Here is a 72,089-nt window from a genome sequence, read left to right on the forward strand (position 1 = left end):
TTAAAAACCATATAACATATTTCGACAACTATTACACGTCACTGCCACTTCTGGTTTATCTAAAATCACGCGGAATACATTCGCTGGGAACTATTCGTTCAAATCGAATTCCGAATTGCAAACTTCCGACAGATCTTGATCTCAGGAAACAACCCAGTGGATATTCAACTGAATTTTGTGGATGTGCTTTAGGAGTTGACATTTCTTTATCAGTTTAGAAGGGCAATAAAATAGTGTGACTCGCATCGAGTTACGCAGGCGAAAACCCTTCCAGAATAAAACAAATGTTATAAATAAGGTGTCGCGGTTCGTCCGCTCAGAAAAAAAATTTGTTGATGTCGATTGCCCCAATGTAGTTCGTGAATATAATAGTCATATATGGGGGGCGTTGACCTCATGAATGGACTAATTGGGCGATATAAGATTCCGGTAAAAAGCAATAAGTACACAAACCGACTTTTTAATCACCTGCTTGATATGGCCATGATAAACGCTTATGTTTTGTTCAGAAAAATTAACAAGATTGACACGCATGCTAGGCAGTACCAACTGCCGAACTTCCGGGCAGAGATCGCATACGCACTATGCAAACAACAATATTCTTCAATACCAAGAGCTCCAGGTCGTCCATGACAAACTCCTCAAGTAAAATTTACTGGAAGAAAAGCTTACTTACCTCCTGACGACGTTCGCTACGACGGAGTTGGAAATTTTGCAATGTTTTTATCACGCACCGGTAAAAAAAGGTGCGAATATCCTGGCTGCACTTCCGAAACTCAAATCGTGTGCCGAAAATGGAATCTGAATCTTTGTTTTTCCCAGCAAAAGGACTGCTTTCATAATTTTCACCATAAATAATTTGCACCAACTGCCTATTTATGCCCAAAAGCATGCCTTTCTTTTGTTGACATTTTTCTAAAACTATTTGAAAAAGACTGACTGTTTGTTTTGTATTGATTTCTGTTAAAAACTTTCTGTTTTGTTCAATAAAAGTACGTAATACACTGAATTTGCAAGTTTTTCATTTAGATTTTTTTTGGCGTTCTTTCCCAAAACCGCCTGCAGGCGGGTAAGGTTTTATCCCTATATAATCGGATCAAGGAACAAAATTTCACTTTCTTGATAAAGAACCTATAATTTTACCATAATCCCCACCCAAAGCAATTTTTTTCATTCAAAAATAAAATTTGGGCACTAGAGGGTTAAGCAGCAGTAATAATATTAAAGGGAGTTAGTGCTTCTAGACGTAGGATTCATAAGGTATGCATACTATAAAGTGGCGCAAAATTAATCACTCTATCAGAAGATTTACAATTTTTTCAAATGCCGTCGTATGTCAACCATATTTGACACTTGTGAATTATGCAGCTGCAGTATACAAATAGATGAGTAATGAAGTCCCTAAAGGTCAATATTAAGATTTCTATGACGCAAAATTATTTTTTTTTTGTTCAGCGAACGTTACTAATCGCAGATTTCTCTTTTAAGGGCAATCTCGCTATTCTTTCGGATAGCCAAGCTGCAATCCAGGCGCTGACGCGACTATAACAACCTCTAAAGTGGTGGAGCAAAGTAGGAATAGTCTCACCAACTTGAGTGAAAACCATAGAGTAACCTTAATTTGGGTCCCGGGACACCGGAACATAGAAGTTAACGAAAAAGCTGATGAACTGGCAAGAGGGGGATCTGCCATGAATAGCGCTCTTGCAGTACCAGTATTCACTCCACTAGGTGCGGTCAAGAATGCAATTTCCCTAAAATACCTTCGAATTGCAGATTGTAGATGGAGAGACCAGACGAAATGCAAAATCAGCAGAACGTTATGGCCCACCTACAACCTCAAGCAAACGTCGACATTAATAACCATGAAACGACGGGACACCTGTAGACTTACGGCAGTCATAACTGACTTTTGGTTTATCGGAGAACAAGCCGCCAAAATGGGCATCCCTCACAACACATACTGTCATAGTTGTAAACAACCGGAGAAAAAAGAATCAATCTATGGAATATTCATCTGTGAATGCCCTGCCCTATGGAAGGACAGAATGTTCACCTTGGGCAAACCGATGTTCGAGAGTCTCGAGCAACTGTCTGGCTTAGACGTCATCAACCTAATAAGGTTCCTAAACCGCACAGACTGGATATAGTCCTGCTGCAAATAACTGTTAAACAATTTGGTAACGAGGATGTGTCAACAAAATGGTGCGGAAGCGCTAGTTGGATTCTGAATGAATCACCAAGCTTTGCTGGAAGAGGCATATGACGCAACCTTGTCCAAAGCAACGAAAGCTGTCATGATCTTCAAACGTTTAGCAGGAAAAACCTGTGGATGTAGCCCAAGAATCATAAGATGGATGTACAACATGATAATAATACCAATGGTGACATATGGAGCGGTCGCTTGGGCATCTAGATCCAGTCTCTCGATAGTAACTAACTAAGCTTCAGCGCTTAGCATGCCTGTGCATCACGGGGGCGATGCGGACCTACCCTACAGCTGCGATAGAGATGATGCTTGAGCTGACACCGCTTCACAGAGTTATTCAGCAATTAGTCAAGCGTGCCCTGTTGAATATTACCAGGGAAGGCTTTGGGAGTTGAAAAGTGATATCATCTAAAAACATGGAATTGCTGAGACTCCCACTTACCAAGCTACCCAGAGATGATATCATCTAAAAACATAGAATTGCTGAGGCTCCCACTTACTACCCAGCTACCCAGAAATGATATTACTAAAGTCACCAAATTCGAAAAGAAGCTCAGAATTGAACTGAAGGATAAGTTAAGCTGGAGTAGAACTGCATTTGATAGGAAACTCCAGTAGTGTACCCTACATTGGTACACAGATAACTCGAAGACACCAGAAGGCATAGGCGCCGGAATATATGGCCCCAGAACCAAGCGTTTTGTGCCGATAGGTAGTTTTCCAAGCGGAGACGTATGACATCTGTGGGTGTGCAGAGATAAACTTTGACTACAATTTGCGGAATGAGCGAATTGCCCTTCTGAACGGCAGTCAGGCGGCTCTTTCACCCTATGAGATTAAGTCCTCACTGACCTCCGAGTGTATTGAGAAACTGAATCTATCTGAGTTGGCAAAATCGATTGTAAATACTGTCTTTGACTATTTAGAGACAAACAAGAATGATAAAGAAACAGATTGCGCCTTTCGAATTCGCCGTGTCTGAGCTGACGTCAGACTTGTCAAAATCGCGAAAAATAAAGTAATTGTTTTTAATGGTGCTACCCTAGATACTCAAATCGCCCTGAAGAGACAAGGCTATAGTGATTTGTTTTTTCTTGTGATTTGGTTTTTTGAATGTCAAATATAGATTCATCTTGAACGCAATCAACAGGCGTTGCTACCATTAGAGTTATAGCATGAAACTCGACTTTTATGGAGTGTCTTTAAATGCCAATTGTAAAACATTTCATAAGCGCAAATTTTGGTATATTCATCACTTCTCAGCACTACCGATTTTCAAAATGATTTGTCATTGACAAAATCGTAGTACGCATGCTCTATTTTTCGGCTCAAGCGCCCCCTAACGGCAACTTCGACGAATGTAAGGATAACTGAAATGCAAATAAAAGAGAGTATAAGGACTTTTATACCGGGCAACAGTTTCCTGCTTATGCCAGTGGCCGACCCCTTCGCCGTGTTTTTTCGACGCCCCCTTCACAACAAAACAGAAAGAGAGATGACTAATGAGTGAGCGAAGTTTGAGCTCTTTAAGCCAAACTGTGTATGTGAATGCGAGCCGTTTTATCGATTTATAAACAGTTAAAATTCCTTACACCGCAGTAGCAAGAGTAGAAGTGGCAGCAGCGAAATCGACGTTAATGTTTTCAACCGCCAATTTCATTTGTGATAAATAACAATTAAATTGGAATGAAATAAGTGCGAAATTAAGCTAAAACGGAATAAAATTGTCTTCGATTTAAAATTTTTTAAGAAAATTAGGGAATTTAGTTAGCAGGAACACACAAAAAAAAAAACTGAAATAGATACAATAAAACGCAACGTGTAGTCATAAAAACCGCGCCAAGAAGCTTCAGAAATTCCTTTACTCCAATAGCGGAAGCAAGGTAAGTGGGTGACGATTTTAACGAATAGAAAATACAGATGTGAACTCTAATACACTCGTACATATTTTAATCAATCTTTGATTTCCATATACGCATTTTAGTTCACTAATATAAGTAAGAATTTTTAATTGCACATACATTTACACATATGCGTTTATAAAGACGAATGCATGTTTATATGTATGAAGTACACAAATTACCGTAAAACTATATACCTAAAGGATATAAGCACATGCGTACATACATACCTCCATATATAGCCTGCAGAGAGCTGCCACATAGCACCACTATGCTCTACACACTCAAATTGTGTAATTAGAAAATTGTAAATTTCCTACTGTGAACGACCGAAAAATGCGCTGCGGGTGATATTCCGCATGCTAAAACATAGCAAACATGCAGAAACTGCACGTAAAAACCACGTATTCAAATATAATTAAAAATCAATTTTATATTTCAAATGAAAGTTGATTTTTAAACTGTGCTATTTCTAAAAAAATAAAGAAATATAACCTATAGTTATGTGACCAAAAGTATTGGGGGGTACTTGAACATAAGCGCACAGAAACTCCTCTAAAATAATGCACTGGTTTTATTCGAAATTGGTTAGGTTCCTTCTAACGGTGAATATTGGAACGGCCTCATTCTTTGAAGTAAAGAATGGCAGAAGAAATTGGCGGTACTTGCGCTCAACCTTCCACTATTTGCACAATTATACATACTCGTTTACCTGGAGCTAACATTTAAGGACTAAAATCTAAATATTTTCAGGTTTAAATCTGAATTTTACACGTCTTTACGGTTTAGAAAATAAAAGTTTTATAAAAATAGTTTTGGTTTCTAATTTATTTGAATGATAATAGGAAAGCAGAGTATGGAAATATGGAAATAAAACTGTGAGACTAAATCGCAAAGCGAATCTATTAAAGGTGGTGTTGGTAAATCAGCTGAGTTTTTTTTCTTTCGCCGTGTCGATGTGGTTGTCAGCTCAGAATGAAACAAAGCGAATTCATTATTTGTTTTCTAGTTTCCCAATACTTTGCTTTGACAATCAAATGTACAGAACATTGTTGTTCGTCTAGTGCCACCATCTTTAATGAATACGCCTTCCTAAAACGTCACAAATGCGAAAAGTGCTTTTCAACTCTTCTTTCTTGCTATATTTTTGACGTGATACCGTCTTGTAATTCAATTTAGCCGGCTGCACGCACGGAAAAATGTGTCGTTACCTTGCTTATTTGTCGTTACCTTGCTCATTAGTGTTACCTTGCTCATTAGTGTTACCTTGCTCATTAGTGTTACCTTGCTCATTAGTGTTACCTTGCTCATTTGTCGTTGCCTTGCTCATTGCCGTTACCTTGAATGAACTGCAAGCGAAAGCGCGGAACGAAGAAAGCAAACGAACGGCAACGTTCGCCATCTTGCTCTCTCCTACTTAAGTGAGCGTATATATGTATGTATATGCGCATATGTACATATATAAATTCACGTATTTGTATTTGCATATGCCTTCTTCCTGTGTGCATGGTAATGAACCATTTCTCTGTTGAGAATAGGACGATGATAGAAAAAGTAGGAAATGAAAGGGAGTGTTTCGAGTGTAAAGTGTCTTGAAAAAGGCAAATCGATGATGGTGCCTCTTAGTGTTGTTGACTTATTAACGTCTGATGCACAATCGAAATTGAAGATATCTTTCATGAATTTGATAAATGTTTCGTCATTTTTCACGTTTGTGTAAATGTAACTTGACCTATTCCATTGCAATTCCATTTACCTCCTCCTCTATATCCATACAAAATATCTATCAAACAAATAAAATTAAAATTTTGTTTTGAAAATTGCAACCATTCCATCAATATTTTCTTATGACGTTGTCACGTTAAACTATCGTCAGTAAACCGACTTTACAGACAACCTCTTTTATTATTACATTCCTTGTGCCTTTTTAAATGGTGTAAATTGAAATAAGAACAGAACTGCTAGAAAGGAAGATTTTTTTCCTCGGTATTTCTTTTCGTCACATAAGTGATGGAAATTTATTTCATGCATATGACGAAAGACGGGAGTCAAAACTGGTTCGGTCGATCTTGGCTTCCAAACTGCAATAGCTGTGGGCTTGTACGCGTACGTAGACTTCAAACAGTCCCTTAAAAATTATGTAAAGATTAATTTAAACTGATAGTTTCATGGAGAGTAGGACATCTGGCGCCGTCTTGCTGAAACCAAAAAGAAAGAGAGCGCTTCGAGACCATGGGAATAGACGTTCCCACGACAGTCAGTTTTATCGGATTTATCATTCCCATGGCAACCGGAATGACTCGGATTTTCCCCGACCAAAGGCTGCCGCCCCAGTAAACTAGCCCTGTCTAGTGTACCGTATCTCGCTCTCACCGGGCTTATAATCGACCAAGGACTGTCACTTCAACAGTATTGCCTTTATGTATATGGGAAATGTTTATGCTACTACAACAACAACAACAACCTTAGGAACAGTATTTACTGAGTACTGATTATGGAAATAAACTTTTCAGAATTCATGAAAACTACTCGGGAGATAGTCTGTATTATAAAATGACAATAATAAACAAAAAGGTGGCATGACTTGAATTACAGTAATGACATTTGACTATTAAAAAAAAAGTATTGAAAAACCTTGTAGTTATTTCAAATTCTTAGCATTTTAAATGAACGTTCTTGTAGAAATTGTTTCAAAAAAGATATATTTATTTATTTTAACTTGATTGCAATGTCATACAAATATTTTTTTTTTGGATTAGCATTAACTTGTGCACTTTCTGCTTTTTTTCAAAAAATAAAAAATAGGATAATAAAAATAGTAAATAAATATCTGTAATATTAGAAATATAAATAATAAAAATAGTAAATAAATATCTGTAATATTAGAAATATTTACATAAAAATTACTTCCCCATATTTGTACTCGATTATTGGAGAACATTTTCAACAAACTGCAATCATTTAATGTTTGTCACCGGCATTTGTGAACGCGCCAGCTTCTGTAAATTTTTACCGTTCGTTCACAGTAACATAACACGTTTCGTTATTGTGATTGGTATTTAGCAAATATCCCCGCACATCGTACAATGAAAATTCCCAATGCCCGAAGGTGATAGAAGCCGCCTGACAGAAGCTGCCTCAGCAGTTTTCCTCCCACTCTTGCGCACTCTTTCTAAGCCAACAACAACACCGCACTTACTCTCTTTGCTGCTGCAATTTACCATTCGCCGTGTAGCGAAATAGCAGAGTACCGCGAAAAGCCGTGCAAACAACACGTTATACATGAGAGGAAAATATTTCGTGAAAATTACATAGCCAAATATATTTTGAAAAAATACCTATCAAAGGAATTTTCATTTCGTCTATGTTTTACACACATATTCGTTTACCTGAAATATTGAAGCTTTTTGAAATAAATTCGGTAAACGTTTGAAGAAAATATAGTTTTCATTGAGAAATTAATCGAGTGCGTGAAAGAAAATAGTTAAAATTTTCGGGGAAAAATCCAAACTAGGAGAAATAAGTGCAGAAAAACTAAATAAAATAGCAAAAAAATAGTCTCTGGCAGCAGAAAGCAGCTAGCACAAGTAGCATAAATTGTACAGGTAAGTAAAATTTAGCTGAGCAAATTGAAGGGAAAAGCTGTGAAAATTTGAAAAAAGATAAAATAAAATTCAAAAAAAAAAGTTCAAATATTGTGAATATATTCGCTTATGCGGGAGACGTTGGGTGCAGCAATGCGACTCATTGAAGGTGTCGAAGTATTTGTTGTTGGTGTTGCTACATCTTTGCGCAGGACGAGACGAGACGGTGGTGCTGGTTGACCAACAGGCTTTGTTACGAATGTGGCCTGTTGTTTGGGCTGGGGGAGGAGAGGCATACACGGTCAGGCACCTAACCAGCAAGTGGTGGTGCTCTATAGATTTTTGCAAAATATTTGACCAGCAATAATACCTGTGATTTCATAATTAGCAGCAAAATGGAACTGAAACTTCGAGGATCTTAATGGCGCTAGAAAAAATTTGTATGTGACTGCATTACAAGATAATTATGATCAATGAACGTGATCGATAAATAATTTGCGGAATACGATGCATGTGTAATCACGTTTTGTAATTATTGCCTAATACTTTTTTTTTAACTGTCGAATAACTCATTCAAGTCATGGAGCAATGTGAGAAACACATGGAAGTTAAAATGTAGGCAGAATCCAGTTTTGTTTCGTCTAAACTCGCCTAGCGGAAGCAAAGTGGCAAATTAAAAAAAAAAAAAAAAATAGCAAAAAATGCTAATTCAAGTATTTTTTTGGCTGTTCAAAAACTTTAGCTTTAAATGGACTGCGGCAATATGCTTTGGAAATTGTTGATGTGCGTTTGTGTGGTACTAGTTGTTTTGTTTAAGCATTGACTATAGATTCTCGAATTGCCGACATTTTTTTATACTGACGTAATATTTAGTTTAAATAAAGGCTAGAATTTAGTATAGTGCCGATCGCTTTGGAAAAAACGGTAAAAAGGGGGTGATAGAGGGGTGTATCCTCATCTTAAAACTGAAAACAGAACCTGCCGGAGGCTTATAGTTTTTAAGTAATTTAATGTTAAAGTTCTATAATTTAGCGAAAAGTTGGTGTTGCCATACACCTGAAATGAAAGCGAAGTTCGCACGCAGGGATGTTCAGTGGAAGGTTCATTGTAAAACTGCAGTATTTTTTGCTGTAATTTAAAGTTGAGAAATGAATTTGAAAATAAAAACATACAACTCATTTAAACTTAAAAACAATGATATTAAGCGTATCACAAAAAATAATAAAGTAATTAAAATTAAATTAAATTAATTAACACAGTATTTTTGCGTGGAACTCTTTATCGCGTATACATACGCAGGTTCCTTTGAATTTTACAGGAGCGTCGACTAGGAGGGTTTTTGTAAATTTGTTACCCTCATCAGTCCAACTCCGGCTACGCAATCCACAGTATTTTTGCGTAGAACTCCTTTTCGCGTGGGCGGCCTTCGGCCGCGCTTCAAAAAAATAACCCTCATCAGTCCAACTCCGGCTACGCAATCCACAGTATTTTTGCGTAGAACTCCTTTTCGCGTGGGCGGCCTTCGGCCGCGCTTCAAAAAAATAACCCTCATCAGTCCAACTCCGGCTACGCAATCCACAGTATTTTTGCGTAGAACTCCTTTTCGCGTGGGCGGCCTTCGGCCGCGCTTCAAAAAAATAACCCTCATCAGTCCAACTCCGGCTACGCAATCCACAGTATTTTTGCGTAAAACTCCTTTCCGTGTTAAAACCATTGAACCCAAAATTAAAACGTCATATGCGTGTATGTAGTAAGCAGGCACAATAACCCCCATTCCCATCATTAACACTAAACTCAAGTACTTAATTTTTGTTTTCATTTGCAGGCATCCGGCAACACCATACTGTTGTAATTCCAATCTTCTTCTTGTTCGCGCTTAAAATTGGAATGTGATTGCATAGGCAAATGAATTTGCATTTAATTTTAATAGATATAATTAGAATATTAGCATAAAAATCGGTACAAACACGCGTGTGAGTGTATATTTGGTGATTTATAGTGAAATGTTAAAAAATATAGAGCGTAATGTGGCAAATTATACTGATGTTCCCAAGGGCATTTTGAATGTAAATAATTAAAAAATTATTATTTCCCGATTAATTTAAAGTTATAAAGAGTGTTCCTTAACACCTCACTAACATCTCCACCAAGTTTCATTAAAAAAAACATTATAGTTTGCCAGAAATTCCAAGATCGGCACTGTTCTAAACTCCAGCCTAAATAAATGCTTATTAACCAAATTGGTAATATTTGGATATAGGCAAAAATTTGTTAACCAAATTTATGGTTTCGCTTGCTTTACTTGTCGTTTCACCAATTCGTATATTTGTCTGTTAATTTTTTGTTTTTGCGGCTGGAACGTTTGCGTATTGCTTCAGCGGCATTTTTTTTTTTTTTACTTTGCTTTCGGAGGCTGCATTGATCGTGAAGCGGCGCACTTACATTGCTACCACAAACTGGTGCTAGTATTCCTTTATGCGGCTACAATTATGCACTATATTACCACTCATACACATACATATGCACGTATCTAGCTTAAAAATATTCTTTTTCATTATTTCATGTTCAAAAATAGTAACTAATATATATGCATTGATGCTAATGGGCTAACATTATTTTGGAACCTTTTTAGCAGCCATGTGGGTGGTTATGTTACGAAGCTACATTTTCCCATAGTCGGATACTCCCACGAACAAGCGCACTGCTGCTATTTATGGTAACGTTGGTCCATGCAAATTTTTGTTAATGAAATCAAGGTCAGTGCGGAGATTTTGCAGGAATATTTGACTAGCTTAACTTTACCCAAGTTTTAGGCAGAAATTAGACTAGTGAAGTAAACACAGATAAATTTGAATTCTATAGCAAACATCTTTACATTTAGGCAACGGCGGCGCCTACAAATATGTTAAACCTATGAATTTTTAAGGCATACCAAATAACTTCAAACATAATTCATGATGTCCACGACGGCAGTAAAATCCATAGTAGCCTGCACCGTTTGAACACTACATTGCATCATGCAATCTTGTGTACATACATACACAGATCCTCAAGTAGACACATGCATAGCGCAAAAAGGAAATTGCTATAAAAAAATTGTAGAAAAACAATTTTGAGAAATTTCGCACTATAATTAACTGACATTTCATAGTTGAGTGCAGGCGAATGCAACAAGGCAACAGCGGTATGCAAGAAAAAAGTTAAGCAAAAACAATAAAAAGCTGTCAGAAAATGAGGGCGCTAAAAACTGTCTGCTACGGCGCGCTTTTGTTTTGATTTTTCTTTTTTTTTTTTTAAGTCTCATATTTTCTGTTTTTTTATTACGTTATTTATGAATTCATATATACTTACATATATACTTTTGTTCGAATACTGGTTATTATCTGACTGGATGCTATGGGAAAATGTTTTATTGTTTTTGTAAGCGCACCTTTTGCCTATTGGCATTTTCATAGCGCGAAAAAGGTTAGCCCTCACAATCAGTGAAAAAAGTATTTCGGAGAAAAACTCACTTGTTTTTATATACACACATATTTGCAATTGCATTACTGTTACTTTTACCGTCTCTGTTACCATTTAAACTTCATAATACTCAGTACAATTAGCATAAAATCGATTCTATCAGCTTTACCTATTCATTAAAAGGTTGTGTCTCCCCAGACGTGTATGATTATAAATCGAAATAAAGAAATCAAGCTTTGGGAAATGACGATGAAAAACTATTTTGATCAGTGTATAGTTTTTTGAGCAATTAACTGTGAATTTTAGGAATACATTTTCACTCAGGTCGAAAACTTTGCATTAAAAATGTTTTGTTTAACAATATTTAAAAAAAAAAACAGTCGGAAGTGTTCTGTAATTCAGTTCTGAGTGAACTTTCATGTAATTGCCAGACAATTTCAATAAAATTCTGCCCGAAGGGGATTGCAGAATCTGCTCAAATATTGTGAGATATATTTACTTTCAGAGTTTCTCTTAAAAAGGCATGTTTGTCACTTTTGTGTTGCCAATGCCAGCAGGTAATATCAGCCCCATGCCCTAAAATACAATTTTCTAGTTAACAAAAATGGCGAAGTGCTCTCGCACTCGGACTTCAGTTACTGTATTCACTAACAGCATATAGAAATGTGGCGTGCTGCTAGGGTGACAACCTTTTGGCTGCACGGTGTACATAATACATATACATAAAAGTACACATAGTTCGGAAGGCGCAATCTTGTCTTCTATCATTCTCGCTTTGACTGGATATATGCAAATATTTACATACAGGTCGTTCCTGCGAAAACTGCTGCTAAATGCAAGATTTCAGTTACTGTATTCACTAACAGCATATAGAAATGTGGCGTGCTGCTAGGGTGACAACCTTTGGCTGCACGGTGTACATAATACATATACATAAAAGTACACATAGTTCGGAAGGCGCAATCTTGTCTTCTATCATTCTCGCTTTGACTGGATATATGCAAATATTTACATACAGGTCGTTCCTGCGAAAACTGCTGCTAAATGCAAGATCAGCTAGCTCTCGTTTTATTCACATTCACACATACTTTCACGTTTTTTAGTATCTACAATCAATTTGCGATTGTTTAAAAATAATTGTTGTCATTGTTGCGGGATTTTCACATTTTCAGACTAGACGATCTTCATAAATTGACTTGTACATACATATTTTATTTTCATGTGCTCATAAAAATTAAAAAGCGCATGCAAACAAAATGAAGTGCAATTTTGATGTCTGTAAATAGTGCAGTTTGAGTTGCCAACTGTCTTTATTTAAGCAAATATCATTTCGCCTCTCGCCAAGTGCTCAGTAACATGTTGCAAAACATTGCAACAAAATACCATCTAAAGGCTAGTACTAATTTCACAACAAGAGAATTTCGCCAGCAACATGCATTTTGGCATGCTATGAAATATTGCTAGCCACATTGCTTGTCTAATGAGAAGAAACGTCAAACTTATGAGCATCGCCCCAAAAGCAATTGACTCATTTTGGTAAGAAATGTGTTTTTAAACAAATTAATGACACAAAAAAAAACATAGAAAAGATTTACTAAAAATATTTATTTAAAAATGCCATTCTTCGGAGTATTCACATTCAGACACTTCACTCGCAAATGAACGGTCAGTTTTCGCTCAATTTTAAATAAAATGTTGCTAGCATCATGTTGCGCGGTGATTTCTCGGCGTAAATTGAATCCCACTTTGCCGTGAGATACGTACGAAATTTCACGCATATTTCACGGCTATGCAATTTGTATGGACTTTGACAGCCATTTCACGTGAATATCCATGGAAAAAATAAAAAACATAACATTGTGCATGAATATTTTTATGTCACTGCAATTTTTCCGCTTAACACTGTAATTGTAATGAAAGTTTTTTAAAACGTATGTCTGAGAAAAAATGTTGTACATAATCACAGACATACTGAAATATGTAGGGCGATTTAGTACGCTTTTTGTTTCAAATTATATTTCTTTTATAAATTTTGCCCATCGCTTCAATTATCTTCACGTACGATTTCACTTTCATTTATTCATTCATTCATTCATAAACAAAATGTAGATATACACATGCATATGTATGTATGTGTATGCATACATAAATACCCGTGTGTGTACATTTATTTTATTTCTCAATTGCATAATAATTGCATTTTAGAAAAGCCCATTTTGTATTTTTTTTTTTAATGTAATCGCATCACTTTTACTTTTCTTATTTGTTTACATTATTTACATATTTTCTATATTTCATTTTTTACCTACTTAACCTGCCCCAACGTCGCCTATCTAGCGAGTTTCATGTGTCATCTGTTTATAAAGAGCAATTTAAAATTTTAACAACAAATTCCCAAACGTGCAAGGAAACGACGCCAGGCGGCCACTGTACATATATCTGTGGGCGGGTATGTGAAGGTTTAGCGATTCATAACTGTCACTGTGTTGTTTGTTGTAATTTTGGTTGATCATCTAGTTGATTGTATGTGTGCTTGTTTGCGTTGTGCTTTTGACATTTTAGCTTGATCTTTGCGGCTAAATTGATTCGCTTTTATTGTTGTTGGAGTGTTGTGAATAATCATTGTTGTTGCTCTTTTATTCGATAATTCAATTGCGGGCATTTATTCTTCAAGTATTCTTCAAGTTTTTTTTGTATTGTCAACATCAAAGTTTTCTAAATGGTTACTTTGCAAAGCTTTTGTGTGGCGTACTATGGCGTAAACATTGTGGTATGGGCTATCAAAAAATTGGAGAATCTTAAAGAAGTCCGCTATAGAGCAGTGACCAGAGCGTTTAAGCAAAGTGCTATATATTTGAAATTTTTTTTAAGTTCATAGAAACCTTATTAATTAATAAAAACATTTTAAATTACAATGAAATCTAAGAACCCGCTCTTTAAAATTCTAGCACTAATTTGAAGTTGTAACGCAACTTATGTCTCAACCAAATACAAAAGTTCATACTCCACGTTACGAGTGTACATTGGATTATTCAGGGGAAAACATCGTAAGGGGCGTTTGAAATTTTTGCAGGGGGTAAATTTATGTGTCTGTTAACAGTGAGTCGCTTATTTTTAATAGAGAATGTAACAGTAACAGTAATTTCTCTGTTTGGCAACAACGAATAGAACGAACAGGACCGAAAAGTATAGAATATCGAGAGAATATAAGAACTGTATTTGAGTAAAGGTTGTTTTTGTAGGTAGATCAGTATGGAAGATGATTGGGAATTAGTTTTTTGTGTAAGGTGGTTGCTACGAATACTGTAACTCATTTTTGACGTGATAACGTCTTATAATTCGATTTAGCCGGCTGCACGCACGAAAAAATGTGTCGTTACCTTGCTCATTGCCGTTACCTTGAATGAACTGCAAGCGAAAGCGCGGAACGAACGACAAAGCAAACAAAGCAAACGAACGGCAACGTTCGACATCTTGCTCTCTCCTACTTAAGTGAGCGTATATATGTATGTATATGCGCATATGTACATATATAAATTCACGTATTTGTATTTGCATATGCCTTCTTATTGATTATTATTAATTTGATTTACTTGAAGAATTTAAAATAAAACCAAGTTTGTTAATAATACCTGTTGTTTTAATGTTATTATTATTAATTTTTTTATTATATATGAAGGAAAAAATGTATGGTAATATTTACCACATACCTTATAAGATATGTTGTATACTAATATACATATGTATATAAACATGCATATACATATACAATTTCGCGCAATTTTCAAAAAGAACAAATCTATATGCAAAGATGCATACAAATCAAGGCGAATTTATTACAGGTGACAGCAAACACATATAAGTAAAACCCTACATGTATTTGTTGTTGCGTTTGGTGCAAGCATCATGCCAAAATCAGCAAGTAAATGTAAGCATACGAATGTAAACATACCAATACATACAAACAAAGCATATCATTTTGACGTAAGCCATACCTACGGCGAAAAATTCAGCTGGGTGAATGCTGTCACCTTATTAAATCCACCTTGATTCAAATCATATGAACATATCAAATATACGAATCTATTCCGTACGCAAGCAAATGTAAGCTAATGTGCTTGAACTGCAAGCGAGAGCGCGGAACGAACGACAAAGAGCACAATCGGCCCCCGCGTTCGGCAACGTTCGACATCTGGCTCTGTCCTATATTACTTGAGTGAGCATATATATGTATGTATATGCGCATATGTAGGTATATAAATTCACATACTTGTATTTGCATATGCCTTCTCCCTGTGTGCATGGTAATGAACCATTTCTCTGTTGAGAATAGGACGATGATAGAAAAAGTAGGAAATGAAAGGGAGTGTTTCGAGTGTAAAGTGTCTTGAAAAAGGCAAATCGATGATGGTGCCTCTTAGTGTTGTTGACTTATTAACGTCTGATGCACAATCGAAATTGAAGATATCTTTCATGAATTTGATAAATGCTTCGTCATTTTTCACGTTTGTGTAAATGTAACTTGACCTATTCCATTGCAATTCCATTTACCTCCTCTATATCCATACAAAATATCTATCAAACAAATAAAATTAATATTTTGTTTTAAAAATTGCAACCATTCCATCAATATTTTCTTATGACGTTGTCACGTTAAACTATCGTCAGTAAACCGACTTTACAGACAACCTCTTTTTTAAATTTAATTTTAAAATTTTTTTTATAAAAATACAGTTAAAGTATACCGCTACAACAACAACAACATAAAAAGCAGCGTCAAACTTTGATCAAAATTAAAAACAAAGCACCGAATTCCCATAAAATTTAAAAACTTTTTATTTTGAAAAAAATTGGGTATGCAGTTTTATAGCCTAATAAATTCTAGTATAATAAAGTAAAGTTTGAAGTGACTAAAAATTTTCTTTGATTTTTTATTTTTTTTTGCTTTTACAAACATAGTGGGTATTTTATTCAGTATAACGAATGCGTAAAGTAATTTTCTTTGACTGCGTCATACAACCAACTAACCATGGAGTTGTTGAAGGAGATTTAAAAAAGGAAAATAAGAGGAAAATATTTTCAAGAAATTTAGTATTAAAAATAAAAATAATTTTGAACCCAACTGTACCTGCGGCAGTCGGATCAAAAACCCCGGAGTTAACAATATTTACATCTGGTACACTACAGCCGCATTAGATGATTGTTTTGGAGGTTTTACAAGTGTTTACTAAAACTATTTCGTTGTTGTTGTAACAGCATAAATATTCTTCACATTTGCTGGGAAAATACTGCTAAAGTAACAGTTAATGATCGTATTAAACGTAGATCCGACTGTTAAGGACGACGACAATATTAAACTCAATAAAAAATCATAAGATATGCGTAGTCCCGTGTCATATACAATCAACATTTTTCATCAAATGATATGCTCATCGCCATTGCATATATTTAGGCGCGTGCTATACATGGATTTGTTCAAGGAGTAGCAACAAACTGAATGCATATTCGTTTTTCTCTTTCAATTAGTTGGCACCCTTGCAATCCTGCTATTACCTCACCTTATTTTGTACATCACGTTTTCTCGCTTTTATTTCTGCACTCAGCTTAGCCGTCAGCTTCCGTCGCTTTGTCTGTTGAATGGTGATTTGTCGTGCTTTTGCTGCTTGGCTGCACCTACTAATACAATTAACCTGCCATTCAATTGCAATGACAACAACACAAGATCATTGCATTTACTGTTGTAGCTTCACTGGTGGACTTTGCCTTGCGACATTTCGTTGCGGGGTTTCCGTTACGGCACGTCACCACTTTCATTATCAATTGTGCTGCTCGCTAATTGCCTTCATCTAATCGAATTGCTGAAAATGACTGCATTGGTGCTCATTAGTCATTTACTTGTATTTTTTTTTTTTTTTTTCATTTATTGCTTTTTCTTGCTTGCGCTGTTTTGTGTGGATGGGGTCGTTGTAGCCATATGCGCTCGATTGCTGACACGCGCATTTATGGTTAATTCATTATCATTTTGGCGGCATTTCATGGCTAACATTTGGCTTTTGTTCTTTACGTCTCCTACATTTTTAACTACCGGTAGTAAGCAGGTGTGGTGTGTACTTAGGCGCAAGCGAATTGGTGTCCCTTTCACGGAATTTTTATTTCATATTAATTGTCATCGGTTTTTTATGCGGGTGTAATGATGTGGTAAGGTTTTATTCGTCCATGGAATGTGAAATTGTACAATGAAAAAATGTAAGAAATATGTGAAACGATTGTCCATTTGTAAAATGCTTTTTCTGACCCATTTAAAGTGTTGTCTAAACACCCAAGTATAGCTATTTGTTTTGAGTTTCGTGGAATCTACTCGCATATGTATGTATGCAGTCGTGTCATTTCGCAGAAATATTGACTACCAAAATATTTAATTCATAAAGGCATATTCATAACGCCTTGAAGTATGCAACGATTTTAAATGAATGTTAACAATTTTAGATTTATTTTTTTAAATTTATCTCTTATATTTTTATATTTATTTTTTTTATTTTTTTTTTTTTTGTTTTAATATTTTTTAAAATTTTATTTTATTAATTTTTTTTTTTTTTTTTTAATTTTATTTTATTTATTTTTATTTTTTTTTATATTTTTTTTAATTTTATTATTATTTTTTGTTTTTTTATATTTTTTTATATTTTGTTTTTTTTTTTTTTGGTTTTTTTATATATTTATTTTTTATTTATTTATGTTTTATATACATATATATAATATATATATTTTTATTTTTTTTATTTATTTTTATTTTTTTTATATTTTTTTATATTTTTTTTTTATTTTTTGTTTATTTCTTTAGTTTTTTAATGACTTAAATTTATTTATAAAAGTTTTGGCATATTTAAGTATTTATTGAATGAAAGATGGGAGGAATGATGCTGTTCTGGTGAGCTCCTCCGAGGAGTCGTGAACGTTTGAGTTCGGGTGGTTCGCGCATTGAACAGGGTAGAGGTGGCAGAAGTTGATGTTACCTGATGCCGAGAGAAGCACGTGACCACTAACCGTGTGGTCCTCTCCCTATGAGTCTTAAGGCCTGTTCAGAAACAGGTGGTGGCGTTTAATCAAAACTCAGGCGGAGGATTTTTCGGCAGAAATACACAGCAGAAATAGACTTGAGGTCGATGCCAGTTCTGAGAAGCTTTTGGAGCAAATTTGCTGCATAGAGCTGCTCCAGTGCTGATAATCGAGGGCTGCAGTTCAGCGCACTAAGCAGGGTTAGTTTACTGGGGCGGCAGCCCTTGGTCGGGAAAAACGCGAGACATTCCATACTTTCAACTGGCTACCATGTGAATGATTTAATACTTCAGTTGTTATTGTTGTTGTAGCAGTAGAAACATTCCCCATACATGCACGTGGAATGCTGCTGGTGTGACAGTTTTTATCCGGAAATAAATCCGGGTCGTTCCGGTAACGTAGAGCATAACAGACTGTTTTGGGAACGCTTAAAAGCTCTCGTCGGAGTTCTTTTTTTTAGGGATAAGATTTGGAACACCAATTCTAATATATTTTAATACTTTGCCCAAAAGTAGTACTGATTTCTTTTTCAAATAGTACTCATCTTGAAAATCCTGGCGGCACGTGGCTCACAACTAATTTGATTCCGTTCTAGTAGAGCTGAATTACTTTGTGATACTCCTGAAAAGTAGAACTTCCACAATTATTGAAGCTCGCATACACCCAAGAGGTTTTGGAAACCCTTTTTTTATATTTAGCTTTACTTACACCGAACGATTTCAAAATTGCGCCGAAAATTATGCAACATATTTGTTAACCAAAACTTCAATCATAAAATATTTCTCCTCCCCTATCTACATGCTCCATACGTATTGAATAGGAATTTGTGCCGGGAGCTTGCGCCTTGAAGTATGCAACGTTTCTATGCTTTTTTTTAACCTTTCTCAATTTCACCAGCCAATCAATGAACAAATCTTTGAAAACTTATTTAATATTTTAAAACGCCTTCGGACATATTATATTTCCCAAGGGCATTCTTTCGCAAGTCAGTTGAAATAAGCAAATTGTGAAAGAATATTAAAAATAAAAGCATGCAATCAGCGAACTAACTGCTCTTTCAACGTACTTGTGCAGTTACTTAGCAGTCAATAATAACAAATGGTAGAAAAATGTAATTCCACCGCATGGTGCGCCTCAAAGTATGTTTCTGCGGAAGCGGGAACACCACGTACACAAATTCGCGTGTTCAAATGTCATTTTCCCTTGTTTAATTTTCTTTTCATTGCTTGAAAGTATACGAGAAATCGTGAAATTTGCTGAAAATAAACCGTAAACGATACCGGGAAATGCGAAGTATGCCGACTATTTAAAAGAGTTTTGCAGGGAGAACTTGAACGATGGCAAAATTGGTCTATAACAGTCATTGTGTGTCATTTGCTGCACAGCTGTTGTTGGAAGGGTTGGTTGTGTTTGTTTTACATACATGTACATACATACACAAGCGATTTTAGCTGAGTTCAACAAAGAGCGTCATGTACGATTGCGGTGAGCAAATCGAAAGGATTTGAAAGATTTTCTACATTTGCATTATTGTGTGATCTGATAAAAAAATGATGAAAGATATGTACTTTTATATTACATTAATATTTTTGTAAAATTTATTATTTTTTTATAAATAAAATTTATTAAATTTTTTATAAATAAAATTTATAATAATTTTTAAATAAAATTTATTATAAAGGGTGGTTAAATTTCAAGGGCGATGTTAAATGTGAACCACACCTAAACGTCAACGACACCGTTGGACTTCTTTCTTTGGGGTTATTTGAAAGAAAAGGTATGCGTCCATAAGCCAGCAACAATTCAAGAGCTAAAGGATGAGATAAATCGGCACATTAACGGTATAGAACCTAAATTAAGCCTCAGTATCATCGAAAATTTGGACCATCGGATGCCGCTGAGGTCGCGGGGGCCATTTGACCGATATTTTGTCCCACACGTAATTGAGCCATACCAATATTATCATAATAAAGAGAAATGACAATAATGTTTTTAAAAAATTGTATTTTATTCAAAATCAACACCGGCCCTTGAAACTTAACCACCCTTTATATTTTAAAATAATACACACAGAAATTTTACTGCGGAACTCTTCGATTGTCGTTTTTTTTTAATCTCCCATTTTTTCTTCAGTACATTTGCAGATTTATTGCTAATTTTTATTAAAGAACTTAAAAACCACAAACAAAATGTCAGACCGCAAAGCAGTGATTAAGAACGCCGATATGAGCGAAGAAATGCAGCAGGATGCAGTTGATTGTGCGACACAGGCATTGGAAAAGTACAACATTGAAAAGGTGAGTTCGGATTTTTTGATAAAATATTGTTGTATATTAAACACTCGAAAGACTGGAGTCAAATGACCGCAAAGGCGAGAAAAACGAATTGCGAAATTTTTTTTTTAATTTACAATTTATTTAGTGTTTAAAATTGCTTTGAAAAAATTCAGATTCAAAAAATGGCATCTAAATGGTTAGTATAGTGCGAAAAATACACATAACTGGAACGACTTTGGCGAAGTTTCCTATTTCGTTCTTTTAATGCAATTCCTCCGCAGGGAGAATTTTACAATTGCCGAATTGTAGCGTTTCTAGTGAATTAAGCGCCATGACAAGTTCGCGGTTTTTCCTTTTTTTATATTATATAAACAATTGGAACCTATTAAACATAAACGATGAACAACTTTTGGCGATGTTGTCAGTTTTCTTTAGAATCTTGGAATTAGAATCTTGAATTTTTTATAAAGAACTAGTGATTTTAACATTAATCTTTCATAGAAGCTCATTCTGCTGTTACAATAATCGAGTCGATGGAGGAGGATAAATTAGATTATTGGGATGGATGTTAAAGATAATTATTCACTTCTCCTTAAGGGCCTATTCTGTTATGCCCTTAAAATATATTATCAGTTTTTATTTTGTTTAGGGTTATCCGTTGGACACCTTTTTAAAAACCTTCGGTGGGACACCCGGATCAGGCCTTTTTTCATCCTGTTCGAGGATCATTTTTAAAAGGATACATGGGTATTTCCAAACTGGCGTGACGTGACATTTGTATGACTAAATGTCAAAAAAAAAATAATATATTAATTGTAATAAAGGGGACTTTATTTTAGTAAACAAGTTACCGAAATTTATTAACAACACTAAATAATATAAGCTAATATATAGGCTGGCGTGACGTTACAAAACACGGAAGTCCTCCTTATCTTGAATTTTGAAAAAGCGTAATTCTTCGAATTTTGTAGAACTATTCGAGTGAAACTTTTTGTCAGGAAATTTAAATATTTAAGGTTCACATTCCAATTTCCTATGTTAAAAAAATGGTTTCGGTTTTTTTTTACCACACAAAGTCTCTGGCGTGACGTTACCTGACGTTATGTTACTGAAATTTATATAATTTTTTTTTTTTGGTTGATATACCAATTTTTACGTTTTTTGTAGAAATTTCAAATAGAAGGGGTGTATGTAGATATTCAATTCGGGTTAGCGCTGTGATTTTGATGTTTTGAGAAAAAAAAAAAACCAAATAAATAGCACATAACTTTTGACGTTTAAAAATAAAACATGAATTTTATTTCAAAAATACGATTTTGTTTATTTAAATATTCCAAGTTAATTTTATTATTATACAACACTTTTATGTGAAAACGCAGTCTCGGCTGCTTTTATTTGCCTGTCTTCGCTGCTTGATAAATGATGAATTTTATGTATTCCAGAAATTTTCGGCAACTCATTCCACTTTTCTATTAGCTTTTATTAACTCCAAATATATGATTTCGAGCACATTGGTAAAAAGAAACTGCAGTATCCAAAATTATGTTTTTCGTTTCTGTTACCTGCCGAACTTTTCGTTTTATCGTTGCTCCTACCCCATTGACCGCACCTTTACCATGAGAAGTTGCAAAATAATTCCACTCTAAAACTTTGCAACCAATTTCAAAAACAAAATCTGGCAGGCTTCGCGCAATATACTTATTTTTAAACTGAGAGCTACTTCCATCCGAAAAAATATAAATATTTTGAAATTGCCCATGTTCTTTTTTGATTATGTCTACAAGTTTGGTTAAAAAACAGCACACATCGAATTTATTGTGAATGAGTTTGTCACTGATTATAGAGTACGATTTTACTTCGCCAACGAGCCAAGCAAAGCAAGTGAAAATGGTAACTTGACGGTAGCTAAAATGTGCGCTTTGCACCTCATTTTGACAAGTTAACCTATAATTCTCTGCGAAGTCAATTTGAAGAATTAGATCGTCGGAGCTAATGTTATTTTTTTTGCTTTCGAAATAGTTTTGTTGGGAACGTTTAATAAAAAAGTCGCGTTTAAACAAAGGTAACTGGGCATCTAGTTCGTACAAAAGATCAGACAAAGATCCTTCGGTGTATGTCAAAGCAATGCGGTCTTCAACTTTGCGCCAATGTTTCCATTTAACAGATTCATCCATTAATGGCCAATATTTTAAGGGCACTAATTCATTTCTTACATCCTGAACACAATGTTTGCACTTGTTCATCATACATTTTTCGTTTTTAATGTTGCAACAAGCAGATTCGAGATATTTTTCAAGGTTGGATGAAAAAGATTTTATAAAATCCTCACTGCTTTCCAAAACAAATGCAAAATTGGCGTGATGCTTACAAACACACATTATGTGGTATCTTGCATGATAGTTGCACATGTTTTGGTCGCAATTCGTAAAATGCAGACTTGCTAACGAAGTTAGTAGTTTTCTCCAATTTGTAGAGTTCGTACGATTCAGCAACAGATAGCACCATAAAACGCTTGGCCACTACTTCCCCATCGACAATCAATGTGTCCTTTCTACCTGCGGCTTAGACACTAATATCATCTCTTGAGTAAAAGTCTACGACAAACTGTTTTTTTCTTGTATTGCCGATTTAGATTCGTTCTTCAATGATAATGAACCATATTTTTTGTATAACAAATCAACAATATATCTTCTTTTCTGTGGGTCGGCCGGCAAAGCAGTTTGGTTTTTTTTAATGCCTTTCCTATTGTTTGCCTGCATTTATAGGGCTGATTGGCTTCTGGGCTATATTCTTTGGCACATTCATTTTTCTTTCTCAGGCGAAATGCTTGTTGTCTTTTACAATTTTGTTTTCTTATTGCATCACTTTTATGCTTGCTGGATTCTAACCTTTTTCTGTACTTTGATGCCCTCTCTTTTGCTTTTAAACGGCTTCTCTCCCGCCTCAGTGGGTCAGTTTTTAGTTTTTCCCTATAGCACTTTGAGTATTTTTTAAAGTTACTCGAAGAATCCATCTACATAAGATATGATTGAATTATAATTCAGAAAAATCCATAACCTATCGAGAAAATTACTTACAATGTGGCGTGACGTTACGAAACTTTGAAGCTCATTACGACAGAAATTCCTTGTTTAAATGGCGTAATTTTTAAATTAATTTGTAAACTTTATCAACTTTTATTAAAATACCAAATTATTTGCATCTACAATCGCCAGCGCAGTTATAATAAGACTAAATAGCATTTGTATGGCGTGACGTTATTGATGAATATCTTTTAAAAGTAAATGCAAAATTTACCGTTAATTGAAACGTCACTGCTCTTTTACATTGGTTTTACGCCTAGTTGTTGTTATTGCCAAATTGTAATATAGCTATTAGAGTTGAATTGCAGAGTTACTCTTAGAAATTTAAACAGCAAAAAGAAAACGCTCTTGTAAATAAAAAAACTGATCACCAAGTGAACATGAAATTTGTGTTCCGATAACTCAAGAACGCAATTAAGGAAAATTTTGAAAATATTACTTTTATGATATTTAAATAGTTTTCTTTAATAAATCAAGCAATTTTTTTTTGTTTAATCATAGTCTAGGTTTTCGGTTAAGGTAGACTTTTCTGTGGAAGTTCCCATATCCATAAATCGATAGAAAATTAAATTTTAAGAAGCTATCTGGAAGCTCAAGCCGTAAGCTATAATAGAAATATTATATATTAAATTCAAGTATAATGTCGAAAAAACAGTCTGGCCAGACCCGGGTGCCCAACGGAGAATTAATATTTTTACTTAAACTTTTTAATTAAAAAAAATTGACATATTATGAAAATTTAAACTTCGATTTTGAATTAAAAAAACAACATCATCAAGATAGACTCCGAACTAGAAATCAACCTCCGCCTAAAATGTAACCATCACACGGCGGCTTTGGCATTGTTACACTCGCTCGTCATATGGAATGCTGCTTAAGCTTACTTATTTTACGTGATCATCCTTTAGTTGCAAGTGACTGCCTCCTTCCCAGTTTGCAGCGTTGCTAAATTTCGGCTATGAGTTCTTAAATTTCCTTTGTACTTTTTACTTGATTTGTATTACTTTTTAGCATCTTATCTTTATAATAGTACATAAGTAAATATTTAATCCTAGAAATTTTAGTATATTTTTATTTATTTATTAATTCAATTGGCCCTCTGCCTATATATACAGATGGTTCAAAACAAGACGGCAAAGTGGGATTTGGAATCTTTTCCAATTCCCCTCACATCAATCTATCATTTAGATTACCCGACTACTGTAGCGTATTCCAAGCGGAAGTATGCGCTATCTGGTATGCTGCGAAAACTCTCTTAGAAAATAGAATATCACTAGAGGATATCCGCTTTTTCACCGACAGTCAAGCGGCCGTTCGAGCACTCAGCTCTTCTTATACCCACTCAGATGTGGTTCGATCCTGTCTCTTATCTCTTAACGAGATAAGTGTTCAGAATTCTGTCCAAGTTATGTGGATACCGGGTCACAGTGGACTCGAAGGTAACTGCAAAGCTGATGAGCTCGCAAGAGCTGGAGCTGCGCAATCAAATGTTAGTAACTTACCCGCAATCCACATTCCGCTCTCAACATGTGAATTGCTCATTGATCGAGAATTTCACAGCATTGCTGATCGGAGGTGGCGAGTGGAAACTACTTGCGTTACGACCAGACAAATCTGGCCATCCTACAATCTGAAACAGACAAAAACCCTTATAAGTCTTTCGAAACACGAACTAAGGCATATAATATCTCTTATCACCGGCCACTGCCTTTTGGGCACTCACGCACGTCGGCTCGGGGTTCCTCAAAACGATCTGTGCAGATACTGTCGAGCAGACATTTGCTGTGCAGTTGTCCCGGTCTAGCCAGAAGTCGACTCGCTCTTCTTGGCTCTCCAACAATTGACAATCTTTCAGTACTCTCGAACCTGAAAATCGAATCTCTCATCAAATTCTCGAAACGAATTAATATCTTTGACCAAAATCTACAATAAAAATCTCGGTTAGGTGGGGAAATCATATAACATAATGAGCTCCAGGGCAACACAACGGACCCAACTTCCGGTCTATGTGGCACTCCGATGCGGGGTCACCCTTAAACCAACCAACCAATTCAATTTAAATTCAAGCATTTCATTGGCGATGCTTTCTGCCCATACCTTAAGCTTTTATTTATAGCACAGCGAAAAGGCACGCTATGCAGAAAAGTTATACAAGTAACTTTTTGTTGATGTCTGATTTTTTCCATCGCTTATCTATAAAGTAGATAAAAAGTTAGCTCTCCGTTCTGCGCTTTTACTTGCGTCTTATCTTATTGCTTACGAAGTAGATAAGTGAAAGAAACCATGAAATGTTGTTGTTAAACGTGGCTCAGCTTATCGCAAAAACTGGTGAGGAAAGTTTATTTAGCAAAGTGGGGGAATTGAAGCACGAGTGCGTGTAAAATAATAAAAATATTAAAAGAAGTCAAAAAGTGCACGTGAAGGACACTTAAGGGGTTAGTCTACTTTGTCACTTTAAAATTTTTCATTTTTTTTTTTTTGCATAATTTGAAAGTATATATATCCAGAAATATTGTGTAAAAATTTTAAGAAAATCCGAGCACTCTAACTATTTTTTTTTTACCTGAACATCAGTACCTTATTTCGTCTACCTGCGCGTATAGCGTGCATCGATGAACTTTAAACGCGTTTTTCTGAAAACAACGTTTTCAAAATCTAGCTCCACTGTATCTCAAAAACTAATCAACCGATTTTCATAAAATTTGGATCACCTATTCTAGACATAATTTGCACCAAATTGACGCTCGGGGGTTTTGAAATTTTAAATTTTTACTATATATTTTTTTTAAATATGCGAAAAAAAAACCGTTCTATCAAAAATTTTCCATTTTTATCAGCCATTTTTTTTGTCTTCATTAAAACCTAATATCCGAGGGTCATTTTGTAGCCAGTATCTTACTGAATCTGAAACATTTTGATTTTTTTGTTTCAGACAAGCCGTTCTTGAGTTCTGATGGAGCTGCCTCACCAACCCATGTTTGAGACGTTACGCTTCACTGCTATTTTTTTACTAAAAATACTATAAAATTGAATAAAAAAAAATTTATTTCTGAATTTTAAGACTTTATTTAATAAATCAAACAAATTTTATATTACTATCATTTATATATTAGTTTTTTAAAAAAAAAAATCACGAATATAGCCTTTTTTTCGAGTCTCCAAAGTAGACTGACCCCTTAAATCGGATAAATGTAACAAAAAATAATGAAATCAGGAAAAAGAAATGAAAAAAAAATGCACAGCAAACTTTTAAGTTGTTGATCCCTTTGCGCTTCATAGTGAATTTTTTGTATATAAAATTTATTTTTAGAATTTTCATGCTGCATTTGATATGAGTGTGAAATTTACCATAGCCAACAATTTTCTTGTACTTTTCCGATTTTTCTGCTTTTTTTTGTTTCCTGACTTTTGCTGTTCTTTTTCTGATTTTTCTTTGCGCCTGACGACTGCACAAACAAGGAAGGGGGTGCACAAGTTTCAGTAGTTTTTGAAAGGGGTGATGTGAATACACACAAGAGTTGTATTATTCTGATTTTAAGACGGGCTTCGTCTGTTTTTCTTTTCTTTGCTTGACTTTTTAGTGTTGCATTCAACTTTACCCTATATTGGATGCACTTTTAACATTGCAAGTGTCCTTTTGGGGGAGATGTTGTTGTACAGATGTATGTACATACACACGCGTTCGTAAGAAAATACATGTATATAAGCAAATCCTGTTTAGGGATGTGTGAGAACATCAAGACAGTTAAATATTAGCAGCATTTATAATTAATATATATATATTTTTTTAAGACAGTAAATATTTTTTAAGACAGTAAATATTTTTTTAATTATTTATTTTGTTTTTGTTTTAATTCAACTTTTTTATTTTGTTTGCACTTAGGTTATTTTTGTTTAATTTTTTTTTTGTTTTAAATTTTTTTTATTTTAATTTTATATTATTAAAAAAATTGTTTATCCAAGCGTTTGTTTGTAATGATTTTTTTGATTTACGTCTTTCATGTTGTATCTTTAGTTTTGTTATCTTATTTTGCAGCGCTCATTTCTTGTTTACTTTGTCAACTCAAAATTTATTGCAATGTCTACAAAATGTTAAACTGTTGTCTGGATCTGCTCTAAGCAAAGATAAATGTGCCTGTTGCGTTAATAAAATGTATAATTAATTTATTTACTTTTCTTCAAAAGGCCATTATAAAATAAAAAAGTGCACTTGTGAATTAAAGCAAGAACTAATAAATTTGATATGAAAATATGTTGTATAAAACAAACAAAAAAGTTCTAAAGCATTAAAAAGATTTAAATATTAAATTCACATTATTCAATTTGTATTTAGCTTTTCAAAATACTTAAAATTCATACTATGAACAAATAATACAAAAATAATACTACAAATAAATAAAAATAATAAAATAATACAAATAAAAGAAAAATAATAATTCAAATAAATATAAAAATAAATAAGAGGAAATAAAAAGAAATAAAAGTAATAAAAATAAGAGGAAATAAAAAAATTTACAAAAATTAAAGAAAAAATAAACAAACAACTAAAAATTAATAATTAAATAAAAGCATAAAAGTTAAAAGAAAAAAATGACATAAAAGTTAAAATAAAAAAATGGCATAAAAGTTAAAATAAGAAAAATTATGTAAAAGTTAAAATAAAAAAAAATAATATTAAAGTTAACAGAACAAAATTGAAAACTGAAAAAAATTTAAAACAGAAAGAAACTAAAGAAAAAAATATTAAAAAAAAAAAAATAATAATAAAAAAATGAAAAAAATAAAAATAAAAAAATGAAAAAAATAAAAATAAAAAAAAAGTAAAAATAAAAAAAAATAAAATGAAAAAAATAAAAAAATATTAAAATTAAAAAAAAAATGAAGTGACAATTAAAAAAAAAAAGATTCTTCTTCTTCTTAATTGGCGCGATAACCGCTTACGCGATTTTGGCCGAGTTTAACAAAGCGCGCCAGTCGTTTCTTTCTCGTGCTAACCTGCGCCAGTTGGACACACCAAGTGAAGCCAAGTCTTTCTCCACCTGATCTTTCCAACGCAGAGGAGGCCTTCCTCTTCCTCTGCTACCACCAGCTGGTACCGCATCGAATACTTTCAAAGCCGGAGCGTTTGTATCCATTCGGACGACATGACCCAGCCAACGAAGCCGCTGGATCTTTATTCGCTGCGCTATGTCTATGTCTCCGTAAAGCTCATACAGCTCATCGTTCCATCGTCTGCGATATTCGCCGTTGCCAACGTGCAAAGGTCCAAAAATCTTACGCAGAATCTTTCTCTCGAACACTCCAAGCGTCGCTTCATCGGATGTTGTCATCGTCCACGCTTCTGCGCCATACGTTAGGACGGGCATGATGAGAGTCTTGTAGAGTGTTAGTTTTGTTCGTCGAGAGAGGACTTTACTGCTCAGTTGCCTACTTAGTCCAAAGTAGCACTTGTTGGCAAGAGAGATTCTACGTTGGATTTCAAGGCTGACATTGTTATCGGTGTTAATGCTGGTTCCTAAATAAACGAAGTCTTTTACAACCTCGAAATTATAACTGTCTACAGTGACGTGAGTGCCGATACGCGAGTGCGCCGACTGTTTGTTTGAAGACAGGAGGTACTTCGTTTTGTCCTCGTTCACCACCAAACCCATTCGCTTTGCCTCTTTATCCAGTTTGGAGAAGGCAGAACTAACAGCGCGGTTGTTAAGGCCGATGATATCAATATCATCGGCATACGCCAACAATTGTACGCTCTTATAAATATATCTGGAAATTATATATAAAATAAAAGATTACATATATATAAAAAGTATAAAAAATAAAAAATATATAAAAAAGAAAAATTAAAAAAATATAAAAAATTATAAAAAAAAGTATATAAATAAAGTAATTAAATAAAACATATAAAAAATTAAATTAAATATAAAAAAATATAAAAAAAAATAAATTAAATATAAAAAATATAAAAAAATTAATTTAAATTATAAAAATTATGTCAAAGCGCAGCACGACAATCTTGTCCCCTGACAAAAACAGGAGGTAAGCATAAACCTTTTTGGTGGACTCCAGAAATCTCAGAACTTCGCAATCGAACTCGGAAACTCTTTAACCAATCTAAAATAACAAACGAATGGGAAGAATATCGACAATGTCTCAAAGACTTTAAGAAAGCTGTCAGAAGTGCAAAACGCACATCCTGGCGATCATACACTCAAGAATTAGAGAACACTTCAGAAGTAAGCAGACTACGCAAGATTCTTGCATCAAACCCAGTCTCTCCCAGTTTTATCATGACTCAAGATGGAACTTGGACTACTTCAACTGACCACACTCTTAGAATACTTCTAGAATCTCACTTTCCAGGCTGTGTTGCCAACTTACCTGCACTTCCCAGCACTCTTCAGAGCAATTATGGGAATAGATCAGATCTAATCAGCTCTAATAGCATCTCTACAGCAATACTAAGCTTTAAAAAATTTAAATCACCAGGTCCTGACAACATCATTCCAGCAGAACTTCAAGAAGGACTGGAAATTCTACTGCCTTGGTTAACAAGGATCTTTAACAAGTGTTTAAATCTCTCTTACCTTCCGACAATTTGGAGGAAATCGAAGGTAGTATTCATTCCGAAAACGGGAAAGCCTTCACACTGCAAACCAAACGACTTCAGGCCCATTAGCCTAACCTCTTTTTGTTTAAAGGCTTTTGAAAAAGTCTTAGATGAGCAAATCAAAACCCAACTTGACACTAAGTTGATCTCTGAGGCACAACATGCCTACACTAAAGGGAAATCGACTGAAACGGCACTTCATTCACTGGTGCAAACAGTGGAAACTTCCCTTCACAATAAAGAGTACTCTCTTGTCGCATTTATGGACATAGAAGGTGCTTTTAATAATATTGAACCCAACGCTATTTTGTCTGAAATTGCCAAATTGGGTATCAATTACTCCATCCGAAAGATGATCGAACAAATGCTCCAAAATAGAATAATCACTTCAGAGCTTGGGGTAAGCCGCATGAGAATGTACGCCGTCAAAGGCACTCCTCAAGGCGGAGTACTTTCACCCCTTCTCTGGAATCTCGCTGTAAACAGTTTGCTTCGAAATCTCGAAAAAGCAGGCTGCAAGGTTGTAGCCTATGCAGATGACATTGCTCTCTGCGTGTCAGGCAAACACCTGAATACCCTCACTGAGCTCATGCAACGCTCAATCAATATTCTGTCAAAATGGTGCACCGAATGCGGACTAAATGCGAATCCAGCAAAGACAGATCTTGTTCTCTTCAATAGGAAACAACAATCTCCTCCACTGCAAACAATAACTTTAAAAGGGGAATCATTACTTCTATCCGATTCAGCTAAATATCTAGGAGTTATTCTAGATAGGAAGTTGAGTTGGAAATTGAACATCGAAAACAGATGTAAAAAAGCTTTCATAGCTCTCTATACTTGTAAGAAAGCTATAGGCAAAACCTGGGGGTTTTCACCTCGGATCATTTATTGGATATATACCTCGATCATCAAACCGATACTCTTCTACGGTGTGGTTGTATGGTGGACAGCACTCGAAAAACGGTGTAGAGTAGCCACAATTGATCGAGTTCAAAGAACAGCCTGCCTCCTGATAACAGGATGCTTAAGTACAACACCTACTAAGGCTCTAAACACGTTGCTTCACTTGTTCCCTATCGATCTGGCTGGCAAAGCGATTGCAGCAAAAGCAGCGACACGCATGAATGCTATATCGAAATGGAATAAGTATCTCGGCCATTCGGCCATACTGAACAGGAACACTGTTATCTCTTCCGACATAGACTATCATGTAAGTCTTCCATCACCACCCTTGCTATTCTCCTGTTCACTCCCAACTAGGGAAGAATGGAAGACAAATCTTACCGAAATCGATGGCCCTCTGACTATATATACAGATGGTTCAAAACAAGACGGCAAAGTGGGATTTGGAATCTTTTCCAATTCCCCTCACATCAATCTATCATTTAGATTACCCGACTACTGTAGCGTATTCCAAGCGGAAGTATGCGCTATCTGGTATGCTGCGAAAACTCTCTTAGAAAATAGAATATCACTAGAGGATATCCGCTTTTTCACCGACAGTCAAGCGGCCGTGCGAGCACTCAGCTCCTCTTATACCCACTCAGATGTGGTTCGATCCTGTCTCTTATCTCTTAACGAGATAAGTGTTCCGAATTCTGTCCAAGTTATCTGGATACCGGGTCACAGTGGATTCGAAGGTAACTGCAAAGCTGATGAGCTCGCAAGAGCTGGAGCTGCGCAATCATATGTTAGTAACTTACCCACAATCCACATTCCGCTCTCAACATGTAAAATGCTCATCGATCGAGAATTTCACGGCATTGCTGATCGGAGGTGGCGAGTGGAAACTACTTGCGTTACGACCAGACAAATCTGGCCATCCTACAATCTGAAACAGACAAAAACCCTTATAAGTCTTTCGAAACACGAACTAAGGCATATAACATCTCTTATCACCGGCCACTGCCTTTTGGGCACTCACGCACGTCGGCTCGGGGTTCCTCAAAACGACCTGTGCAGATACTGCGAGGACGAAGATGAGGAAGTATCGAGCAGACATTTGCTGTGCAGTTGTCCGGGTCTAGCCAGAAGTCGACTCGCTCTTCTAGGCTCTCCAACAATTGACAATCTTTCAGTACTCTCGAACCTGAAAATCGAATCTCTCATCAAATTTTCGAAACGAATTAATATCTTTGACCAAAATCTACAATAAAAATCTCGGTTAGGTGGGGAAATCATTTAAAATAATGAGCTCTAGGGCAACACAACGGACCCAACTTCCGGTCTATGTGGCACTCCGATGCGGGGTCACCCTTAAACCAACCAACCAACCAAATTATAAAAAATATAAAAAAAATTAAATTAAATTATAAAAAAAAAATTATATAAATAAAATAATTATATAAATTAAATAAAACATATAAAAAATTAAATATAAAAAAATATAAAAAAAAATAAATTAAATATAAAAAATATAAAAAAAAATTAAATTAAATATAAAAAAACATAAAAAAAATTAAAATAAATATAAAAATATATAAAAAAAATTAAAATAAATATAAAAAAATATGAAAAGTAAAAAAAAAGACATATAAGGAATAAAAAAGTAAAAAAAAATTAAATAATGAAAAATATATATATAAAAAGTTAAAGAAGTAAAAAAATATATAAAAAAAGTAAAATAAAAATTAAAATAGTAAAAAAAAAATGTAAAAAGTTAATTAAAATAGTAAAAAGATTAAAAAAAGTAAAATAAAAAGAAAAATAGTAAAATAAAAAAAAAAATTAAAAACAATAAAAAATTAAAAAAAGTAAAAAAAAAAATTTAAATAGAAAAGAAAATAACATAAATAAAACTAAGCCTTGCCATAAATTTAATGAAAAACAGACTTAGATTAACGATAAAAAATTTATAAAAAGATTAACTAAAAAATAATTAAATTAAAACCAAAGAACAAAAAATATGTGAAATACCTGACAAATTATATTAAATAACAGCGATTAAAGCAATTTGACTCAAAAATATTAATTTTAATTAAAAACAACAAGTGACTTCCTTATTCCTTTCTTAATCAGAAAAATGTGCCTGCTTGCTGGCTTGTTCTTCGCATTACTGACTGATATGTGCCATAAACGCACTCACACAACTACGGCATTCGCCATACTGTACCGCCTTTGTAATGTCTTAATTTTCTCCTCATCAAAATATCATTTTGTATCTATCCCATCATATTTCGATTACCAATTTCTAATCAAAAGCAAATTTTCTCTGCTCTTGATTAAATGCAATCAGTTTTCGAGTCTCCTGCCTCTTCGCCGCTGCTCACACCTATTCTCAGACGTTCACTGTTCCTAGAACAGAGCGGCAGTATTTAAAGGGGCATCCGCTTCTGCTCTAGTAACGCTACAAGGCCAATTGTGATTACACGTTTACCCCATCAGACCGAAAGTAATTTGCCTGCCCATAAAATCGCTTCCACATGTTTCTGCTTGGTTGTAGCTGGGCGTTATTGTTTTTTTTTTTTTCGCTTCCTATAGTACATGCATCATATTTATCATTATCTACTTAACGTTTAACTCCCTAAAAGCACACCATGTAAATTGTATACGCATACAGCCACATATACAAAATATAGGTAAAAGCCACAACAACAAAGCATCAAGCAATTGTATAAATATTGACAAATGCAACAACATAACGCCAGGCACACTGTCGGCGTCCTTCAACTGTAGTAAATAAATTTCTCTTTTGCACTCGCTCTCTTTATTTTGTGGTAAGCTAACATGTTTTTAAATTTACATTTTTAACAAGGGCTCGGTTACAACAGCAGCAAAAGTGTCAATGTTGTAATGTCAACAATTGTGGCTAAATACAGTCTAAAATGTGCGCACGTACATCCATACGCATGACGGGTGTATATGTGCATGTCGTAAGTTGCCCACTGGGAATCCTGCCACCATTTAAATCGGGCAACGCATTGGCGGCAGCTGCCTTCACATCAGCTCACCAGCGGCGAGCCTCGCAGAGCTCCACTGCTATGTGTTTGTGACATTAGCATCACGGCACGCGGGCCTGAATTGCTTCTGCATGTAGTAGAGTCGACATTAATTTGCCACCAGCTGTGCTGTGTGATGGCGCGGGTGTGGTGAGAAAACGTCACTTACATAGAATTTAGGCTGCTTTCGCGTTTGTGTGCATTACATTTCTGTCATTGGTATTTTTGGGGTAAGAGCAGCCTGCTTACTGCTGTTATTGTTACATTATCTGTAGCACTGTTATTATTATTGCTTTTGACACTGTAGGTGTTGGTGTTGACATTTTGTATCATTTCGGAAACTTACTCGCTGTCAGCGCATGCAGCGCTCTTGCCTTGTGTGTGTGCATCAGAGACCTGCATGGCTCACTGTTTTCTTGAGTTGTTCATACGCTAAATTTCTTGCTCACATTCAGTCAATTGAACCAAAATATTTGGTCAAGTGCAATCAGCTCATGCAGGCGAACGCGTAGTTCAGCTCAGTCAACACGTATGATCTAATGTCTTCGGCTCAAATCTAGTCATTGAACAAAAAGCAGCATTGAATGAAATTAGCATCGGCCTTTGCGTTCAAACGATCAAACTTCTTCAAAGAAGTAATTGTCATTATTGTAAAAAGCACATGTTCGAGCAAACGAGCGTTGGCGTACAATGTATGCTGTAAATTGCGTTTCGTATTTGAAAGGATTAGTTGGTTTCAGCAATGTTTCCTTATTTACATTATTTTCTTTCGTGTTTTATTATAAGTTTTAAGAAAAAAAACAAATATGAAAATATAGTGTTTTTGCTTTAAAATTTTGCTTTTACTTTGCTATCGTTAGTTACAAGCAAAAACTCAAGCGGGATCATACGTGTTCAAACCGGCTCATTTGGCTCTATAGCCCTTTTATTCTTGCTCAAAAAAATGAATGTATAGCCGAACGAGACGATTGGTGATAACATCGGAGAGCTAAAACGCAGCACATGATTTGATTGAGCTGAAATAAACAATGACAATAACTTATTTGAACAAGTTCGATCGTTTGAGGGCAAAGGCCTGTTTTTTTGTTCAAGCGAAGCGTATGAATGTTTTACACTGAGCCGGTGCAGTTCTCTGGTGTGCATATATTTTTAAACGCAATTTAGAAAAGTGGCAGGTTTTCTTCTATCCTGTAGCAGTTTTCCGACTTTAGGAGGCAGTTGCAAAAATGTAAATCATTTATAATAAAAATATATACAGTGTACGACAAAACTAAAGCACGAAACTTCCCATACCACCACAATCAGAAAATAAACTTTCCAACAAATAGTAATGGCAAATCTTTTTATTGTATTTAGAAGAGGACACATTGGTTATTGTGTAAAAAAAAAATTATGCAATAAACTTCATTCTAAACTTAAATATTAATTCAAACATAAAAGTAGTATTAAATATGCCGCGACAAAACTAAAGCACATTAGTATATACTTATAAAGAAAAGTTGGTTCTTCTAATATTTCGTAGCGAAGCCCTTGTTTTTCAATACCGCTGCACATCTTCGTGGCATAGACTCAATCAAATTATTTAAAATATCTATGGAAATGCTTTCCCAAGCTCGTTCTACCTGAGCAAACAGGGAGTCCTTGTTTTTGCAGTTTTCGCGTTCTATTTTCCGATCTACAATCTCCCATAGATTCTCTATGGGGTTGAGATCGGGTGATTGTGCAGGCCACTGCAATACCTTAATTTTATTGGCAACAAACCATTCTTTCACACATTTAGCGGCATGCTTAGGATCATTGTCCTGCTGGTATATCCAACTCAGTGGCATTTCCTCCTCAGCGTGGGGCAGCATAATGGTCTGGAGAATGTCTTTGTACACAAATCTGTCCATTATGCCATTAATTCTATGAATTGGACCCACTCCATTGCCGGAAAAACAGCCCCACACCATTACGCTGCCTCCACCATGCTTTACAGTACCTTTACAGTAACATGGGTTTAAACGTTGCCCTTTAGGTCTGCGTACAAGCTTCAGTCCATCAGAATTTTGGATGTTGAACTTGGATTCATCAGAGAAAAGGACGGTTCGCCACTTGCTGATGGTCCAGTTCATATGCGCCTTCGCGAATTCGAGTCGTGCTCTCCGATTCTTTAATGAAATGAAAGGTTTTTTAGCACTTCTATACGTTTTGAAGCCGCCTTCGACAGTTCTTCGCTGAATGGTTCTAAGGCTAACGGGCAATGATAATTCACTTCTCAGGGATCTCGCCGATATAAAGGGGTCTTTCTGGACCTTTCGGATAATTAATTTATCCTCACGAGTAGTTGTTTTTCGGGGCCTACCACCTGAATGTTTGGTTTCAAAGGAGCCGGATGACCGAAAACGACTTATTGTGCGGGAAACTACGCTGTGATGAATCTTGAATTTTCGAGAAATATTGATAACTGATTCACCGCCATTAAATTCATCTATAATTTTTTCACGTAATACCGAGTTATACTTGTTTCGGGCCATTTTTAACGTTTTTTTTATTTCTTTAGCTCGAAAATGTAGTAAATGCCGCTAAAACCACGCAATAACACTGATAATGCTTTGCTTATGCTTGACGTATAATATTTTAAATCCTAACGGTTCTCATTAATAACTAACTGCCAGCTATGGATAGAAAGAGGGAGTTGTGCTTTAGTTTTGTCGCAGCAAGTTTTTGCACTTGCTTTGTTTTTGCACATAACAGTACTATTTTTCCGTTAAGAAACTGGAATATTGTATGTTTGTATCATATATATTTGTTATTATCAGATTAAGAAAAAACAATTGAAGGATATAAACATTTGTTGTCTTTTTTTAACTTAAAGAGTTCAAGAGGGACTTCGTGCTTTAGTTTTGTCGTACACTGTATATAAATATAAAATTTAAGAGCAAATTAAAATATTCGTAAAGTTTAACCAAAGAACTTACATGCACTTAATATTACAAAACTTTTAAACTAAAAAATATAACAAATTTAATTAAAATTTTTAAATAAAGATGCAAATTTTAAAATTACAATTATAAAAACAAAATTCGGGAACACCTAAATTAACTTTTTATTTATTATTTAGAAAATTAAGAATATAAAAATTTAAATTAAAAAAAAAAAAAAATAAATTGGATAGAAAATTAAAAAAATAAAAGAATAAGAAAAAAAATAGGATAGAAAAAATAAAAGAAAAAAAAGTAATAATAAAAATAAAAATAAAAAAATAAGAAAATAAAAAAATTAAAAATAATTTAAAAGTAACAAAAAAGTTTAAAAAACAAGAAAACATAAATAAAAGATTAAAAAACAATAATAAAAAAATTTTAAATTGAGAAAAAAAATTGGAAATTAAAAAAAAAATTATACAATATAATAATTACAAAATTCATAATAATTCAAAAAAGTAAATAATAATTACAAAATTAATAATAATTACAAAAATTAAATAAGTGTGTATTTTTGAAGGTTAGCTTTTAATTCTAAACTACTGGTCGACAAATATTCCAATTTTAAAAGTTTATAAAATAATTTTAAATAAATGGACATCACTACCGCCATTTGTATTTTTTTATTTTCGTCTTGGTTTTTTTATATTTTTTTTTGTTCTTATATTTTTTGTTTTGTTTTTTATATTTTTTAATATTTTTGTTTTGTTTTTTATATATTTTTGTTTTGTTTTTTATATATTTTTGTTTTGTTTTTTACATATTTTTATATATTTTTGTTCTTTTTTTATATTTTTTGCTTTTTTATATTTTGTATGTTTTTATATTTTTTGTTTTTATTTTTATATATTTTTTTATATTTTTATATATATTTTTATTTGTTTGCTGTTTTTTTGTTTCACTTTTTGTGTTTTTTTTTTTTTGTTTGAGGATTTACAAATTCGGAAATTTCGTCACATAAATCAAGCTCAATACAATATTTGGAGAAATGTGAAACATTTTGCATGCCGATTTAACTTTTTATTATTGATATTTAATTACAAAAACTTGTTAATTTAGGAATTTGAAAATCATATAGCTTTTTTCCTTATTTGATTTAATTATTTTACGTTATTAATTTTTTTCTCCATTATTTAGATTTTATTTAGAAGATAGTAATTTTACCTTAATTTGTTTTATTTAAATTTTACTGCATTTTATTCTATTTTATTTTAATACAACTTTTTATTTGTATTTCATTTCGATTTTTTTAAACTGCATTTTATCTTTTTTTTATTTTGACTTTTTTATTCTATCTAAGTTATTTTTGAATTTAGAACTTTTTTTTAATTCTCTTATTTTTTATTTTAAATTCCATTTTATTGCGTTTTGTGTTACTTATTTTTGTTTTCTAAACTTTTTATTTTATTTTTGTTATATTTAATTTTTCTTAATCTTTTATTTTTTTTATTGTTTTTTTTTAATTTTTTTATTATATTTTTTATTGTTCTTTTTTATTTTTTATTGTTAATTTATTTTAATTAATTTTTTTTTACTTTTTATTTTATATCTTTTAATTTCTATTTTATTGTATCTTGTGTGATATTATTTTTTTTTGCTTTTAATATGGTGCGATGTGCTTTTCTTTTCATCCTTACATTTGCGCTTAATCCTTGATACTGCCCCTAGCCACATTATTCATTGTATCCTGGCTATTCTACTGTCCCTACATCACAACACAACGAAATGTACTGCCCACTTGCCGGCCGGTAACTTTCAGTTTGTTCAACATTAATTGCCATCATTGTTTTTCCAGTTTTTGTTCTGCGTAGTGTGTCCCTGGCGATTTAATGTGGCTTAAAATTTATTTATTTTTCTGAGCGCATATTCTTGCATACGTATATATGTATGTACAAAAACTTTTTTCTTGTATACTCGTCCCTTTTATTGCTCGAAACTACTATTTTTACATTGGCCACTGGTTAAATACTTTTGCTGCCAATAGTTAATTTTTTAGTTGTTGTTGCTGTAGCTTTGATTAAGCCATGCCAACAGCTCGTACATTGTTTTTGCGCCCGGAGCCACCCATATTTGGCCTCAAGCTGTTCTTGCCGTTAGTCATTTTGCTTCAATGTTAGGAGATTGCGGCGCAGACCGAAAGACAGAATGAGACATAAATACAAAAAATGTATACAGTTTTAGCGAAGGCTATGACTATGACTTTGGTTTTGAATTTGGCTTTAGTATTTCGCTTGGGCTGCCTTTTTTAGTTTGGCCTTAGTCAAGGCTCATTTGGCCAACCAGTTGGTGTGTGTGGATGTACTATGTCTGTAAGCTTCGAAGTGTGTCGAATATTTGTTGTTTTTGCCTTCCTCATATTATTTGTTGCTCTTTTCTGCCTTATTCGATTGTGTATTATTCATTGATATGTGGTTTGGTTGCTTGTCTTTTGTTTTATTTCAGTAGCGCAAATTTTCTTTTCTCTTTGCCGCACTTAACTTATTTGCCAAGATCAAGATCCACACCGAAACTTTTGAAAAATCTAAATCCGCGTGCAAATTTCGCTCACTGATAATTTGTTGCACTTCTGACTTATTTACTTTTTCCCCTCTATCTCCTTCTGAAATTCACCCTTTGCGCAAGCCTTCCACTGTTGTTGCTTGTCTTTATATCCCCGCTATTGCCAACTTTGTGTGCTGATGCACTGCCTCGACCCTAACTCGGAATTTCTTTTCTTTGCGTTTGCCACTTCAGAACGCTCCATATAGGAGTCCTATTTACTGCAATCAAATATTAGCTTTTTCGGTCCAGCTTTGTGTAAATAAATGTGAAAAACGCCTGCAGCATGGCAAAAAAAAGGCAAACGTTACACACGATACAACAAGTTGAGCAAATATTCCTCAACATCGCGTTTGCTGCTGCCATGCATATGCACATACAAAAAAGAACGTTTGATTTTTTGGTCAGTTCGTTTTTTTTTTGCCACTTTTTTTATTTTTGGTCAACATTTTTTTTTTCACAACGAAAATGTCTGCCTTTTTGTGATCATCTTTGCTGGCCTTTCTCTACCAACACTGCCTACTACTTCACATTCTTGTTGAATAGTTTTGATTTGGGGAATTGTTGCACTCGAAATTTTGCGCTCAATAAAATCCAAATGGTAGCAACACAAAAGCAAATTGAATATACACAAAATATGTATTGAATTGTTTAGCAAATAGTTGCCCAGTGTTCAATTTTTATTATTATTTACTTTGGTTTACTAATGAGGTGAAAACGAAAAAAGGGGAGCATTTGTTGAGCCGTAGAGACGGGGTGGGAATTTGTTTGATTTTGCTGAGCCGAACATTGGGGTTTGCCTACCACAACTCATGGTTAGTACTGAGTTATACGAAATAGTGTGCTTTTAGGCGCGCCATGTCAGGGTAATTTTTTCTTCGCGTATAGATTTATCTTATTTTGTAGGTTTCATTTCGTAGAAAATGGGCGTGGTCTAGAAAATAAACGGAACAACATTAAAAAACAATAAAAATTAAAAACAAAATTAAATAAATTAAATATTATAAAAAATTAAATATTAAAAAAAATTAAATATTAAAAAAAATTAAATATTAACAAAAAATTAAATATTAAAAAAGAAAAATACTAAAAAACAATAAAAATTAAAAAAAATTAAAAATTAAAAAAAAAAATTAAAGAAAAAAAAAAATTAAAAAGTAAAATGGAAAAAATTAAAAAAAAAAGTTTAAATTGAAAAAAGAAAAAGATTAAAAAAAAAAACTAAAAAGAAAAATCCTTGTTAATATTTGTAGACTTTTCTTGTTTTCGCCGGTTGGGTGAATGGTATGAAGCCCCGGTCTTATATATTAGCGGTCGCCTTTTTGTAGGCAATGGTGAGCCTATGATTGTATTTCTGCCATGAAAAAGCGTCTCATACCTATTTATAACCTAAATTTTATTCTTTTAATGTTAAATTTCTTTTCTTGCTAGAGTTCCTTAATTTTCCTTAAAAAAAAAATTAAATTAATTTTCGTCAGCAGCTTAGTAGTGGTTTAGTAATGTTTATATATTTTATTTACACAATTTTATGTACACCGGCTCGATAAATAGGTTCAGTACGGTAACTAGATTTTTCATAATTTTTTTTCAATAGATTGGGCTTTTTGCAGGTTATACTGTAGTTTGTCTGTGCGATGAATATAGTTTCCGGCAAAGTAACTAAATGAATATAGTTTCCTATTAAGGTGACTAGCTTTTTAATTAAAATTTTTTTAATAGGGTAAGTATTTTGGTTTTTTCTATCACATACTGTAGTTCGCCTATACGATGAACATAGTTTCCTGTAAAGTAACAAGATTTTTCATTTAAATTTTTTTAATAGATGGAGTATTATGGGGTTTTCGCTACATTAATTTATTTTGTCTATTCGATGAATATAGTTTCCTGTAAAGTGATAAGTTTTTCATCTACATTTTTCTTTTTTTAATTTTTGCAGGTTAGACTGTAATTCATCCATACGATGAATATAGATCCTGTATAGTAACAAGATTTTTCATTTAAATGTTTTTATTAGATGAAGTATTTTGGTTTTTTCGGTCATATATTGTAGTTTGTCTATTGAATATCAATTATCAAATTTTTTTAATTTTCTTTAAGTTAGCAGTTTCAGCTCGTAGTATATGTTTACACATGTTTTGGATCGCAGGAATTTTGGGTTCATCGATTCGATGAACAGTGTCTGGTCAAGGTGACGAGCCTTTTCTTATTTTATTTTATTTTTATTTTTATTAAATGCACTTAAACGTGTTATCAAAAAAACTCTAAGAACTGTATACAAAACAGAACGTCGTTTAGCTGAAAAATTTTAAATATAATTTTTTACTTTTTTCTCTTTACGTTTATGTGAAATTTCAAATTATTCACGACTTGTAATTTTGTCATTTTAATAATTATGCAATTTCTGAAGTAACTTAATTCATACCTTACTAGTGATTGCGCCTTAAATTGTGCTACATTTTCAGCCGCTAACCATTATTCACCCTCCACCGGAAAGCAAGCAAACTAGTTTATAATAATAAATTCGCTTAGACTGCCTTTCACTTGTAACACACTGCGCTAATTATCTCCAACCTCACGCCTACGCTTACCTCCCCTTTACTTGTGCTTTCCAGCTAATACTCTGGTCGTACTTCACCTTCAATTTAATTATTTTACACTTTCCGCTTTTGCGTTGCTCGTCAAAACGCCAACACAGGATGCAACAGTCAAACAAATTTATTCGTTCCGCTTTATACTCGGGAGTTGTTGCTATTGTGTTTATGCTCGCTCTTAACGATGTTGATAGGTTGCCGGTTGTTGTGGTGGGAGTGTAGGTAAAAATTAGATTTCCACTGACGTTTTTATTTTAGAAGAATGCATGGAGGATATACCAATTTTGTGTGCCCTGCGTTGCTGCTGCTGCTGCTGCTGTCAGAGAGAATGACGGCGGCGGCTTTAGTTAGGTTAACTTGTTTTTGGGTTCATGGAATTTAACGTCTCTTACATGGTATGCATGCCACTTTGTTGTTGGTTTTGTATTTGTTTTGTGATGCATTTATGGCGGCCTAGCGTACAAATTTAGCGCATGTCCTTATACTTGAAAATATGCGCAATTTTCTCCTCTTCGCTTCCTCATATCTGTCAGCGCCACCTGTTCATATACCTGTCATGTTTGTATCTACAAGTTTTGCAAGCATTAAGCTGTGCGCTATATTTAGGCTGTCAGCTGTGGTTGGATGTGTGCGGTGGAACCACTATGATCTTGCATGCTTCTAAAGGCTCGTGTGCATAGGTGGTAGGTGTGTGTGCGTGTGCGAACTTGTAAGTATTGGTAAGTAGCGCTGCACGCGCATGGTTTTGCATACATTTGCATCATTAACGGACATGAAAGCCTTCCTTGGAGGTTAATACGCATTTGTGTGGCAATGGCGATGTGTGTTTAGCATTAAGCTTATACAAGGTGGCGCAAAATTAATAATAAAATTTTATTTTTTTTTATAACTTTTACTAAATAAAAACCATTATTTTGCGTGATGGAAATATTACCGACAATACTATTTACATTGTATGCTACAACGCCAACAATCGTGAGATCTATTGTGCCCGCTACTCTTCACAATAGCCCAGTTTTTTCAATCTTCTTTCAAAGATAGTATTAGGCTGAGCTGAGTGCTGGGCGTGCATGTGCCTCTCTTATCCGCTCGCAGCAGGCCGATATGCTCATTTTGGCAACTGATCGCAGAATCGACTGGAGCCGTTTGTTTTGACGTGATAACGTCTTATAATTCGATTTAGCCGGCTGCACGCACGAAAAAATGTGTCGTTACCTTGCTCATTTGTCGTTACCTTGCTCATTGCCGTCACCTTGAATGAACTGCAAGCGAAAGCGCGGAACGAACGACAAAGCAAACAAAGCAAACGAACGGCAACGTTCGACATCTTGCTCTCTCCTACTTAAGTGAGCGTATATATGTATGTATATGCGCATATGTACATATATAAATTCACGTATTTGTATTTGCATATGCCTTCTTATTGATTATTATTAATTTGATTTACTTGAAGAATTTAAAATAAAACCAAGTTTGTTAATAATATCTGTTGTTTTAATGTTATTATTATTAATTTTTTTATTATATATGAAGGAAAAAATGTATGGTAATATTTACCATATAAACATGCATATACATATACAATTTCGCGCAATTTTCAAAAAGAACAAATCTATATGCAAAGATGCATACAAATCATATGAACATATCAAATATACGAATCTATTCCGTACGCAAGCAAATGTAAGCTAATGTGCTTCAACTGCAAGCGAGAGCGCGGAACGAACGACAAAGAGCACAATCGGCCCCCGCGTTCGGCAACGTTCGACATCTGGCTCTGTCCTACTTGAGTGAGCATATATATGTATGTATATGTATGAATATGCGCATATGTAGGTATATAAATTCACATACTTGTATTTGCATATGCCTTCTCCCTGTGTGCATGGTAATGAACCATTTCTCTGTTGAGAATAGGACGATGATAGAAAAAGTAGGAAATGAAAGGGAGTGTTTCGAGTGTAAAGTGTCTTGAAAAAGGCAAATCGATGATGGTGCCTCTTAGTGTTGTTGACTTATTAACGTCTGATGCACAATCGAAATTGAAGATATCTTTCATGAATTTGATAAATGATTCGTCATTTTTCACGTTTTTGTAAATGTAACTTGACCTATTCCATTGCAATTCCATTTACCTCCTCCTTTATATCCATACAAAATATCTATCAAACAAATAAAATTAAAATTTTGTTTTAAAAATTGCAACCATTCCATCAATATTTTCTTATGACGTTGTCACGTTAAACTATCGTCAGTAAACCGACTTTACAGACAACCTCTTTTTTTGTTTTTTTGTTTTGTTAATATCCCAAGCCCGTGCAGATGAATTCTCGCAGTATGCCATTGCCAAAAAGAATCTGTGAGTATTCTCAGTTTGTATTTTGGGAGATTTGTGAGATATATGAATCTGTTATGCTTCTAGTCTTTGCTTGGCTAGCCCCGTTGAAGTGTGTGGTGCTACCTAGTAAGTTTTTAAAATATTATTGCCCTTAATTTAAATCTTCTTATATTTTTATTTAACTTAATCTTGCAAATTGCTTGCTATTTTGTTTTTGTAATATTTCATTAACTCTTTAATTGTATTGGATTTAAGTTACATGATTTTTTGGTTTAATGTTTGGTGTTTTTTTTTTTTTCTATTTTGCTTGTTTGGTTTTTTTTAATTCTTTCTATTTCGTAATTTTTTTTTTATTTTTCTATTTTGCTGAATGTAGTTTTTTAATTTTTCTATTTTTTTAATATTTGTTTTTTTTTATTGTTTTTTAGTTTTTCTATTATGTTTGAAGTTTGTTTTTTGTTTTTTAATTTTTCTATTTTGTGTAACATTCTATTTATTTTTTTTTTAATATTTTATTTATTTATTTAATTTTGCTATTTTCTATATATGTATAAATAAAAAACAAAATTTAATTTTTTTTTAATTTTTTTAATTGTTTTTAATGGTTTTTTATTGTTTTTTTTAATTGTCTTTTTTTCTTTAATTTTTTTTACCTTTTTTTTTGTTTTAATTTTTAATTTTCCTTGTTTTATTACATCGTTATATTTAGTCTTTGCGGCCCCAATATTTCGAAGCATACTTTACGGCCTTTCAATTATCCACCTTTTTTTTAGATAAAAACTTTAACCTTTTGTAATTTGGTTCAAATGAAAAACTAAACCCGGTAAATAATCCACTGATAAATAAACAAACAGTGATTGAAGCACGCGATCTACCGTTTCATGCACGAGTGAGCATACGAATTCATACACACACACATAAAACGCTATTCACTTACTTATCAAGCAGTTGCCGAGTACATTCCAACGAGCTGTCCGCGTGCGTTTCCTATTTATTTGCCGAATGCATGCGTGGTAAGGAGGTAAATACACAGGTTGGATGCATGTATTGTGTAAACACTTGTACATGTACAGCTGTCCACAAAATAATAGGAGTGCCGACATGAAAAATGTTCAAAGTTCATTTTTTTAGAATAAAATGGTTTTATTTCAAAACTTTTAGCGTAACATTAATCACATGAGCTATATACATCTATTCGTAGTTAAAACATTTCAATTAAACGTATACATAAACTTAAAATTTAATTCAGGTAAAGATATATAAAAAATTGCTTCCACATAAAAATAGGAGTGATTTGTATAATACTTAGTTTCTCTAAACTTTTAACATTAAATGGTCTTAAAGCTCTTCAAAACTATTTAAAGACATTAATACTTCGTGGTATATCCTCGATTTCTTAACACTGCTTTGCACCTTCGTGGCATTGAGTCGATGAGATCCTGACAACGTTTAATTGGCATTCCTTCCCATACCTCTTTTACCACCTTCCATAAATCTTTCGAATTGGTGGGTTTTTGTTGATCAACACATTTTTTAATATCGGTCCATAGATTTTCTATTGGGTTGAGGCCGGGAGACTGAGCAGGCCAGCGCATAAGCTCAATCCCATTGACTCTGAACCATTCTTTCGCTGACTTACTCGTGTGATTAGGATCATTATCCTGTTGAAATATCAATTTTAGTGGCATATTCCATGTGGCATATGGCAGCATAACTTCTAATATCCTCACATAAACCTTTTGATCCATAATGCCTTCGATTAAATATATTGGACCTACGGCGCCATACGAAAAGCTACCCCATACCATGACCTTAGCGCCACCATGCTTCACTGTTTTTGTTGTGAATCGAGGGTTATATTCCATATTGGGTGGGCGTCGAACATACTTTCTGGAGCCTGAACTGCCAAACAACTCGATTTTACTTTCATCTGACCACCAAATATTTCGCCATTTACTAGCCGGCCAAGATTTATGCTCCTGTGCAAACTCTATACGGGCTTGCACATGCTCCTTTTTTAGAAGGGGCACTTTCCGGGGACTTCGTGCGTATAAATTATGATTGACCAAATGTCTGCGTACAGTTTTAGCACTAACTGGTAAATCAAGATCGTCGCGTATTTTCTTTGCGGAAACAAATGGGTTACCTTTCCAGGTGCGTATGATGTGGCGATCGTCCTTAGAGGAAAGTTTTTGTTTTCGCCCGCGTTTTTCAGCTTTTGTTTTATAATACAAGGCGTTTGCTATCATTTGTGCAGAACATCCAAGTATATTTTGAATTTCCTTGTACGTTTTTCCGCTGTTCTTGAGACTTTTGGCTAAAGCTCGCTTCTCTTCCGTACAATGCTTTCCTCTACCCACTAAGACAAAATAAATCAACCCAAATATTAATAATTCTTCGAAATTACTAGTAACCTTCTTACTTTTCGATTTTTGTAAATATGTTTACACTCTCTTATATTTTTCATATCGGCACTCCTATTATTTTGTGGACAGCTGTATGTATGTACATACACATGTATAGATGCATATGTGTACCGGAATTAGTAAGCTTGCATTGCATATTTGCCAAAGTTTTTTTTTTTTTTGTTCTTGGTGCAATCGCTCAGTTTTGGGCGTTTATATGTGTGACACTCGTTGACATTTGCCGAACCACTTTTGTTGCCCGTTGTTGGTTTCATTGCTAAAACAATACGTTACATGTTTTCTTACCGTTGCTACGCTTCATTTTGATGTTTTTTTTATTACTTTGTTGTACTCTATAACACTGCAATGCAATGTTTAATCAATATTAATCAATGTGACGAACACTCCGATGGGAGGAGTTGACATACAGCTGTGTTCAAAAATATAGTAGTGCAGCACCTCACAACTTTCATATTTTCTATATGTTAAACATTACAAATTAAACTGGTTTTCATAGCTTTGTAAGAATAGCATACAAAGGAGGGAATAAGGAAAAGATAACGCTATTTTTCCATTGGTTTGTGTAATTTTTTGATGACTTTTGCGATGTGCACCGAAAAGTGGCTGTTCATATTATAGTAGTGGTTACATTAAAGGAAAAACAAAACTGAATAACTTCATTCAAAAATGATTTTTGAGTTCTTCATACTTAATACAGTCTAATATTTAGTTGCATAGCCTTTATTTTTAATAACGGCTTCGCATCGGCAGGGCATGGAAGTTGCCATAGCATATGATCGATTTTTTCGGATGCAAACCAATATTTCGCAAGCTTGCTCGTATGTTTCGGATCGTTGTCCTGTTGATATGTCCATTTTATAGGCATTTCCCAACTGGCATATGGTAGATTGTGTTTTGTAATATGTCTACATAAACATGTCTGTCCATAATACCATTTACCATATGGATAGGACCAACGCCATTGTAAGAAAAGCAAGTCCATATCATTATACTTAGGCCACCATGCTTAACTTTCTGCTTTGTATACCTATGATTATATTCTGCCTAGAGCCTGTTCCACCAAATAATACAATTTTGCTTTCGTCTGTCCACAATATGTTTCGGCACTTTTCTGCGGGCCAGACCAGATGAGCATTTGCAAATTTAAGTCGTCCTTCGACATGCTTCCTAGTCAAAAGGGGTACTTTTCTAGGTCTTCTGGAAATTAGATTTTGCTCAATTAGACGACGACGGACTGTAACGTCATGGACCGAGAGATTCAATTCTTTTTTGATAACTTTAGATGATGCTGACGGCCTTATCTTCCTAAAGCGCACAATGCGTCTATCTTCAAAAGCGGTTGTTTTGCGTTTTCTACCCCGATTTTCTGGCTTTTTTTTTACAATGAATCGCCTTAAATATCATTGTAGGTGTGCAGCCAACAATATTTTCAATTTCCTTGTACGTTTTGCTTTTGCTCTTAGGCTAACTATTAAATCTCTTTTTTCAGCCGTGCAATTCTTTCCCTGCCCACTAGAATAATTGTTACAAGCCCAACGAAAATCATTCACCAAAACACGAATCACTATATTACACTTACTATTGAAGTTTTTAGTTGTACTAATAAATTATTATATTTGATTTGCAACCACTCACACCAATCACTACTATAATTATGAACAGCCACTTTTCGGTGCTTTTCGCAAAAGTCATCAAAAGCTTACAAAAACCAATGCAAAACTAACGGGATCTAATCGCTATTCTCTTTGCATCCTATTCTCAGAACACAAATGAACACGTGTTCATTTGACACTGTGTAACATGTCGAAAAATTAATATGAATGTTGTTAGGTGTTGCGCTACTATATTTTTGAACACAACTGTATGTATGTCTATATACTCGTAGTACAATAGAGTTGAGAACTCTGCGTTGTTAGACAAATATGTAGGTACATATACATGCAAATGAAATGTTTTTTCTCGATTGTTGGATGAAGTTCATTTTTTTTTTTTTTTTTTTTTAATAAAAGTTAACAACTTTTTCTTTGCCTAACGTTTTACTTTCTTCATGCCTTCCTTTTTGGGATTTTTTTAATTATTATAACATAACTAAGGAAAATTTCATTTGTCACACTATTTCCACTCTGCCTGTAGGCATTTATTCCGTTAGCATTTCTCCATTATCTACATTTGCATTTTATGACATGCTATTTTTTTTTGTTGCTGTTTGACCCCTTTTTGCCTTTTTTTTTTTTTGTTTTGTATAGTATACGCTGAATTGTTCGTCCTATTTGTTATTTATATGTGTGTACATATATTTGTTTGTATTCTCGCCTTCCTTAAAGTTACGCGTTCTCTCTACAACCAACTTGGGGTAAATTAATAATTGTTGTATTTAACAAGTTTTATTTATTTGTCTGCATTACTCACTAACTTGACCTAATTTTATGTGCAACGTAAACATTTTATAGTCATTTGTTTTGTAACTTAAGGGTTACTTTGACTAAGTTGGTTTTTCGCCCCAAAGTGAACGCAACAAATGCCTGTACCCGTTTGATTAATGATACCTCCTGTTTGTTCCATGTTGTTATCTCCCCCTATACGTACTACCATTGAGTATGCCGTCGGGCAACGATTTGGTAGCTTGACACTATTCATCAAATATTGCATTCACAGGTACCAGCTAAGGGTTATATTGCTTTATGCTGCCAGACCAGGCAGGCGGCCTTGTTAGCCTTCTCCATTTATTTGTGTAAATGTTACTAACTTTTTATACCTAAAATTCTGTTACTATGTCATTTAGTCCCAGTTTTGTTGCCCCTTTTTCTAGAATTTTTGCTAGGTTTCTTCGGTTCGCGCGCGCTTGACTCAGTTGTTGGCTTATATAAGTTATTATGAAATAATGTGGTTTCCTAAATTAATTCTTCAAATTAATCATTATAACGATTGTGTTTTTTTTCTGTTGTGGCTGCAACAGCATAGATATTCCCCATAAATGTTTGGGAAATGCTGCTGGAGTGACAGTCCTTGGCCGCATATAAATCCGGATTGTTTCGGGAACGTAGAGCCGACTGTTGTGGGGCCGGATAAAGACAGTCGTTAACGCTGCTATGCCATGCTTTACCTTCTTTTGGTCACCCGGGTCTGACCGGACTGGCTTTTACGACTTTCGACGTGAATTTAACATATTTCTATTGTAGCTAACGACTTGAGCGTCCAGGTAGCTTCTTAAAATTAAATTTTCTATCGATTTATAGAAATAACCGTTTAAAAAGGATCCTCGAACAGGACGAAAAAAGGCCAGACCCGCCCAATCAGAAAGCGGTCCAAAAGTTCCAAAAGTTGTGCAGAGGTTAAGGGGTAACACCACTGTAGAAATTTCAAAAAATTGATTTTTTTTTTATAAGCTTAAAAAATTCTTTGAACCTTTTAAAATACAGAACAAAAAGTTTTATACGTTACCGAAGTTTATTTCATAAATATTTTAAGCGTTTAACCAAGCGTTAGTGACTGCTACCTAACGATTTCTCCAAATTTCCAAACTTTAAACGCGTTTTTCTCAAAACACGTTTTCTGAAATTGGCACGCAGCATAACTCAAACAATTTGAAATATTTTTAATCAGGTTTTTCACTACGTCTGTATAATAACCTTCTTAAGAGAAGAGCGTAGGGGATTTTCGATAGATTAATTTAAACGATTGTTATAATTATTTAAGTGCCGTTTTTTTAGTCCAAAATAGAGTATTTTCCTTCAAATGCTTGCTAATTCCACAAAAATAAATATTTTTTAAATCCCCTACGTGTTTCTCTAGCTATTCTTATCTAGATTAAGAAAAAAAAATTTCCTTGTTCCAGATTAAAATTTGCACCCTCTGTGCTGCGTGTCGCGGAGCTCCTTCAAGAGAAACCACATTACAAAAATGTCTCCAATGCCGCCATTTTGTAAAATTTTTCGATCAAACTTTGTAGTTTTGTATTTTAGTATATAAGTAATAACTTCCCAAATCAGAGAGATTGTTTTCCTTTTCTTTCTACACAAAAAAATTCTTTAAAAATCGTGTTTATTTTACGCGTGTAGAGTGGTGTTACCCCTTAATTGAGATTTATAAGCTTCATGCGTTGATGCCTACTAAGTTGAGTTGGGCGATTGTCCTTAATGTAACGCACTTGGGGCTCCTGAGTTCTTGTGATGACGTGTAGGGGTCCAACAATTTATTGAACTTATTAAGTTTTTCAAAAATGCCCAAATAGGCTTTTATTTGGTAGTTACAATCCCCCGTAATGGAACATTATTGACCTCAGGTTCGTGCTTTTAACCCTTTTACATCACCGCTAGAAATGAGCGTTGTACGCGAAATACCTTGCGTCGGCAAGTTTTTTACTGTTAGTTCTAATGAAAAACAATGTTACTGGAATTCCAAAAATGTTTATTTTCCTACAAATTTAACAAAAAAAAACCATTTATTGCGAATTATTCCATTATTATTGGTGATAAAAAGAGAGAGTTTTGATTCGCGGACTATTCCCTCGAATGACACAAAATGGTTTCCTTTAGCACCGCTCAATTATTTATATCTTTGTTTAGTTTGTGTAGATCTGCAAATGAACTTTTCACTCGCTTCAAACACGCTTATCAATTGTAATACAGTGCACTCGCGATAACTCGAACTAATTAAAACAGGCGCTGTTCGATTTATCGAATTTGTTCGACTTATCAATTGAGTGTGCTATGTTAAAAAAACAGTCATCGATATCGATTTTTTTCAATTAAATTTATTTATTTATTTACATATGGATATGAACATGAATATGTTTAAAATAATTAATTCGTTTCAATATTTTTCAACAAATATTTGGCAGTCTTTGTGTCAGTTACACAAAAAAAGTCAGCTTTAACAGAAAAGTTAGGCCGAAAAGAAAGTTGTAATGTGTGTTTGTCTTTTCTTGCCTGCAGCAATGTTCAATATGACTTTTTCACGCAGCAATTGAAGAGTGTTAACCTTTGCGGGGCTTACTTGTTCAGTTGTGGCCCACTGAATTACCTTATTGAAAGAGCTAACTGCCTCCTCAGATGATATCCGCTCACATGTCTCAGTTGTGTTGTTTAACTCAGACTCAGAATCACTAGATTCAATTATTACTTCTGTGTCGGTAAATTCGGCACCATCATTCCATTTGTTAACATCATAAAGCGTAAATTCGACCTGTAAATTATGTTTTTCAAGATGAGTCCACTTATTGGGTAATTCTTTTTTCTTTGGGACAGAAACCATTTGTATAAAGCGGCTTTCATTTTAGGAAACTCAGAAGCTTTTAAAGTTCTCCTCTTCCCAGGACCCAAAAACGTGTTGTTTACTGCTTTTAAAATTGCCTTGTCTTTCTTTTTTGTAAGACTTATGGTGGACTTGGCTACCCCATATTCCTTCGCTAGAGAAGTAACACTACATCCACGTTTAATTTTGTTAAGGACTTCAGCCCTCTCTTTTAATGTTAAACACTTCAACCTTTTACGATCCATTACTCACATGCACTGATACACTACAAATGACAAATTTAAAGCAATTTGGTCAATGCAAGATGTTGTTCCCAGAAAACTAACGGGATATTAACGTCGAAATATTCATATGGACAATACACTAGTATACATATAATTTATATACATATACTATTACATATGTATGTATGTACAAAATGTACATGTTTGAAAAGAATGTGTGTACAAATAAATTTGTTTTTTTGTTCGAGTTATAGCGCTTTAATATTGTTCGAGTTACAAACTAGTCAATAGGGAAAAAAATGTGTTCGAGTTAGCACGTCGTTCGACTTAGCGGCTATTCGAGTTACCGCGAGTGCACTGTAATATCAAAGTTTGTTATGTAGTAGATTTTTTTAAGGGGTTAGGGATAGTCAGAGGCCCGAAAAAATTATGATTTTCAATAAGTTTTTTTTGCTAGACAATTGCTTTAGTTTACAAAAATAAAAACAAAGCATTAATACATTATGTTTCGACTTGACTTTAGCAAAATTTCAAAAAACAAAAATTTATAATTGTAAAATTTATTGCCGTTTGTGTGGAGCCCGTTTCTCTAGAAGTCCCTTGCGGTGACCATCACAAGTTCTTGGAGATTCATCTAAAATCAATCGAACTAGAAAAATTAATTTTATTAATAGAAATCTTGTACCTTTTTTTCAAAATTAACAATATTGTTAACCGTTTGAGTGCGATTCGTCGATATAGCGACGATAACTAATTACTCCAAATTTGCGGCGCGTTGCTATAGCTACGGTTGCATCACTGTGCATTTGGCGTTCGGCTAGGAACGTGTTGAATATTATTTTGCGATATTTATAAAAAATTTATGTCATATAAAAGTATAAATTAGTTGAGACCGTTAAAAACAATTTTTATTTTTCGTTCAATATCGATATTTTGAAAATAAATTGCGCAAATGTGTAGTATGTAGTGTAAAAGGATCTAAAAATCCAAAGCGTTCCCGGCTAATATGCAACATTTGCAAAAAAGGTGTGCATGGTAGATGTGTGGGGAACCACAAATGTGCCAAAATTTGAATAATAATGCCGGAACTTGTTGTAAAAAAAAAAAAGATGATATTAAAAAAATGTAAATAAGTTTTTCTTATAATCATAACTAATAGTTTAGTCTACAAAATAAAAATAAAATTATTGAAATATGTAATTTTTTGTGTTCTCTATGCTTATATTTGTAAAGCCATCATATTTCAGTTTTCTTAGACCAAATTTTGCTTCGCAATTTTCGTATGTATTAAAGAAAATCGCTTAGCACTCAAACGGTTAAAAAAAATCGAAATTTTTGAAAAAAAAAAATCCTTCGATAAGGCACGAAAAAAACATTGTTTGGAGAAAAACGAATTTAAAGTCTTGCTACTTGCTCTCGAACGCTCCGGAGCGCCCTTTGTTAATTGTTTGATAATTCGAAAAGTATTTGTCGGATTCACTTCAAATTTTCACACAATATTTTTAATATCTTAAGAAAATGAAAAAAAAATCCAATTTTTTTAAAATTCTGACTATTATCCCTAACCCCTTAAGAAATAAATTCTACAAAAAAATCTCAAAAAAAAATATTTTTAAATGTGGAATTGTGAATTTCTTACATAGGCGTAGCCTATTTTTAAGCGCATTAAATAACCAACTGCTTCTACCTCGCCTACTTAATCGCTTGCATCATACCTGCCTGCCTACCAGCTTTAAGCCAATGCCACCGCGCACCGTAACCTACACAAGCAAACTGACAATGACCTTTTTTTGCATGTGTGCGTGTGTGTATTTTATATTTTATTTAAAGCCTTAAAATATTGCTGGACAGTTTTTTTGTCGCCATTATGTACTTTTTGCTTCTATTTTTATTCCATTATAATTGCATTCACATTGCATAGCATAGTATGCACGAGCAGATACTTTTAAAACACGCATGCGTATGTATGTGCCGTTACTTTTTTCAATCAACCTTTATTTTAATAGACTTGTTAGAATCTGTCATTCATTCTCCTTCTGGGTCAGTGGGTTTTTACTCCCCCTTATACTTTTGTATTTGTTTTTGTATGCGGCCTTCTTTTCATCTTTTTTCGCATTCGCAATTGCAAGGAAAATATGCAATTTCGCGCTTAAATGGCGGAAAAAGGGCGTCCAACTGCGATGTAAGTGGCGTGAAGGGTGGCGGCATTTTGCTTTATGAGATTTTAGCGGTATATAAAAGAAAAAAAAAGTATAAGAAAATGTAAAATATTACTATGAATAATCACTCCAAAAACTGGATTGGCTCGGCTACATAAGGTGAGAAGGTGCCTTTGTCCGACTGACTGCGAGATGGTGCCTAAACTGAAGTGAAAGAATGCAAAACTGATTAGAATTTAGTGATTTGGGACTTGTCAGACCCATTATATGGCGCAAAGCGCAGCTCTTGGGTGTTTCGATATAAGGATTGTCTGATATATATACATCCAATGCTCTGGAAGTGATGATTACTAGAGACGATAATATCCTTTGACAGCCGAGTTGGAGTTACCAGAAGTAGTAGCACTAATCAAGAATGATAGATTACAAGGGTTGGCCATCCTAAGCAAAACTGTGAGAGTCACTTCGGCGGCTCAGTTTGCTTGTTTCACACGTGTTCACACATTCGTCTAATCAGTCGTTGTTGTACAGTCGGCAACGAAGCAACATGAATGGAGACTGTGTAGATTTTTTTGTTTTTCCGTATATCACCAATACTATTTCAGTTTTTTCGTAAGCAAATTGCTATCATAACCCCGGTTACGTGAACCAATCAGGCGATTCTTTAAAATTCTCTGAGAGCCAGTTAACTGTGTGATATTGACCACACCTTCTAAATTCTTTTCACCACGACTGGGTGTTACAAGCGTGATATAATGTTGCTCAAAGTCGTTTAGTTCGTCGTGCAAAAAAAGGTATTGAGATTTTTATATCTATTTTGTAGTAGAGCATTTAATAAGTAACGGGCATCCGTCTATATGAAATTTTTGATGGAAATCAATTGAGATTTAATCTCATTTAATATCAAAAAACTCTAAAGTATTATTTTTTATTTTTTTTTTTTCAATTTAATAATATTTTTTTAAATTTTTTTTTTGTTTTAATTTAATTTTTTGTTTTATTTTTTTGTTTTCATTTTTTTTTTTTTTTATACAATACGTTTTTTTATTTTTAATTAAATTTTTTTTATATTAAAAAAATTTAAAAAATGTTTTTTTTTTTAATATAATATCACTTTTTTTTAATTTCATTTTTCATTTTTTATTTTATATATTTATTTTTTATTTTTTTACTTTATTTTTTTTTTTTACTTTATTTCTATTTTTAATTTAATTTTTTTTATATTTAAAATTTTTTTTTTTTAATTTTTTATTTTTTTAATTTTTTATTTTAATTTTTTTAAATTAAATTAAACTAGTATGTAACCCCCGAAAATCGGGTGGGCTTTTTTCCCACGGAAAGTAAACAGCATATGTGACACTTTTATATATTAAAAGTTATGATGATTAGAAAAGTGTATATTTTTATTCATATGTAATATTTAAGAACTATGCATATAACACGCAAATATTTCATGAACAAATTAACCAATTTTAATTTTTATAATTTTCCGGAAATATGCTCATCAAAACCTTTCTTTTGATATATATTTCATATCAGTACATATTGTAGTTTAGTCAGAATAAGCGCCATGTTTTAAAATAATATTATAGATTAAATTTTTTTTAATTTTATTTTTAATTTTTTATTTTTTATTTTTTTTTTATTAAAAACATCCTTTTGATTATTCAAAATTAGTTCTTTCCTTAATTTTATGACTTTATTTTCACTCTATTCCACTCAAAACTAATTGTTTTTGTATGTACTCTTGCTCTCATTCCAGGATATCGCCGCCTATATTAAGAAAGAATTCGACAAAAAATACAATCCAACATGGCATTGTATTGTGGGCCGAAACTTCGGATCGTATGTCACACACGAGACACGCCACTTCATTTACTTCTACTTAGGTCAAGTGGCAATTTTATTATTTAAGAGCGGTTAAAAACAACAATAAACAAAACAACAGCAACATACCACAAAACACATACACACATACTTGGAAAACGACAAAACAACTGAATTTATAGCAAAATAAACAAGAATTAAATTTGAAGAAAAACGGCAAAGATGCAAGTAATCATAACTACAACATTAAAGAAAAAATCAGCAGTCACAACAACACTATCAATAACAACACCCACTGGAAAATCAACACCTCAACAAAGCAGCGCAAATGTATTACAAAATATATCTCTATGAACTGTTGGGAAGATGGCAAAGGCAAAAGCGAAATACAATCCACAAGTCGAAACTGACTGGTTAATGCTAATTAACGACGAACTGGGCATGTGTGGTTAGAACAACAATTAACATATAAATTATGAATGGAAAGTATAAACTAACTGGTTTGGTGAAGCAGAAATGCAATTTTTCATAACTTCGCTTAAATCTTGGGAAATAATACATCTCGCACCCGAATGTGCTTGTCCAGCATGCGTTTGCGTGCTTGTGGATTGTGGAACCTAATATAAAAAAAAGCAGCCTTGTTTGTTTTATTTCCACAAAAGCCATTTGAAAACCCCACTGGAATGCAGTCTAACACGAAATGGCATGGATTTGGATCGTGGAACCTAACATAAAAGGCTGTGCAAATGCTCAATTATCACTATGGGCAACTTCAACTTACACAAATACGCTGAATAGCAATAATTAGGATTGTGGAACTTAAGGTATTAAGCTGTATCAACACTACACTTCCACTGTAGCGCAGTTAAACTCAAGCAAAACTCCGCCTTATACGGGAGATAGCATGCATTTGAGTTGTAGCACTTAACCGAAAAGTCTATTTAAACACTTCGTTTCCACTGCAATCAATACATTTAAACCAATACGCAGCACATACTCGCAGGGGTATGGTTGAGGATTGTGGAACTTAATTCGAACCCAGCACAATTACTTCGTTTGCTCTGTGTGCAAGTTCGTTGCATATTCAATGAAAGCGCTGACTCGCTTTCCTACATCTTTGCTTGCATGCTTTCTGCAACAGCTTCTTAACGCGTCAAACAAACAGTCTATGAAAAGGTTCCCCATGCAGCTCTAACTACCTGCCAAGAAGTACTGCGTTACGCCTATCGTTTAGTCATGTCATTTCGCATTTCGCAAGCGCATCCCACACTAAATCTACTACAAAATTTCACACTTGAGAAATTTAGCGATTCAAGGACTTGACAACAGCAACAACAACAACAACCAATTCACTACTACTATTATGGGCACATACACAACAAACACAACCTACACAACAGCATAGAAATGTTGTGAGGGAAAAATTTCGCAGATTCAGTAAAAATGCAGAAAATAGTAGAAAATAGCAGAACAAAAACAAATCTCAAATGGAATGATGGAAAATTAACATTTTATGCGTATTTGTATTAGTAATATCAGCAAGCAACAACAGCAAATTATATATATAAATATATATATACACATATATATTTGTTAGGCTAAGTGACAAGAAAAAATAAAATTTATGAAAAAGAATTATTGCAAATTGCGTAACACAATACAAACAGAAAAGCGAAAACCATCGATAGAGAGCAGCCGAGATGAATGCAAAATCCAAATCCTTTTATAGAATTAGAGAAATCTCTTGAGGAAATTGAAAGAAAAATTGTATGCAAATAAAAAATTTAGAAAATTGTAAAAGACATAACTAAATATTTCCATCCACAATTATAATTGAGTAAATCGAAAGAGAGAGAATGCAGAGTGCGCGTTAAGTAGACTATGGTAGGCGTGAAAACGAAAGCCGAAGGATAAATAAATATTGAGGAAAATGTATGAAGAAACAATAATTATGAGCTGACAAACACAAACGCCGCGTCGTATTGCTTCATACAAAAAATAAGGCCACCAATGGTGGCAAATGAGCAAGACACTCGACAACCTTAATGTGAACGCATACAATAGCAATAATTATAAAAACAACTAATATACATATAAAAAGCACGAATTGGATGCAGATATGCGAAAGAGAGGCGAGCAGTATGTTGCGCTGTCGGCGGCAGCCACTAAGTAGCGTAGCAGCATATGGATGCAGCAGCAGCGAGCGAAGTTACAACAGCAGCAAAAACAAGAACAACAGCGACGCATACTAGGCTATAATTCGAATTAATGATAATATTTTCTTCTGTAAAATTTCTATTTTTTCTTTACTGTTAAATAAATTGTAAATGTTTTCTGATTTGTAAAAACAAAAATCGTTTTATGAGTAAACAAAAATGACGCAAAAATTCAATTTTAACACTTCTTAAATCGTAATTATTGCAATATTGATGAACAAATAGACGTGTGAGGGTATTTTTTGATTTTTTCGTGCTCTGGAAAAATTATAATAAAAGATGGAAGAAAGATATGTGTTCAAATAATAAATATAATTTTTGTAAAAAAACTTTAAGTTTTTGTGTTGAATTTATTTATGAAGTTGTCGAGTTGAGCCTGTAAACGACATACTAATTTGAGTTTTGTGGATGAGTTTTGAGTTTTGAGAATTATTAATTTTGCCATTTGCTAACTTTCCTAATATGTTTCGAATTACTTTGATTGTTTCATTCAGAGCTGACAGCCACATGGACACGGCGAAAAAAAAACAATTCAGCTGATTTACCAACACCACCTTTAATAGATACACCTTGTGTAAAACATTTTAGAAAATATTGAAAGAAGTTCTAATTTACTTTGTCAATTTTATACTATAAATTATTCTAAAATTTAGGTAATGCATTAATCTGAGCATATTTTTTTTAATTTTCTTCATGTAAGTTTTTAAAAATATGATCAATAGAAGCAAGTTACTTTATTAATTTTATATTGTAGGTAACGTATTCGTGCATTTTTACTCAATTTTCTGTCAATTAATATTCTCAATTTGTAATAAATTTATTTTATTTTAAATTACTTTTTTTATTGATTCGCTGTTTTTTTCTGATTTAAATTGATGAAGGGGATATTTTCTTAATTTTTTCATTTTGTATTTCTAATTTTTCTTTTATTTATTATTATTTTTTTTATTACTTTTTTCTTGTTATTTTTTATTAAATTTTTTTAAGTTGTTTATGTAAAAAATTATTTTCTTTTAAGTTAATTTTGAATTGTGTTTTTAATTTTTTTTTTTTAATTTTTTTTTTTAATTTGTTTTATTTTAATTGGGCTTTTTTAAATGGGGTTTTTTTGTTAATTTATTTTTTGTAATTGTTTTTTTTAATGGTTTTTTTTAATTGTTTTTTTTTTTTTTTTTTAATTTGTGTTATTTTAATTGTTCTTTTTTTGGATTTTGGGTTACTTTATAATAATTGTTTTTTTTTTTGTAATTGTGTTATTTGTTTTCTTAAATGTTTTTTTTTGTTTTTAATTTGTTTTATTTTCATTGGTTCTTTTTTAATTCGCTTTTTAAATGGTTTTGGTGGAATTTTATTTACGTGGACAAATTTTTTCATTACAAATCCTTTATAACTATGTTTTTTTTTTAATTTGTGTTATTTCAATTGTTTTTGTTTTTTTATTTTGTTTTATTTTATAAAATTATTATTTTTTAATTGTTTTTTATAATTTTGGTTTAATTTTTTTTTAATTTGTTTTTTTTTTTGTAATTGTGTTATTTGTTTTCTTAAATGTTTTTTTTATTGTTTATTGTTTTTTGTTGTATTTTAATTGGTTCTTTTTTAATTCGTTTTTTAAATGGTTTTGGTGGAATTTTATTTGTGTGGGCAAATTTTTTTTAATTTAAATTATAAATCCTTTATAACTATTTCCTTTTTTTACTTTTAAATTTGTAATTTTTTTTATTTTTGCTTTTTTTATTTTATTTATATGGGCGACGTTTTCTATTTTGAATTATAAATCCTAAATAAACATAGTTATAAGTTTTTGTAATTCGTTTTTAATCTATTATTTTTACTATTTAACTTCTTTATTTAGTTTTTTATCTCATTATTTATGTTATTTTATTTGTTTATTTATTTTTAATTATTTTATTATTTAATATTTATTTTCTATTATGATTTATTTTATTATTATTATATAATTTATTATTATTATTAAAAAAATAATTTATTTTATTTTTATTCAAAAAAAAAATTATTATATTTATTTTATCTTATTTCTTTATCACCATTTCTTATTTCATTTTTTTATTAAATTTTGCTGCACTCCGTTTTTTTTTTAATTTATAAACCCTTATAAGTAATTTTGTTTTATTTTGCTACCTAATTTTTTGTATTTTTATAATTTTATTTAACGCTATTTTTAAATACTTTATTTTTAAAATTTTATGTTATAGAAATATCTAATGGGCATAGGTATGTAGTTTTTAAGTTGCAAAGCTTTGATCCCCTTTATGTAATTGTGTTGTAACATTTCTATATCCTATATTTATATTTTAAATGTATATGCAATTATTTTTTGTTAAATTTTAGTTATTTTTCAACACGAACGAATTTTTTTTAATTTTGACACTTACTTTTCTTTAATAAATATTTAATTTTTTTTTAATTTTACACTTTTAGGCTTTCATAATTCATTTCATATTTTATTTTTTTTATATTTTTTTTTATATTTTTTTTTTTTTATATTTTTTTTTTTATATTTTTTTTTTATATTTTTTTTTTATATTTAATTTTTTTTATATATTATATATATTTTTCATGTATTATTTTTTTATATATTATTTTTGTTTTTTTATTTTTTTTATATACTTTTTTTAATATTTTTATTTTATTTTTTTTTTTATTGTTTTTTTTTGATATTTTTTATATTTTCGTATTTTATTTTATATTTCCTATTTTTCCTCGATTTATTTTTCTTCAATTTCAATATAGTTTTGCTATAATTAAAAAACAAAAAAAAAAAAATACCCTCACACTGCTTAAAAAGATGCCGCTGGCTTCCGAAACCAAACTTTGGAAAAAATGCTGCACAGGAATACACTTAAACGGAAATGTGTGCAAATTTTGTGTGAGCTGTTATAATGAAGTTACTTGGTTCGAAGCCATTAAAAATGTACTTATATTTAACTTACTTGCATATGTACTTAAACGAAAATGTATACGTACGCGTGTAATTTGCATTTGTATTTTATGTTCATTACAAAAAAAAATATGAAATTGCAAATTCACTTAAAATATTTTCTGATGAGCTGCTATCCAAGCATCTTTAATTGTGTGTGCTATTGCTGACCTTTTCCATTCAAAAACTGCAGAATATAATTGTCTACCTTTTCCCGCTTAAATATATTACTTTTCCAGTTCTCAGCTATATAAATTGTAATTCGAAAATTCGACAAAACTGGCCATAAATTGACGCAAGAAAAAGTGTTTGTAACGAGTTCCTTTTATAATTCGTGACATTAAAATTTTCTTCAAATTCAGAACTATGTAAGCATTCCTTGAATATACATATATGTATGTGACTGCAATTGCTGTATCCTGTGTGGAAAGAAGTTAATTAAAATCCAATTCTGTTGTTATCACTTGACAACTTTTTGCACATTCCCACACAATGCGCCATATTTCACGCGTTTTTTAATACATATTTTTACATTGTATCCTTCCTTTTTCCTGTTCTTAAATTGTAGTGTAAAATGTAATAATAAATATAAATGATAAATTCTGAAAATGAAATGATAAATTCACATACACACCCACACATACACACATTTAGCTTTCTACCTAAAATTCTTTTCGCGTATTGCTAATACAAGAGAAGAAGAAGCAAACAAGAAATCAAATATATTAAATAAAAATAATGAAAAACTTCGTAGTATAATTAAATATACATTTTATGTAAATGTTTATAAATTATAAAAGAAAAACGAGAAATAATAAAATGAAGAAGCGATAAAACAAAATCTTAACAAAAAATACAACTTTTTTCTTTTATTTCTCTCCTATTTGCTGTGATTCTACTCATTGTACTGTACTATAATTTATCACTGTTTTTGGGGGCGAATATTAAAAAGTATTTGTTTTCCCGTTCTTGTCAATATGTAACTTTCTGACTGTTTCTTAGCTCCTAAACTCCTAAACTACTATGAACAGGAATGCAAAATTTTATTTGGTTAAATGGATCGTTTAAGAATTATTTTAACTTTCCGTTAGGCGCAGTGTATTAAATTGTTATATTAAATTAAGATAAGGTTATGTTTGGAACAAAACCAAAACCAAAAAAAATAGTAAATTAGTACTGTTATTTATAAACAAAATTATTATTTTATAAGCACGGCATCTCCACGACAGTCGGTTCTACGTAACCGGAACGACCCGGTTTTATATCCGGCCAAGGACTGTCACTTCAGCTGCATTCCAGTATATGTATGGAGATAGTTTATGCTATAACCACAACAACTGCATTTCAAACGCCTCCACGACAATCGTTTATACGTTAGTGGAATGACCCGGATTTATAGCTGGCCAAAGACTGTCACTCCAGCAGCATTTCCCGTACAATTTACTTAGTTTCGAATTGAAGTGCTTTGCAGACATGCAACATTAAATGTGAAATGTCTATGATTTAATGATTGAATAAAATTAAAAAAAAAAAAAGAAATGCCCCATAAATGCATGAGGAATGTTTTTGTTGCTACGATAAAAGCAAAAACTTCAATTCAAAATATATTACAAAAACAAAATCAGAAAATATTTAAATGCCAGCTAAAACTTGTTACTTGTCTCAGATGCACCTAACGGAAAGTTATGTAGTTGGTGGGTTTCTTGCTCGGAAAACTTAAAAACTTGTATTTATTTATGGATACTGTTTAATTTTTATTTTCTTCCTCAAAAATATTAAGTATTTACAGATATAAATAACTTATTCAAAGAAAATATTAAACTGTGTGGTTTTTAGTGCTTTTTTTTTCGTAAACATTTTTAGTTTCCTTTTTATAAAATTCGCAACACATTATTAGTATATTATAATTTTTTTTGGTCTTGGGATGTTCTTTCTTTTTAATAAAAAATAATGAAAAACTAATGGATATCTTACTCAACTTTAAATTTAAAGTTTTTTGATTTAATTATTTGTTATTTCTTTCTTATGAATCGTAATTTTTTTTCTTTCTATTTTAATAAAACTCAACGCCTTTTGTCTCAGAAATAATTCCAATTTGATTTCCATCTGTCGTATAAACAATTTTGATTATTTTTTCAAGTTCTTTTTTCATAAGAATTATTATTTTTATTTTTTATTATTACTTTTTTTTTATTATATTTTATTAGTATTTTTTTTATTATATTTTATTAGTATTTTTTTTATTATTATGTTTTTTGCTCAGAAATTATTTGCATACATTTGGATTTGAATTGAATGTAGAAAAATTTTCGAATTTGAATTTTTTTCTCAGTCAAGCATAATTTTTCAGGTCAAGTATTTGTTAATAAAATAATGTTGCTACTTCCTTGCTCAAAAATAATTATAGTTTCTTTTATAACTATAGTTGAATTTAATAGTAATATTAAACTTTTTTAAATTTCATGTTTAATTTTTTTAATTCAGATTAATTTTTTTTTCATTTCATACTAATTTTTATATTAATTTCATATTTAATTTTTTTTTAATTTCATACTTAATTTTTTTTAATTCATATTTAATTTTTGTCTTTAATTTCATATTTTTTGTGTTTTATTTTTTAATTTCATATTTAGGCTTTTTCATATTTTAATACTTTCAAACTTTTGATCTAAATCACTTTATTTGCTCAATGATAAACATTTTTTGCAAAAAATATTACTTAAAGGTTTTTATTTTGCTTTTTTAACATAAATATTACGTCCGGAAAAGAAAATTTTAAAATAGTAAAGGCGACTTCGATTTTTCTCTGTATTTCAAACTAAAATTAAAAAAATTTATTATAGTAATTGTTTTTTAATAAAATTCCGTCATAATTTTTTTTTTTCAAATGTACTTTATAAACATCTATTCTCCCCATTGTGGCTTCTTTTCCAAAATATCGAAGCACGCAACGTGGTTTTCTACCTAAATTTCTTTACTCAAGTACATTTATTCAAAATCGATCTACTCTAGGATAAATTACATGATTTTAATATAACAATAATAAGTTTTTATTCCAAAAATATACATACATATATTAAAGAAGTAGCGTAATGTAATTGAAGTCCCATATTTTTACTAAAACATTTAATATTTTTGTGTATAAAGAAAAACACTTAGCAAAGGGAATAAACCGTAAAGTACATTGACTAAGATGAAAAAAACTGAATAGTTAAAAAAAAAAATGCTTCTGCATTAACTTAAGGTAAAACTTATTAAATAATAATTTTATGTAAATGTGTAAACAGCATCTTTAATTAAAATAAAACATAGATGATAATAAAAATATTTCAACTTTATTCCATGGGCCTTGCGCAATTTTCGAAATTCCAGCTGAAATATAAATACGACCATACGAATTTTCGTAAAATTCCTAAAACAAACCGTCCCGGCTGATGCACATATTTGGCTCTTGCTCGACCGACCAAGCATTAATGCATCAGCAAAAATTGGCTGCGGCTTATGGCATATCCGCATCAACGGGACTTTTTTTCGTTCGAATTAAGGATGCGTTACTGTTCATATAGAGCGATAGTAAGCGGCTTGCTGTGCCCAGAAATCGACAACATCCATGTATGCGAGGTGTGATCCCAACACGGCGGCGCAATATGCCACCATACAAATGATGCAACTCTCGAAGTTGTGAAAGAGAAATATCTCACTGTGCGTTCACCGATTGGCCTGCACGATCGTTCGACTTGACATTCCTCGATTATTTTCTCTGGTGTTACATCAAGCCTCTTAGTCTAAGCTTACAAGCAAACCACTTTGGATGATTCGAGGCGCTATTGCGGGAGTAAAGTCGTACGTATGGCACCGAATCATCAAAAATTAGATCGCCCGCTTGAAGCACTGCCAACTAATTACAATAATAACAACAAGCCGTAGCAACTATTTGAATGATGCGCCAATCCGCGATGTAGACAAAATATTCTATCACTCTTGGTAGCAGTCCATACATAATGGCCTGAGTGCAGCTTCAAAATAACGCCAAAATCAATTTGATATTTAACCAATATCCGTTACTTCAAATTAAAGCCAAAATCTATTTGATATCTCAAATCATTCTTGCGTTATTTAAAATTTTATGTTTATCGCTTTTATCTGCTCACTCTAATACTTATTTCACGCAAATTTCCAAATTATTCATTAAATAAAATTTGAATTTTCTTATGGAATGCATTTTAAAAATATTTTTAATTCTTGTGCTTTGTTTCATTTGCTTTAGCCGCTGATGCGCATGCGACACTGCGTTTTATCACCCAGCTGATTACAAACGTCAATAGAAATAAACAAAAATATTTGTGGCAACGAAATTAAAAACTTTTTCATATTTTTTCCGATTTGTGTATATTTTTAAATAAAATTAGTAAAATTGTGGTGGTGGTGTTAGAAAAATGGGTTTCCCACGCATCTTAAGTAAAAATAACAAAATTTATACAAAATTGGGGGAATTTTGTTTGTCGGGCGATGCTGGCTTCTGGATTATTTGCCAAGTGTGCCAAGAAGAGTTACAAACACAAGACCAATTTTGGAAGCACATACAAGATGAGCATAACTTCATGCACGGTTTGGGTTTTACAAAGGTGTGTACGATTTGTTCTTTTGAAGTTATGCAAAAATATTAACAACATTGAAATTCCCTCCAAAACTAAATAGCAAGAACCAGCACGTAATTACATAGAGACCGAGGCAACAGCAGCGCACCTTATGCCTTTGCCATTATACCGTAAAGTGAATGAAGAAGAGCTACGCGCTAGTGGTGCACTTGATCATGGTGATAATTCACAGGAAAAACAAGAGCCAAAGGACTATACAGAAATGCGCGCCATTGAACCAAATGCAGTAGAAATGGATATAAAAGTAGAGCCGCCTAGTATAAGACATACGCTAACATTAGCTCCGCCACCACCACCTACACAAAACGTACACAGTGGAGGTGGTACTGGTGCGGGTGGCGGCGGCGGCGTCGGCGTCGCGCATCAAACTGTTGATGTGAGCACAGCTGCACCTGCCTTATACCAACTGCCACAGGTGACACCAGTGAGTTCATATGCTACCACTATCGTACATAATGCACCAACGTTGCCACCCTCAATGGGTATGCCGACCGCTGTGGCGGCAGCGGCGTTAATGTCGCACGAAATGCCAAAAGAATCGAATAGTAATACGGCGAGTGCTAGCAGTGCCGTCTCCTCGGAGGATGGTGAACGCTGGTACATATGCGACTACGAGACCTGCGGCCTAAAGTTCAAATATCAGTCACGGTTAGAATTGCATCGTGCAGTGCACAGCAAGGAGCGACGTTTTGCGTGTGAGCTATGCGGCGCCTCGTTTAAGCAATCGTGCAATCTGTCAACACATCGCAAAAAAAAGCACTTTCTAAAAGGTTCCAAAGGACTAGTGCCGCAGCGATTTTAAAACAACAAACCCAACCATACAAATTATAGATTAGGAGTATTCACACTGAGCACGTTGCTGCGTCACTTGACAGTTTTACGAATATTTTGTTACTGTGAATGCAAATTTGAACGTTAGTGGGGAAAATAACAGTCAACTTTTTGACAATTGGTATTTAATGGTCAAGCGGGAAGTTTGAGTATACAATAACAAAAAGTGAGTTGAAAAAAATGAGTAAGTAATGTTTGTAGTCAAATCGTGAAATCCACTGTTAGGTGAATTTTGTATAATTAAGCGAGATATACAAATTTATTTACTTTTAGTTAAAGCAACTTGTCACTTAGCGCTTTTTATTAATTGATTAATCATTTTTTTCTTTTCGCTACATTTCGGTGTTTTCAAATTTTGTTTGAACTTTTACTTGTATATAAAGAAAATTGTATGAATCAGTTGGTGCGAAAGCGCAAACGCACAGAAATAAGTCAAAAACTTATTTGCCGAACTACCAACTAACAAACAGGCAAAGTAACGCAATTGGTGTGAGTACTCCGATTGATTATATAATTTTAATTCTGTTTAGTTACTTCTACACATATTTTCTGCGTCACTTGCAAATAGTTGCAATATTAATTTTTAGTAACAATAACAACTAGTGTAGTTTTAAGGGAAACTAGTGTTGTTTAAGTAAGGAAAAAAAAGTGAAGTTAAAAAAATATATTATAATATTATTTTCCTTAACATTTTGTGCAAGTTCAAGTTTAGTGATAAGAAAAAATGTTTTACTTTTCGTCTAGCATTAAGCTATTTCTTTTGAAATACATATACACAAAAGTACATATTCTTTTTCTATTATATATGTATGTATATAATATCTTACATTGATATATGCGCAAGCCGCAACTATTATAAAATGCGAATGTAAAAGTTTGATTATAAACAAATCAAATTCAATGGTACAATTATTGTTTTTAAGATTTTAGTAAATAATAAATTCATTTTGCCCCGATTCAGTACAAAAAAAAAACAAGGTTTTTATTAAATTTTTTTTTAATTCAACTTTAAATTGAGAAACATGTTGCAATAAAAATTCAACGAAGCAAAGAGACACTAAGGGATTTTGTTTAAATAATATATTTTGTGTATAATTTTGTCGTTATAAAAAATACAAGTTTGTCTTACATAGCAGTCGATTTATAAATGAGCGTCAAGAAATATGGAACTAGAAAAACAGTTTAGTACATAAATTTTCAACTACATGCAACGCCTTGCCTGGAAATGTTGTTTACTGGAATGTTCAATGGAATGTTCGGATGTCAATCTTCAGAAGTTTTGCGCAGCAATTTATACAAATACATATATGTATGTATTTGTGTACATATTACGACTATTAAATTATATTTTAAGTCTTTTGGCCCACTTTCTCGCGCTTAGTTTTGCCACTATTTAGTTGAGGTACCGGGTTTGCCACTGCACACCTCGAGAGTATATTGGAATCCCTCTGCACACAACCCGTTGAAACAGCTAGTTTCATGGGCCTACCGTTAGATGAGCTAAACGAAGACGACCGGTGATTACACTACACTGACAGGGCAAAGTTACTTGTACAACAGCAACAACAAGAGTATATTGGAAAGTTACAGTTTTCGGCATTTTTGGAATAATCAATTTGTTTCATCGACAGAATACTTCTTGAAATACTGCATCCACACCATCATCATTATTTTCTGTATCGTTACGCGCTTGCTTAAATCTTTCCTGTTCCTTCACCTCACAGTCATTACTATCCACGTTACAAGCAGCATCAACTTTGTTCAATTGCTTACGTTTTAAACGCTCATGTGCCTTATTGAAGTATATCATAGTGCGGTCCTTGAAGAAGTTAAACGGTAGTTCGGGATATCGCTCACGAAAAACACCTGCGCAAGAGTAACATTTTAAGCATTTATTCAAATAGTTTATATTATTTTGCGTACCTTGAAACACGTCCAAAATAGTCATATCCTTAATGGGATATTTTGTCACTTTATCCGCATTTACAACCCCCCGCCAGCAGAACTGATTTGATACTTCATCTGTCATAATAAAGCGCCAGAGTATGCGACAGAATGAATCAACATTATCGATAGGTAGCGCCAGTGTTTCTTCATGCTAAGGCATATGGAAATAGAGACATTTACTATATAAAATACTTAAAAATCAGAAATGCCTTACCAATGCGTCACGCATCTCTTTGCTATGATGCAACTCATCATCCAATATAAGTACTTCGTCGCGGCTGGTAAATGGCTGATCTGGTATGATTTTCATGTATCGTTTTAGCGTACGACTACCCGGTTCTTTCTTGAGCTCACACTCAATTAGCTTAACAGTCTGTGCCAGCTTATTTAGTTTATATTTAAACTCATTGTTGACGTGTTGCATCTGCTGGAAGAGGCGCTTTAATAATTTCCCATTCTCCAACAGCTGCTTGGGTGTGAGGCTATCAATGTCTATGGGGGTTTTACCAGTACCATTTAAGCGGGATGACTGAATTTCCGAATTCAATTGATTGTTCACAACTGAAAATTAGCGTTTTTAAAAGTTAAATAGTGCAGTGAATTACATTTTGCGCCAACTTACTTTTTTGTACATTCTCCTTTTCTTGATTGCCTTTTGGTGTTGCACTCTGTGTATCACATGGCGTCTTCTCTTTGAAATCCAGAAAAGTACTCGTTATATCGGTAAGTTCCAAGAGCGTGTTTGGATCATTTAACACAACACCCTCAAGGTATTCTGCTTCCACATACATTGGTGTATCACTGGCTACCGGCTGAACTACATTCGTTTTGGACGTTGCTAGCGTAAGCCTACCGCTATGACAACTCGGCGTTGTGTCACGACTCTCACTGTCATCTCTCATACAATTAGCTATCACTGGTTTCTCCTCGAGCATCACGCGCAGACTTGTAGGCGTATAGTCATGCACCCGTTTTATGTGCGCCCAGAAAGTTTCCTCACTGTGGTGTTCTTCCTGGCAGAAGCAGCAAACGATACAACATTGATTTGGCTCTGCCTCTGTAATGCAATAATCGCCGAACTTTTGATAGATTTTGTTATTATGTCCGAGAATGCGTGCGATATTCATATTTTATCGGTGCACTGTTACAGGTGAACGAACGGCTGGCTGCTCTGTGCAACTGAGTTGGCAAAGGTATTTTTACACAAACGAGGGGTATTTTGTTGTCACTGATGCAGTAATGTTTTATTTACTGTGTTTTATTTGCGGTCCATAAGCTTTGTAATAAAAATGAACAAATATCGCAAATTATGTGCACAGAATGCATTTCACAGGGTTGCACCCGTGATAAGAAATAAAATCAGAGCGCTTGAAGAATGTGTTGGTGCAAATAAAGGAGGTACATGTTCTTGAGTATGATAAATTGGGCAATGTGATATGTTGAAAAACGAGAGCGAGCGACTTCGGCTGGCACGTCACCGGGTACTCGGCAGCAGAATTCTGCCCACACATTTCATATACATTCACACACTCACGGTAACGAAACAATATGAGTGGGGTTTGTTGATTTCTTTTTTGTATATCACAAACACCATTTCAGTTTTTTCGTGACCCCAGTTACGCCAGCCAATTAGCAATTCTTTGAAATTTGCTGAGAGCCGGTTATCAGTCTGTTATTGCCCCCCTTTTTGATTTTTTTCAGCGTGCATTTACTGATATTTGATATTTTGGTGGGAATAAAATTCGCGAATAACATTCACCACTACAAATTTGAAGCCCTTTTCCACCATTAATTAACAGAAACGAATTTTTGCAGCAATAGAGTACGAAGTAATTTGAAAATATTAACGGGAGAGTACGAAAAAATTTACAAGCATTTCATTTTTTTCTATTTTATGCATTTCTCAAAATTTGCGTATCATTTAGAAATATTTTACAGCAAACGTTGATTTGATATTAAAATAATAATAATTAATGCTAGATTTACCAACTCTGCCTTTAATACGTTCCCTGTCTTTTCTGCCATTTGAATAAAGGGAAAACAGTTTGCAAGCCTTGGGGTTAAGCCGGGGTTATTTGGGAGCTACTGTTGGTTAATCATTCCAAACTGCGTAGGTAAATTTGAAATTTTTTTTACGTTCGTTGACCAATGACAATTTTTATGGTGAGTGGAAATGGGCTTTTGCTATAAAAATGTTGACCTAAAAGGTTTCCCATGAAGTTTTCCATGAAACGAATCATTGAATGTTGCGGATGGTTTGTAGTATGAAATCACAGGTGTCGCCCTTGCACAGGTATAAATTAATAGTAATTTTTATGGTAATATAACCATAAATGTGTGAAGGCAGAAGAAATACACCTACTTGAAAATAAGCTACTTGCGATAAGATAAAAATAGTAATAGAAACATGTTTAATTGTATTGAAAAAAATTACTATAAGTTTGGTATCGTGTTTGTTTTAATGGACAGGACAAATTAAAACAGAAAATGTTATTGAATTAATTTAAAAAAACTAATTTTTAAAAACTTAAAACAAAAGAAATAATTCAATAACATTCTCCAATGAAAGTATCATACTTCGTTTCTCCTAATTTTGTAATTTTTAGCGCCGCTATCTCCAACTGCACTTTCCTTGTTGCCATTTGTTACTCAAAATCCAATGCGTACACATACACAGTTACTTTTCCATCAACATTTTATGATAAGCAATCAGTCATGAAAAAGCAGTGCTTTGTCCTATTCTGTTGTTAGAATAAAAAAAGTATATTAAGAATTTGTGACTATAAAACTCGCCCATTTAGTGCTTTTGTCTTCTATATACAGTTTGCGTTGTTCTGCAGCTGCACCGTTGGCTTTAGCGCAGAAATATTTTCACTTGTTGCTGTTGCAGAAAAATTGCGCATTCAAACCAATGGTATTTTTTATGTATGCAATTTTTAGGAATACAGCCAGGCATTTTCCCATATTCAATTATTTCAGATTTATGTTTGTTGTTGTTATGTGCTTTTCTTGTGTTGTTGTTATGTGCTTTTATTGTGTCTTGTCTGGGTGT

At 33.2% G+C, this 72,089-nt stretch overlaps 3 protein-coding genes across 5 annotated transcripts; 2 read left to right on the forward strand and 1 right to left on the reverse strand.

The window, feature by feature from the left end:
- The first annotated feature begins 3,990 nt into the window (after positions 1 to 3,990).
- On the forward strand, positions 3,991 to 58,995 carry LOC128858912 (dynein light chain 1, cytoplasmic). Of its 3 annotated transcripts, none has more exons than XM_054095489.1 (3): positions 3,991 to 4,092; positions 20,346 to 20,509; positions 56,380 to 58,995. In XM_054095489.1, exons 2-3 carry the CDS (start codon positions 20,402 to 20,404, stop codon positions 56,539 to 56,541), a joined length of 270 nt encoding a protein of 89 aa, XP_053951464.1. In that variant the 5' UTR covers positions 3,991 to 4,092; positions 20,346 to 20,401; the 3' UTR covers positions 56,542 to 58,995. The 3 variants fall into 3 exon arrangements, with proteins under 3 accessions (XP_053951464.1, XP_053951463.1, XP_053951462.1); XM_054095488.1 differs by lacking the exon at positions 3,991 to 4,092 and adding an exon at positions 7,338 to 7,531; XM_054095487.1 differs by lacking the exon at positions 3,991 to 4,092 and adding an exon at positions 7,339 to 7,715.
- Positions 58,996 to 65,904: 6,909 nt separating this feature from the next.
- LOC128858911 (AT-rich binding protein) lies at positions 65,905 to 68,048 on the forward strand. Its single transcript, XM_054095486.1, has 2 exons — positions 65,905 to 66,226; positions 66,300 to 68,048. Exons 1-2 carry the CDS (start codon positions 66,038 to 66,040, stop codon positions 67,059 to 67,061), a joined length of 951 nt encoding a protein of 316 aa, XP_053951461.1. The 5' UTR covers positions 65,905 to 66,037; the 3' UTR covers positions 67,062 to 68,048.
- Positions 68,049 to 68,138: 90 nt separating this feature from the next.
- Positions 68,139 to 70,464, reverse strand: LOC128858910 (uncharacterized). Its single transcript, XM_054095485.1, has 4 exons — positions 69,660 to 70,464; positions 69,252 to 69,598; positions 69,014 to 69,188; positions 68,139 to 68,956 (listed from the first exon to the last, which is right to left on the reverse strand). Exons 1-4 carry the CDS (start codon positions 70,162 to 70,164, stop codon positions 68,712 to 68,714), a joined length of 1,272 nt encoding a protein of 423 aa, XP_053951460.1. The 5' UTR covers positions 70,165 to 70,464; the 3' UTR covers positions 68,139 to 68,711.
- Positions 70,465 to 72,089: the final 1,625 nt, after the last annotated feature.

Source organism: Anastrepha ludens, chromosome 3 (assembly GCF_028408465.1).
Source record: "Anastrepha ludens isolate Willacy chromosome 3, idAnaLude1.1, whole genome shotgun sequence".
NCBI classification, from domain to species: Eukaryota; Metazoa; Arthropoda; class Insecta; order Diptera; family Tephritidae; genus Anastrepha; species Anastrepha ludens.

Bases quoted from the DNA above. Each gene is read 5' to 3' on its own strand.
- LOC128858910 (XM_054095485.1), bottom strand. From the start codon at position 70,164: ATGAATATCGCACGCATTCTCGGACATAATAACAAAATCTATCAAAAG. The intron at 69,599-69,659 runs GTAAGTTGGCGC...GCTAATTTTCAG, and splicing joins AAAGGAGAATGTACAAAAAA to TTGTGAACAATCAATTGAAT. The intron at 69,189-69,251 runs GTAAGGCATTTC...CATATGCCTTAG, and splicing joins AAGAGATGCGTGACGCATTG to CATGAAGAAACACTGGCGCT.
- LOC128858911 (XM_054095486.1), top strand. From the start codon at position 66,038: ATGGGTTTCCCACGCATCTTAAGTAAAAATAACAAAATTTATACAAAA. The intron at 66,227-66,299 runs GTGTGTACGATT...AAAACTAAATAG, and splicing joins ACGGTTTGGGTTTTACAAAG to CAAGAACCAGCACGTAATTA.
- LOC128858912 (XM_054095489.1), top strand. From the start codon at position 20,402: ATGTCAGACCGCAAAGCAGTGATTAAGAACGCCGATATGAGCGAAGAA. The intron at 20,510-56,379 runs GTGAGTTCGGAT...CTCTCATTCCAG, and splicing joins AAAAGTACAACATTGAAAAG to GATATCGCCGCCTATATTAA.